Source organism: Denticeps clupeoides, chromosome 4 (assembly GCF_900700375.1).
Source record: "Denticeps clupeoides chromosome 4, fDenClu1.1, whole genome shotgun sequence".
Classification (NCBI taxonomy): domain Eukaryota; kingdom Metazoa; phylum Chordata; class Actinopteri; order Clupeiformes; family Denticipitidae; genus Denticeps; species Denticeps clupeoides.
Window position 1 is genome coordinate 22197230 of NC_041710.1, and position 72089 is coordinate 22269318.

The 72089-nt window shown below is 43.3% G+C and overlaps 1 protein-coding gene across 1 annotated transcript; it reads right to left on the reverse strand.

The window, feature by feature from the left end:
- Positions 1-28326: 28326 nt before the first annotated feature.
- Positions 28327-41594, reverse strand: pcdh10a (protocadherin 10a). Its single transcript, XM_028977994.1, is given in 6 exon segments — positions 28327-29613; positions 30377-31810; positions 37943-38049; positions 38235-38293; positions 38974-39247; positions 39249-41594. Coding segments are annotated over 5 exon segments (3045 nt in total). The 5' UTR covers positions 41525-41594; the 3' UTR covers positions 28327-29613; positions 30377-31481.
- Positions 41595-72089: the final 30495 nt, after the last annotated feature.

The following is a 72089-nucleotide window of genomic DNA, read 5'->3' on the forward strand; positions in this document are numbered from 1 at the left end:
AAACACAATAAATCAACAGCTGCACGGCAGCGTGGCTGTGTGCAGTGTGCCTTCCTTAACGCCTGTTTGTGGGAGTGCTCTTCACAGGCTCTGGGATTTCCTCTGATTTAATAAATGGGCAGGGTGGACAGTTTTTGAATGAAAACCGCTAGCAGTCGGGAATGCAGTCTACATTTCTTTGATTGTCAGTGTTTTTCTGTTTCTTTCTTTTGTTTTTCTTTTCTGAAAAATTAAATGCATTGCCACATGTGTTGTTATCTCAAAGTATGAAGTGTTTTTGTGAAAAAAATACAAGATGCAATTACCACACTTTGCTTCCATTTCACATATTTCATAGCACAAGTTTCTTTGGGGCGGGCTTCTTTGTCATGTTTGAGATGAGGTTAAAGAAAGAGTGATGAGAAAGACTGAGGGTTAACTGAAGTTGTCACCGCCACCATGATGTGTGCAAATTGCTGACAACAGCTTGCGTACTTGCAGAACGCAGATTTTATGCTCTCTGCTGTTGAAGAAATAATTCATCAATTATCTCAAAAAGCATGTCCATTACATCAAATTCTGTTGAGTGGCTTGAAGAGAGGCTCTGTTTGTCTTCGGCAAAGAAATGAGAAAGCATTAAAAGAACTACATTTTCTTCATTGTTTTCACATTAAATTGAATGGTTAAACATAGTCATGGCAACGTGTTTAGCATGGCTCAGATATGGAGTCACCAATCCAACTATGTATTTGGTTGGTTGAAGGTAACCGGAAACACAAACCGACATGGGGAGAGCATGCAACTCACACAAAGCCAGCCGATGGATTCAAACTCACAACTCCACTAACTTTCATTATACAGAGTACCGCAAATATTGAGTAAAATAGAACATATTTCAGGTCATGGTCCTCATCTGAAAAAAACTCATTTCACAAAAAAACTCTCCGAGGTCAGGCGCACATCATGATCAGCTCTCAATTTTGCACCTGACGAGCAGACAACAGACTTTCCTTGGCCCACACATGCTCGTCACCCTCCGCCACGGTCCCTGTTGAGTAGCTCCTTGTCAGCTGAAGAGCTGTTAGGGAGATCCTCTAAGGGCCGCGGTCTGCTGGTCCTCAGGTGGTTGTGCGCTGCTTGTCAACCGCGAACCTGAGACTATCTGGAAATTGCACCTGAAATGGCTCCATCCTACGCAATTCCCCACGCGGCTCTGGCTGATACTCACATTGTGGGTTTTACGAGTTCATTCTGCTTCCAGTATAGAGAGGCTTTGATTATACAAAGTTGGTATAACACTAACGGAGCCCCGTGTGCCGTCGGTATCAATCGGTGCCCGTAACGCTGCAAGAAGCTCGAAGTGTAATGACAAGCAGCACAATAGGACAAATGTCTTTCTTTCCATGTTCCCTCACCTTGCTCCACCCCTGTTCACCCCACCAGTCTGTAAATGCACAGTATTTACTCCTAATTTTATCAGGGATTCCTGAGAGGTTAAATGCTTTACAACTTTGATGCAACTGCATACTTAAACATGAGTAACGTGCATTTTATGTGCTATTGGAAGAAAACTCAGTTGTCTCATTATTAACCTATAAATGCATAATGGGGAACCGTTTGCGCAGTGTATGTATGATGAATGAATGAATGAATGAAGAATAGACAAATGAAAAGTGCATTTTTCTGTTCACACATGAAATACACAATTTTTAGTCTGTATCGTCATTTCTGCTTAACACACTGCAGACTGCAGCTCTGGAATGGTTATCCTTCAATGAATTACATGGGTAGACTTGCATTGTAGCTGCATTTGTTCATGACAGCATATAGAAAGAGAGAGGAAGAGAGGGGGTGGAAATCGGAAAAGCTGTAAAATGTGGGTTTAGAAGGGATTAGGCTCCACACGTGCTCGAGATTCCCAAGTTTACGGCTGCATTAGGAGTGTTTACGCAGGCTTTGGGAAGATTACACTCACACTCACAAGGCCCGGGGGGGGAGTGAGGGGGAGACTGGGAGGGAGGTGGGTCTTAAGGAATGAGAACATTGTAGGTCCCAGCTACAGATGGTGAGACCCTGCATGGGGGAAACAAGTGGAGACAGGGAGATGAAAGAGGGCAGAGAGAAAAGAGACATGGGATGACGTGCCTCTGGGAGAAATGTGAGGGACAAATGTTTTGTGACACGTGCTTCTTCTGAGTTCTATTGTTTCGTCTGCCATCCAAAGGCATAAACACTACGTGATTAGGAGATCCTGAATTGTACATGTGAATGTTTGTGAACCCTGCTGTCCGCTAACATTCCACCCTGGATGTTTTAGGATGGGCTCTGGCACCACGGCTCTGAGCAGGATTAAATGGTTAGTAGGACTAAGTGAGTGAGTGTGTGAGGTAATAATCTTCACCCATACAGCAGGAATGGCAAACTGTCCACAAATGTTTGAAGTAATTTCATCATATGGAATAAAACTTAATTGCTGATATGCGATTATCCTAGAGGCCTTAGTACAGACATTTCTCTTTCCAAAATGGGTTAGAAAGGACCACAGCCTTCTTAGCCTGAAATAAATGCCAGAAATGACATGACCAAGATAGCTGCTGAGTGGCGAGAGTATACTCATCACTGAATGAGAGTAATTGAATTGTATACTGATGACATGGACTCAACCAGGGTGGGGCACCATACGCACACCATTCAATCACACAATTAAAAGTTGCCAATTCACCTAGTGCACGTGCCTTTGGGTGGCACGAGGAAACCAGAAAATCCAGAGAAAACCCGCACCAACACGGAAAAGAGAACAGAACTCCTCACACGCAAAGGTTGAGCCAGGATTCAAACTCACAAGGCTCCACCACTGCCACTGTTTCAGTTTTCAGTTCTGAGTTGGGTTTATCAGATGGAAGTTGCATTTAAACTCTGCAGGACCTCTGGGAAATGGGGGGTTGTTGGTGCCTGCATGTAAAATGCTACCTGCTCTCTGTACTGAGTTAAAAAAAAAAAATCTCTCTCCAGCTTGTTATGCAGTGTGAAGAGGAAAAACATGCAGCTTATATCACAGAGAAAGTCATTGTCTTTGCAGAAAGATTTTTTGATAGCCTTCACTCTCTTAAACTGACACTGATGTCTTTTCTTTACGCAGAGGAGGGAGTTTATGGGAAAAAGGAAACATTTAGGACATAAGAAAGATGGATTTTTTTAAATAGCGAGAAAATTGGAGATGGGGAAATGACGTTAGCATTATGCAAAGTAGTCCTTAATTTGCTTTTCAGCATCAGTTGACAGTCCCCTAATTTGTTCTATGAATTATTGATCCTTATATAAAACTGCAAATACTCTTCAATCCAGTTCGTAGCAAAAAGATGAACTTGACTTTGAAAGGCACATTTAAAGTAGAGAAGGCGGTAAACTGCAATTTGTACCAGCATGGCTTCAGTAAAGAGCATCACTGAGGACATTATGTGGCATCAAGTGACTTAGGTTTTCGATATTGTGGGTGTTACATGTATAGATTATAAATATTTTTTGTTTTAAAATGACTTCACACCCTATTTTTTTATGCTTTCATTAAAACTGCCATTATGTTCACTTTTGCACTTGCCCTTTTTCCTTCATACAAAGCAGCTGAAACCCTTTCAATGAAAGGTAGCTGTAGATAAAGTTTGAAACTAATGCTTTCTTGATTCATTTCATGAGTATAAAGGACTTAAAAAAGAGTTCTTTGTCATTTTGACCATGTAAACATGACCAGACATGTTCTAAAAAATAGTACTGCTAAACAAGGACATACCATGAAACAAGCTTTGGCTGCAGAGAACCCCAGAGGGTCACCACAGCCACGCCCACCGTAACAACTACAGCTTCAGGGATCTTCAAATGGACCAGTAACATCATTGTGGACACGTAATCTAGACCATGACACTGACTACATCCTGGATTCCTCCAACCCTACAACTGTAGGACTTATTATTATATCACCCCCAACCATGCACTGACACAATTTGCAGGCTCACTCTACCCTGCAAGGGGGTCCCTCTCTGTGTCACTCCTTCCCAAGGTTTCCCAAGGTGTTGTTGTTGTTTCAGTAAAATAAAAGTAACAATAATAACAGTAACACCTACCTACTCATTATAAAGCATTAAGAAAAGAAACCCAGCAGTACCAATAAAACCATGTAAGTGATTGAAAGTGAAGTGATTGTCATTGTGAATCACAGTAGCACAACACACAGTGCCACAACGAAATGTGTCTTCTGCTTTTAACCAACACCCTTGGTGAGCAGAGGGCAGCCATGCTCCCCAGTGTGTGGGGATGGTACTTTGCTCAGTGGCACCTCATTGGCACCTTGACTCGAAACGGCAACCTTATGATTACGGGGCCGCTTCCTTAACCACTAGGCCACCACTTCCCCTTAAACACTAGGCCACCACTTCAAAAGGTTTACATGTGACAATTAATCACAAAATAAATACATAAATAAGATAAATATATAAATAAAAGAACAGTGTAAATTGGGTTTAAGGTTGTAATTAGAAGCTTTGACTAATTCATATGTATAGAATCTTGAGGATTCATGATTGATGATGAACACCCCATCTACGTACATCTCGCATCCCAAAGAACTACAAAAAGGCAGTAAAGATCTTGTTAGTTGATCATTTTGGGAAATATTTAGGTATGGATGCTTTTTTAAGATATAGATGTTTTATGCTGTTTTGTGATAATGCATTTAAATATTATCACTTTGTGTATAACTAACCTCTTTCTCTTTCAATATACATTTGTTATCATTGGTTCCTTCTACAACCAACATTACAGATGCAACATAAGGACTGATCCAATATTTAAGATGATATTTTTCACATTTTAGTTTTTTTTCATATGTTCATGACTGACTTTCAATTTACCCATTGATTTAAATTATTATTCTGCGTTAAATAAATATTTTGACATTTTCAGTATATGACTGGCTGGATTCAAAGATTTTTAAGGAAACAGCAAAAGTTGATATCCATACAAACTATCCGTTTCCCAGTATGGAAAAGTCTGAACATCAGACCATCATTTATATATTGAAAGAGCAATGTCCTCTACACTCTTTTGGCGGAAATTGAAAAATAATTCACTTGTAGAACATGATTATTCTGTTCTAAAAAGCACCAGCAGCCCTTCAGGACATTTTCTTAAATTATTTTTTGTGTTTGTTTATCTATTTAGCAATGAAACATTGAACCATAAGAAATAAACAATCCACAGTTGTCATGGAACACATTTTTATGATTTCTAATCTATGTTTCCTCTGAAATCCGGACTGAAAACACGTTTAGTACCTTACTTTGACCATCACCTGATGGTCAGGTCAATTGTACGTTATGTTTTATTTATCCATGAATAAAATATTATGAGAGGACCAAGACTGACCCTAGATTGACCTCAATTAGCGTACTGCACAAACTCTAAATTGATGCCTAGACATAACTTATCAAGAGTATGTATTTGACATATATGTAATTTCACACCATTAAATTCATGGCTTCCACTCAGCTCTGGTTTTGTTTATATGAGCTGCTGAGAGAAAGCTTGGCATTAAAATTCTTTACTCCAAATTATGAACATTTGAAGAACCATTATTGATTCTATGGAATAAATAGATGATTCAAGGTTATAAGGTGGTGTGGTGATTATCACTGAGAAAGATCTGTAAACTCGAACATTAATTTCACTCCTTTTAATACAAGGCACTACAGTAACTGTTCTCTGCAGCCAAATATGGACTACTGCGCAATGTATAACTGATCCCACAGAGTTTCTGAGTGGACCTATTTAAGTGCAAATCACCTAGGTACAGACATTTCTGGAGAAAATGATTCATTGTGTATCCCTGAAAAGCTATTTACCTTACTGAAGGGACATGCTGAGGCTTGTTCTTGTTCAAAAGTGCATGAGGCAAGGTGCCCTTTTGTTATCAGTGACTGCAGTTTAATATGGTGTAAACCTTACCAAACACTGTATAGAATCTTGATGATTCATGATTGATGATGAACACCCATCAAATCAACACAACATCAAGAATTTGCTATAGATTCTGCTTTTAACACTAAGGCACATTTTTGGACTGACCACGTTATCTACATCATTGTGCAAAAGATCGGAGTCAAAAAGTGATCAGAAATCTTTAAAAGGTTGTAGGCAGAAACCCATAGACATTCCTGCAATAACATGTCACATGCCTAACCATTGTTTTGCGTTTGTTTCTGTTTGAGTTCTGTGGCTTGTTTAATTTTCTGTTTAATAAATAAAAAATAAAGTGTAATTTTTTTTTATGTAAAATGTAATAAAGTTCCTTAATTTTATCTGGTTTAATTATATATGGTTTAATTACTAGTCAAAGTTTGTGTGTGTGTGCATGTATGTGAAATTTATATAAATATAACATCAAATATTTCTGTGCATTACACACCTGTCATTGTCACGACTACGGACTTACGGGGGAAGGAAGCGCAGAGGTCTGACATACTGGGAAGGGGTTTTTATTAACAAACAAAGAAATACAAATAAAGACTGGCGCGGTGGCCGAAAACGATTTAAACTTAAATAAAGAACATAAACAAACCCGTAGGCGTGTGGCGATTGCCAGAACTCAAAACACATAACACTAAACAAGGTCAAGTTCGTGCATAGAGTTCACGAAAATGCCAGCGACCCCGAACGGGCGGAAACTTCCGGCATTTATGGGGCGTCCGGATTGCATTCCGGTGTGGAGCCCAGCTGCAGGCAATCCTGACAGAGCCCCCCCTCCAAGGGCTACGTCCTCGGAGCCCCAACAGTACCATCAGTGGAGGCGGCGGGGCGGACGGCGGCAACCACAGGGCTCCTGCCCTGCTGTATCCTCCCCTTGGAGGACCCGGTCCCTCGGGCTGGCTCCCCGGCGTGGTCAGGCGTGGCGGCCCCGGTCCCTCGGGCTGGCTCCCCGGCGGGGTCAGGCGTGGCGGCCCCGGTCCCTCGGGCTGGCTCCCCGGCGGGGTCAGGCGTGGCGGCCCCGGTCCCTCGGGCTGGCTCCCCGGCGTGGTCAGGCGTGGCGGCCCCCGGTCCCTCGGGCTGGCTCCCCGGCGTGGTCAGGCGTGGCGGCCCCGGTCCCTCGGCCTGGCTCCCCGGCGTGGTCAGGCGTGGCGGCCCCGGTCCCTCGGCCTGGCTCCCCGGCGTGGTCCCGCTTGGCGGCCCCGGACCCTCGGCCTGGCTCCCCGGCGTGGTCCCGCATGGCGGCCCCGGACCCTCGGCCTGGCTCCCCGGCGTGGTCCCGCTTGGCGGCCCCGGACCCTCGGCCTGGCTCCCCGGCGTGGTCCCGCATGGCGGCCCCGGACCCTCGGCCTGGCTCCCCGGCGTGGTCCCGCATGGCGGCCCCGGACTCCCGTACCTGCACACAATAATCAGGGCCGATCCATCTGGGTACGTGTGGGCCCTGTCTCCACATGTCCCCTCTGACACGTCTTGTGTCACCCCCTGCACCGCGCAGGGAGATTGTCCCAGAGCCTCCGGCGACTGTTCCAGGCACCCCAGGCTGGTGCCTTCTGGGACTATGCAGCCCCTCTCGCTGCACGGCCCTGGTGCCAAGGGGGGGGCATTGCCAGACCATCCGGCTAGCCCCTTCTGCGTCCGTTGGGACAAGCAGGCCCTCTTCCTGCCTGTCCCAGCTGGGTCCTCATGCCTACCCGGGGGCTCTATGGCGCTCCACCCCTCTGGAGGCAGACGCAGGCCCATGCCTGGCCCGCCCTCCTCACTGGCTACCGGAGGACCCAGCTCAATCGCTTCCCCACCTCCCCTCCCCTCAGGAGGAGTCCCCAACCCGAACTGCACCCCCCCAAAAAATTCTTTGGGGGAGCACCCCCCCCGGCTGGACTTCGGGGTACCTTGGGGCTTGTCCACCTCGCCTTGGACCAGCACATTCGGGTCAGGAACCTCCTCCCTGGGGTTCGGCTCCGCGGCTGGGTCGCCATCTGGTGGACACAAAGAGGGGAAGTGGGGGCGACATACGGACACATATGCCACGCACACACACACAGACAGAGACAGACAGAAGAGAGGGTCGTCTGGTTCCCTCTCTGAGCTCTCCGGGACCTCCTCAGGGGGCACAGCCAGAATCTCGGGAGGCGCGACCTTCTCGTCGCCCGCCAGTGCTTGGTCTTCTTGCCCCGGATCCTGACTGGCGCTGGATGTGGTGGAGGGGCAGAGTTCGATCCCTGGCTCAGGCTCTGGCCGATCAAACTCCGCCCTCAGTCTCTGTTGGAAGTCCCGAAAACTCCTGTCGGTCTCTCCCTGCTGCCAGGCAGCGTCGCTGGAGATGGTGGTGGGCGTGTGGCGTGGGGGGTGGTGGACGTCTTCTCCAGCATGCGGGGGCGCTGGTGATGCGCTGCCGTTCAGCTGGGGAACGTCCGAGCAGAGGGAAGGCGGGTCGGCGACTGGAACTGGGAGGGCATCTTCCCTGCGAGGCAGTTCCGACAGTGCAGTTGCTGGTTGGCGACCTCCTGTCGCCCTGTTCCACCAGCTTACGCCCGCATCGCTGTCCTCCTCCTCACAGTTGTCGCACCTCTGGGACTGACGTGGGTTTCCACGGACCTCGCAACGGACGGGCACGATGGGCGGAGCCATCCCGGCACCGACTGCCCAATCGGCGTCATCCTCGTGTTGGTCCGTGTCGACCTCATACCCTCGGAAGTCACGTGGATCTTCACGGATGTCGCGACAATCTCGGACGCGCGCGCTGGGTGGAGCCATCCCGGCCCCGACTGCCCAACGAAAATCCACGTCATTGTCGCTTTCGTCATCCGTGTCCTCCCACCTGTGACTCCGAGGGTCGTCCACCCTGCGGACATCCTGGACCCAGGGTGCGATCAACTCCCAGGGACAGTACTCTGGCCATTCGGGCTGGAGGCTGCCCATCCCCTCGCTGGAGGGACGCCGCCGTTGTTGTCGCTTCTCACCCCCCTGGAAGTGACGTGGGTCCCCACGGACCTCGCGACGATCGCAGACTGGTGCGATGGGCGGAGCCCAACTCTCGTCTCCCGTGCTCTCGTCGTCGTCCGTGTCGTCCCAGTCCACGGGGAGCCTTGCCAGCAGAGCGCAGAGTTCTTGGCTCGACATGGCGAAGATCGTGGGGGTCGCATCTTCTGCGCTCGCTGCCCACGTCACTTCCTCGCTGCTGCCGACGCCAACGTCATCGCTCCGCCCACTCACCCGCCGACGTTGTCGCTTCCGGGTTTCGCGGAGTTTCCCGGGGGTGACGTCATCACGCGGCGCCGCGTACCACGGCTTCTCGGGGAGAAAACGCTCCACCAGAACGGGCGGCGCGTCTCTCCCCTGGCGTCCGCGTTCGCCGCGCCGGGCTGCGTCCTTCGCGGCGTTTCTTCTCCTCAGTTTTCCACCTCTGCGCTTTTGGGGGGGTCGCTGGCATTCTGTCACGACTACGGACTTACGAGGGAAGGAAGCGCAGAGGTTTGGCATGTTGGGAAGGGGTTTTTATTAACAAACAAAGAAATACAAATAAAGACTGGCGCGGTGGCCGAAAACGATTTAAACTTAAATAAAGAACATAAACAAACCCGTAGGCGTGTGGCGATTGCCAGAACTCAAAACACATAACACTAAACAAGGTCAAGTTCGTGCATAGAGTTCACGAAAATGCCAGCGACCCCGAACGGGCGGAAACTTCCGGCATTTATGGGGCGTCCGGATTGCATTCCGGTGTGGAGCCCAGCTGCAGGCAATCCTGACAGTCATAGACATGGTCATATTAATTGATTTTCATTTGCCCTGCTCTTCTCCTCACACTCCACGCTTTTTATCCTGTTACCTAAATCTTGTCCCATGCCATCCTTTATGCTCAGATGGTGCTCATTTTTATGCAATTGTGTTTGACATGGGTACGCATAGCTACACTTGCCAGGCCCTCCTCCCCTTCTGCCAGCGTACTCCAACACACCAGCACACACTTGATAACACAGCTTAACAAACAGTGGGATCTTCTTAAACCTACACTAATCCATTATCCAGAGAGCCTCGTCTTACCAGGAGCATCCTGCGGGAGAGGCGGAGGCGCGCCAGCTGTTCCCAGAACAGCAATGCAGCGGGTCTCAAATCAAAGGTGATTAGATTGTTTACAGAGTTAGCTGCTGTTGTCTAAGGGATTTTCCCCTCATTTTCTGTCTTGTCTTGTTCTCATTCCGTACAGGAATAAAACCTTTCAACACAGGGACTGGAATGAACGATCACACATGCCCAGCACATATATGATGAAAGGGTGCATTAAATATAAATGCTTAATTTGCAGTGAATTTAAATCATACAACAATGTATTGATATCTGCGGAAACAGACATGCTCCGACTTGCAGAATGAGTTAATCACAGAAACAGCAGTAAGTGTTAGGATAAGGCACAAGTGACCCCTGACCCGAACCATGGCAGATTAAATGGATAGAGATGTCTGATATGTCTTTATCCTCAAGGGTTAAATGCTGCTTACAGAAAATCTAAGGCTGTGCAGATCAAAGGGTTATGAAGGGGTAATGTTGAAGAAATGGTTGAAGAAATGTGCATATGTGGAACTTGAACTTTGAACTTTCATCAACATGATGCATGTACTTTAATAATGTACAATAACATTTGAACTTTCTAAGCCATGCAATGTGTCTATGGTGCATTCATTTATTTCATGTTATAGTATTCATATATTTTATGTTTGGGAAAGTTTTGGAATTTCATGTACTTTCCACACATGCTAAACTATCAAACTTCCGTTCTTTTGTCTTTCGCTAGACAACATTTACTTGCATTTAAATACCATGATGTTGAAGGTGTGTGGGTGCTGGAATTAATTATCAACATTGACTGGTTTTCAAATGGCAAATATTGTAAACATGTAAGACATGTTTATTCAAATATGGTGGAACATTTTCAGTTTTCTTTATACTATTATGCTGCTGTCACATCACCTTTCACAGTTCCAGCTGACTGCGCCAGTGAAACTACAAAAGACATTGTCTTCAGCCTTGCATACCGTGACTAGCTCACGCAGAACAAAGAAATGGCCGGCAGCTCTTAAATGTTATCGTACCACCCCTTGCAGCAAAGCGCTGCTTGGAGATTTTTGTGTCCCGGTTCTACCTGCCTCGTTGAATAACCGCTGAGCTTGACAGAGTAAATAGGACGGGAGGCGTATAAAGCCGATGGCCCCGGCTTCTTGATATCAGGGCCGCAGGAAAGGTCACTCAGACAATGAGTTCAGCTCACTACACCAATACGGAGCAGAACCTGACCCAGCATAAAGCCCAAGCAATTAGGCCCATCCGTGGCCAGAGAATCGACACGGTGGAGGGATGCCAAAATGGTAAATGGAGAGGGGGTGAGGGGGTTAGCAAAGTGAGGGAGAAGAGAAACAGAAAGGTATTTGGAGAGAGATAGGAGGAAAGCGGAGGAGACTCCCCACATTTCTTCTGCTGGTGCTGGTATGATGATATCTTACACTCAACTGACTGAGTTTGTGGGGTCAGCAGAGGACAGAATAACTTCCTAATCTGGCAACCGTCACCAATGCTTTAACTGATAGCTGAAGCGCCTGTCGTCCGTCTCTCTTTAAGATCCTCTGATGGGGTGGTAGTCGGCCAAGATGGCGCCAGGCTTTTTCTGGGGAAATTGGATTGGTTCCTAGGTTATTTGTTTATTTTTATGGAGTAGAATCTTAAGTCGCTTTAATTAGATAAGTGTCATCTCTGATTGCTGGACTCCGCTCCTGCTGTCAAAATGTCCCTTTTCTAAAATTTTCCCAAAAGGTAAATGATTGACAGGTGATAATTTCAATTTCCTTTTCACCCTCGCCTGCCACCCCCTTCTTGTCGTTCTTTTCCTTAATGGGGAATAAATGACAGGTGGAAATCCCACCCCTTCTCTGGTGGGCAAGTGTTGGCCTGGATTTCAAAGTGTGGAGCCATATGTTCACTGCTTCTTACGAGGAGACAGAAGGAGAAAAAAAAATATTAGCTGTGTTTAAAATTAGGTCTTCTTAATTACCTATTCCATATAACCCCCTGACCTGAGACTACATTTTACATTGTCTTTAGATGTGGCTTATGGGATGATGTGTGGTCCACAGAGCAAGTGACCATTACCTGCAATTGCACCCCCATAATAATTATTATTGTTGATTAAAACAGGGTGAGAAAAAATGGCAGCAGGCAACTCAAGTGAAAAATCCCCATTCTAACTGTCTATCACTGTGATGGTTGAAGCATGACCATTCCTCTAATGGTGCTGAAAGGCCACCAATGCACTGCAACCATTTGTCACCATTACATGCCATTATTTGCCAAAAAGCTTCTCACTTCCGGTTATTTTTTGCCTTAATTATTTATTTGTTTGTTTGTTAATTCATTTGCTTACTTGATTAGTGTAATTTAGGGCAATGGCAGGAAGTAGACTGAAGAAACTCAGTGACAATTATGAGCACATATGGTCAACTCAGACAGCTTACAGTTGCTTCAGTCGGCTCTGACAGTACAAGTCAGGTCAAGGATCTAACGCACCATGCAATGAGCATTGGCGACCTCGGGTAAGAACGTGAAAAGGGATTATCTTCGTAGTGGGGACACCACCAACACAAGCTGTCATTTTCCAGAGTCAGTCTGTCAGAAGCCTCTCGCCGTCAATAATCACTCAATGTGTTGAGCAATAACAGGGCCATTGAAGGTGAGAAATGTTTAATAAATGAATAAAAATGTTTTTAAAAAGGCCTTTTTATTACCATTCCATATTACCATAAAAAGGCTAATTTTTTTATCATCATTCCCTCACCTTTAAAGGCAACACACTTCTAGGAAGTCATTGATTTCAGCTTGAAAGTTCCTAAGTATCCCAACCAACTTAAATAATTCCAATTTATATTTGGATCAATTATGTTGTTTGAGATCAGTTTTCATGGTGCCAATTGTGGCAACATGTGTTTTTCTTAAGAATATTCATGTTGAGGCATTAGTCTATGACTAAATTAGTTTCAGTATAAAAGGTACTTCAGCAAACAGCTATTTTTTTTTTGTGGTCATAATTGTTTTTATGTGCTCATAATTGTCATTTTACTCATCCTTAAAAGGGGTGCCAATACTACTGAAGGACACTGTATATTGCTGTGCCTTCATGTTAGTGGTGATTGAATTGGACAGTTCTGCTGCAGACCTGGAGCTCAGTCTGCTCTAAAAAGGTCATCAATTACAACAACACATTGTCTGAGCAGAAAATAGCATAATGCTGATCTGACAAATTTTCAACTTTGTTTAAGCATGTGTGACATTTTTAATTAGATGTTACAGCACGGTTAATAGCATGTTCTAAATCATTATGACACATTCAGTTGTGAATTAGTCATTGTGTAGCAACATGAAAAGCCATTCATTGTTCATTCATGACACAAAATCATATTTTGATCAATTCCAAAGTTTACGTATAGTCAGTCATTGGGCTATGCCAAAACCGCAGCCAAATGAGTCAAGAGAAGCTATAATGCTCTAAAGCAACTTCTCCATTCCATGAAGTGTTCTATAAGAGCTAGAAACACTGTGTTGTTGTGTAGTGCAAAGATAGTGGTTTTGATAATGACTGTTATTTGCAATGGAATCTACATTATCAATGGTTCCTGCTGCACTTTGTATTTGAATGTTCATAAGCGTTTTCCCTTTATTATCTTTTTAATTACAAGTTCCTTATGATCTTGCTCAGTTAAGATAACCTAACACCAAATTCATTTGCTTTTTCCTTTTTAGACTCCATAGGTATTTCAGTATTCGTTAAATGAATGATATTAATTATTTGCTCTGAAACTCAGTGTACAGCGTATGTGACCCATGGTAACATTTTTCAAAGTCTGATCAGTATTATTTCAATAAAACATTAATCATAATAATTAACCATTCTGACATCTAATTTAAGATTATTAATTTGAATGGAGAGAAATGGGTTGCTGAGAAGGAATTCTGTGGTTGGGGTTAAACCAGCCGGAGTACAGAGACAAATGTAAGGCTCATACCTTGCCTACATATTGACCCACAGCATCCCGATAGGAGCCCTGTCTATTAAAAGGCAATTACACAGATCAATCTTAAAAATAGGATCTGTCACCTAGTTTGGCCAAGGGCAGAATTTGGCTGTAATGGTGAAGTAAAAAACCATATTGAAATCTATTTATTAAAATGTAGCATAGTATTGCTACAACTACTAATAATAAAGCCATTTTATTTGAACTGCATGTGTGTGGTGCTGCGGCACGTGTTTTGGGATATTATTTACCTAAATTAGCCTCTAAATCCTATTACTGCAGCTCAAGTTAGAGAATCGTTCTTTTGCATTAGGTCCAAAGAACTTCAGATTTCCATAAGTTCCGATGAAGCCATAAAGGAACTGTGTTAACTGAGTTCACTTAAGAACCATTAAGCATGCTTTAATCACATTAGCAATGTTTTGAGCTCATGGGTGCCTGGATGTCAAGGGCCATTTTGGGTTGTAAATGTTTGGAGGTGGAGATAAAGGAATTATAGACTTAAAAGGTGGGAAGGGTGGGGTTTTAAGAATTGGGGCGGGTGCCTCACAGACAGTTAGTGCAAAAGAGCATTTCTAGGGAAAATGCCCCATTTTTCATCAATTATAAAAAAAAGTGATGACATTTATTTGAGGGCAAATTTAGTTGTCAGGTCAGCTGGAATGCATTGCATGGTGGTGGATCTCTACCTGGACATTCACAGACTGGACTGGAAGCGTAGCAGTGAGGTTAGGCTATAAGAAGGGAGGGAGCAGGCTCTGCTTACTGAAGAAGCTTAGGTCCTTCAAAGTCCTATCAATCTGTCATGCCAAGCACCAGTTTCTTTGTAGCCATCTGTTGGGGCAGCAGCATCAGAGCCAGCGACCCTAACAAGCTGAACAAAATGATAATGAAGGTCGGCTGTGGGCAGGAGCCCAAAAAGTTAGTTATGGAAAGAAGCTGCTCAACACTATAGTTAACACTGCATGCCCCATCTATGTCAAGAGAAAAATCTTCTTTTCGGAGGCAAAGCATGCTGATGTCATTCTTCATTTCCTTTTAAAAGTCTACTCATTTTTATTTTTAGCTAATTTATTGTCAGTTTTTGACCATCATTGTGTCTGTATGCGTGTGTTTGTTTGTTTTTTGTCGTTTATGAAAATTGCAACTGCCACACTGAAATTTCCCACTAGAGATGAATAAAATACACTGGGGGTGGGAATACAGATCCCATCCAAAGCCAGAGTACATTTACATTTACTTTACATTCATTTATTCAGCCGAGGCTCTTATCCAGACTCAGCTCCACATTCCCTGTCTCTAAGTTCTCTTATGTATAAGCAACATGCAGTCTTAAGAGCGTTGCTCAGGGATTCAATAGTATTAGGTGGATTTGTAAGGGTAGAGTCATTCTCAGGATAGTGGGTAAGCTGGTTAATAGCTTAGTTACGACTTGGGTGTTTCACTAGCAGTAGGCAGAGTAGACGTTTCTTTCTTTATTCCAAAATAATAATACTTGCGACTAAAAAGTAGTACAAAAGTATGTGCTAAAACTAGTACTGAGTAACTGTTTGATTATGATATCTCATTTAATTTTTAGAAACAATGTATTCAAACAGAAAAATTATAAATGTGCTTATAATAACAACAACAATAATAATAATAAACATTTACATCATTTATCAGACACCCTTTTCCAGAGAAATGAGTAGTTACAGGGACAGTCCCCCTGGAGACACTCAGGGTTAAGTGTCTTTCTCAGAGACACAATGGCAGTAGGTTGGGTTTGAACCTGGGATTTCTGGTTAATAGGCGAGTATGTTACCCTGTAGTATACTACCACCCTGTCGCCCTGTCGCCTGCCGCCCTGCGGCCCTGTTTGTGTGTGGTCGTGTTACTGCATGGCATTGTCTGATTGGTGAAACATGATTAATGTGATTTATTGGTGCGACGCCTGAATTGTCAAACATAGTCATGAGTTAGATTGACTGGTGGCATCTGTCTGGTAAAGATAAAGCATATCTAATGTGTGGAATAAATGGTTTAAAAAGAGTAAAGAGTTGAATGTTGTTAAGTGTAACAAAGTAAGAATACAGTTTCTAATTCACAAATACAGGGAGTGCAGAATTATTAGGCAAGTTGTATTTTTGAGGAATAATTTTATTATTGAACAACAACCATGTTCTCAATGAACCCAAAAAACTCATTAATATCAAAGTTGAATGTTTTTGGAAGTAGTTTTTTACTTTTAGCTATTTTAGGGGGATATCTGTGTGTGCAGGTGACTATTACTGTGCATAATTATTAGGCAACTTAACAAAAAACTAATATATACCCATTTCAATTATTTATTTTTACCAGTGAAACCAATATAACATCTCCACATTCACAAATATACATTTCTGACATTCAAAAACAAAACAAAAACAAATCAGCGACCAATATAACCACTTTTCTTTGCAAGGACACTCAAAGACCTGCCATCCATGGATTCTGTCAGTGTTTTGATCTGTTCACCATCAACATTGCGTGCAGCAGCAACCACAGCCTCCCAGACACTGTTCAGAGAGGTGTACTGTTTTCCCTCCTTGTAAATCTCACATTTGATGATGGACCACAGGTTCTCAATGGGGTTCAGATCAGGTGAACAAGGAGGCCTTGTCATTAGTTTTTCTTCTTTTATACCCTTTCTTGCCAGCCACGCTGTGGAGTACTTGGACGCGTGTGATGGAGCATTGTCCTGCATGAAAATCATGTTTTTCTTGAAGGATGCAGACTTCTTCCTGTACCAGAAACTGGCAGTAGGACTGGGAGTTGAGCTTGACTCCATCCTCAACCCGAAAAGGCCCCACAAGCTCATCTTTGATGATACTAGCCCAAACCAGTACTCCACCTCCACCTTGCTGGCGTCTGAGTCGGACTGGAGCTCTCTGGCCTTTACCAATCCAGCCATGGGCCCATCCATCTGGCCCATCAAAACTCACTCTCATTTCATCAGTCCATAAAACCTTAGAAAAATCAGTCTTGAGATATTTCTTGGCCCAGTCTTGTTTGTCTTGTTCAGTGGTGGTCATCTTTCAGACTTTCTTACCTTGGCCATGTCTCTGAGTATTGCACACCTTGTGCTTTTGGGCACTCCGGTGATGTTGCAGCTCTGAAATATGGCCAAACTGGTGGCAATTGGCATCTTGGCAGCTGCACGCTTGACTTTTCTCAGTTCATTTTTCCAAACACTTCTTGCAACCCTGTTGACTATTTTGAATGAAACGCTTGATTGTTCGATGATCACACTTCAGAAGCTTTGCAATTTTAAGAGTGCTGCATCCCTCTGCAAGATATCTCACTATTTTTGACTTTTCTGAGCCTGTCAAGTCCTTCTTTTGACCCATTTTGCCAAAGGAAAGGAAGTTGCCTAATAATTATGCACACCTGATATAGGGTGTTGATGTCATTAGACCACACCCCTTCTCATTACAGAGATGCACATCACCAAATATGCTTAATTGGTAGTAGGCTTTCGAGCCTATACAGCTTGGAGTAAGACAACATGCATGAAGAGGATGATGTGGACAAAATACTCATTTGCCTAATAATTCTGCACTCCCTGTATACTCAAGAAAAAGTAAAAGCATGGTGCTGTAAACCTTAGAAGTACACTGTTTTCAAAACGTTACTCAAGTAACTCATTACTTCCCACCTCGGCTTGGCAACTGAAGAGGAATGTGTTTAAAAAGATCCGAGATCTTCAGAACAGAGATCTTTACATAATCTCATACAAGCAGGTAGCTAGTGTTCCACAAAGGCAACCAGACACACGCACACACACTCATGCATTCTGAATCGAAGCTTAACTGTGTTCCCTGAATGAGCGCTGCCATGACATTGCTGTTAGTAATAATATAAGGTACGTAGATGTTGTTTCCAAAAGTGTTCTTCATGACCCAGTGCTAAAACGTATTCAAGAATGAGAAAGCATTTAGCCTTTAGCAGTACAATTAAACTCAATGTCACCCATTTCCCCTGCAGAACTATTCAGCAGAAAATGGTCTTTTTAATCTGATTAAATCTGGTTTACTTGCTAACCACAAGGCATCGCCGCTGTCCTACATTCTCATGTCCAACGTTCAGGCTGCATAGCGTGTTTCATGGATTTAAAAGGAACTACACGATGTACTGGATGAAAGATTGTTGCAAATGTGAATGGGAAAGAGTAAAGTCCAATAGAAGCCCTGGATATAATGTGTAAATATATAGCAAACATATGGAATTACTAAATGGTTGCTGTGATTAGTTCCATGTATAAGGAATTATATTGTGATTGTAACAGAGGCAAACTGTGCCATAATGTTACAAAATTTTAACATTGCTTATATTAATAACATCTCTGTGTGTGTGCTTGCCCTCAAGCCAAGTCCTGACCTGTGTAGACACACAAGACTGAGCATGGACTTGCTCAGTAATGAGTGTGTGCATGTGTATCAGCTTAATCACCAGTCCAATAGCAAACATAATTTTGCACTCTGAGGACCTTGTAATAATAACGACCCCATAATGGGACCTACCTGGGGACAAATGGCTTCAGCCACACATGCAGGCTGGTTAGAGGTGACAGTGTGTGCTTCATTATGACCCAACCACCTGCCTGCAGCACTCTCAGGTCTGGGCCTGTGTTCTACTAGAGGGACCCTCATAGCTCCATAGAGGCGGAAACCCTTGGGGCAAATCGACTGGCACCCCAAATGTCTGTTCGGGTGTTTGGGTCTCTGAGTGTCTGAGCCTGTGTCTCATTTGCTATGCTGCGGAACCTCCTCTTCCCTCACTCTTCTCACCGCGGGGGTGCTCCTCTGTCTTTGTGCACACCACTTACAATGCAAATGCATATATTACGCGAACCCACTGATGTAATTTTGCTGCAATAGATAGAAAGCAATGAGCATGACATGTTGGCTTAGCCTCTCTCCTGCGCTATGGCAGCGCTCTGCACATTAGATGGGGTGCGGGTGCCAACTGCGGCAGGCACGATTGCGTGATAGGGAAGGTTATGCAGTTAGATGGGGTGTGCTGCACTGTGCGTTCACATTCGCCGCCGTGCTTAATGGCCGGAGAGGTCTGTCACAGGGGGTGTCAGGGGATGTTTGTCTTCAGTTTTGCATTCCAGCACCAACATGTCTTTGGACCTCTTTTTAATTTTGCTGCAATAGATAGAGAGCAATGAGGGTGACATGTTGGCTCAGCCTCTCCCTTGCGCTGTGGCAGCGCTTTGCACATTAAATGGGGTGCGGGTGGCAACGGCGGGAGGCACGATTACGTGATAGGGAAGGTTATGCAGTTAGATGGGGTGTGATGCACTGCGCGTTCACACGGTGGCCGGAGAAGTCTGTCACAGAGTGTTGCACAGAATGTTCCTCTTCCCATTTGCATGCCAGCACCAACATGTCTTTTTTTTTTTGTTTGTTTGCTTCCACTGTGCCATTTTCTTCAGGGACAGGCCTGCTGCATCTGAGACAGTGTGGAATCCTGGACATGATGGCTGCATCTGCATCTGTGATGGAATGCAATCATGGTAAATAGTTGTACAGAAAGAGGCTGTTCTGGTATGAGCCTGCCAGAGCAGATGGGTAAAACACATGTTGACCATGTGGCTCTGTCTCTTTTTCATGTCAACGAGTTTGCCACTGAGTAGTCTCAAGGGGACCTTATCTCATATGAGCATTTTACCAGCCAATTTTCGCAGTAGGCAGGGATACGTCAAAATGTGCACATTTATAAACTAACCGTCAGTCTGTTGTCATCTGCTGAATTTCAGGTTCCTTAAAAAGGATACAAAAAAAAAACCACTGGGACATGTGGGACACATTTATATGGAATGCAAACATTACATTGTACAGAGCTAAAGAAAGAAAATCGATTACTAATCAGGGTTTAATAAAAAAAAAAAAATCCAAAGGCATCGTTGCCCTTTTACAGTTTTCCCATAGAAAAGCGTCCCTTCCAAAAACAAGCTTTCCAAAAGAGACAAATGATGATTCGCTGCTGTAATCCTTACCAGAGGCAGATACAATGAGTTCAATGAACAGGGTGTCAGCCTGCAGAAGGAGCAGAATGTACCCGAACATTGCACTTGTTTTAATAATGAGGACCTTTCCCAGGTTCATGGTTGCCGCGTGGCAAATGATTTTAATGACATGTATACCTGAGCTGTTCATATGTGCGACAACGTGATTCTAACCTGGAACTGAGATTCTGGAAATCAGCTTTTGTGGTGACTGATGGCCGAGGGATTCTACACCCTGTGTAGAATCGTTCCACGCTCTTTATTTCCGCAAGCCTGCACAAGTGGATGGAAGCTGACTGAATGACTGATGATAGGTTTTTGGGCAGTCTTTGTGGGAGGAGTTTGGGAACTGCTGACTCCGCCTCGTGCTCTATGATTAAGACCAATATGGTTCACATTCTTGGGAGTTGTTGGCAAGTTTGGATGGGATGTCCAGACTTCTGAGGACAGGAGGACACATGACGCCTGATCTGTTTTTAAGACAGCAGTGTTCTTGCTAAAGTAAAGTCCACAGTGACCTGATGAATGCTGAGAACACAGCAAGAGCACGTCCAGATATTCCATCTGTCCTCAAACAAATGTCCTTGAGAATGCAGGTACAGAAATGAATGCGCATTGAGAAAGGCCCATCTTTATTTAAGGAGGTAAGGTCTCGTGTTGGGCTGGAGAATGGAACCCTGGGGAATAATCCATGGCCGTGCAGTTGACAGCTGCATCTGTGTCTGACTGAGCAGAGAGGCCGGTATGCTGATGTGTTGCCTGTGTGTGCTCAACTTTTTCTTTTCATTCTACCATATTAAAGCAATTGTAGACGGAGTCTCCGGTGCGTCGTGATCTACCGGTCGTGATCTACCGATCTTCCTGATCTGCCCTGGCTCCACACTGCAGCCTGACACAGGGTGGTTCTCCAGAATCAGACCTTTTGCCAGCATTATTCAAGTTGTGACTGAAATGTGCAAGATTTGTGATAATATTTAATGCTTCAACACAGTCATATAAATAAGTAGAAATGTAAACGTTTAGAATCCATACTTGCATGTCAGAGTGCAGTACAGTACTATGGGTGTGTGTCTGCATGAGAAAGATAGATAAGGAGAGAACATGAAACAGAGAGGCGGAGAGAGAGCGAGTGTCCAGAGGCTGTGTGGCTAAAATCACACGGGCGACGAGAGAGCAGAGCAAATGTCACCCAGTGAGCCGTGGGCCCTGTGAGTGGCATCCTGTGTGTGTCTGATACCTGCTATCAGAGCATGTCAGTTTGTCATCCGGACCCCCAGGGAGGGTGTCAGGAAGGGCGGGCTGGAGGTTCCTGCGTCCCGTCATTCCTCTGCTGGAGGCTGTCGAGGCGCACTTGATAATTGTGTCCTGTGGGGAAACACCAGCCGGTGACAGCAGGTTTCCGCCCAGGGTCACATGACTCACAACGTTCACACCTCGACCCACACCTGCTGAGGGATTACATGGCACTCAGCTATGTGGAAGAGTTCAGAAGATAAAGTGCTCAAGATATATATGTGGATGAAATCGTGGATGTGTCAATTCATCTTTTCATATGATTAAGCAAGGAACTCTGCAGGTTTTTATGAGATGCAGGTTGAAGCAATCAGCTGAATATTTAGATATTATTAATCTACAGTACATGCCAAAAGTTTGGAAACACCTTCTCATGCAATGTGTTTCTTTATTTTCATGACCATTTACATTGGTAGTTTCTAACTGAAGGCATCAAAACTATGAATGAACACATGTGGAGTTTTGTACTTAACTTTTGGCCTGTACTGTATGTCAGAACAAGAATTGCTTTAAAAATAGTTGTTTTGCTGAAACACGTCTCTTTTTTTTCAAACAAACATTAATTTACACAATATCCCAATACGAAAATAATGCAGTGGGGTCCTCCAGGTCCTCTGAGTCCCTTGAAACGGCTGTGAGTATATGTATGTATGTCAAGTCGGCGAGCTGATGGGGGAAGGAAGCGCAGAGGCGGGACATAACGAAGACAATGATTTATTAAATAATAAAAAAATAACGGCACAATGGCCAAAAACAGGGAAAAGGGGAGAACAAAACCTAGCCCGCAGGCGGGTGGCGATTGGCAGAACTCAAAACACTACTTAACACCCAGCACCTTATAAAAGCTGTCCCGCTTGAGCACAGGTGATGACTCCAGGTGCCCTCAATCCTGACAATGTACATGTTTTGGCATAGGAGTTTAGGCCTTTCACCTCTCTTAAACCCCAAATTTGGTGAAATCCGCATCGCCATCGCTCATGTCATGGATAGAACAGGGGTTTGTTGCTTCGTAGTCTTCTTCAGCTTGTTCTCTGAGATCCCACAAGGAAACACATATTTCTTTCCAAAAGTAATAGCACTGCCTTTCCCCAAAGCATGTTCCATTCTGAGAATAGCCCACCCACAGAGTGCTGCGCATCATCTAAAGCTCACCGCATTTCAGGACTCTCACCTGGCCTTGAGGCAGTCCCGACTGCCATTTTGAAGAGCACTCCAAACCATAGGGTTAAATGTGAAAAAAGGGTTACGTGGGCAACTGGTATGAGAGTCTGAAGGTATACTCATTGGCTGCCCCTAAAATAACTCACATGAGCATATAGGCACCAAAAAAAAAGTCCTAGTTCAGAGCAAATTGTTTTGCTATATAGTGTAACATTTTACACTAAACTGTGCATAACACTGTAACTGAAATGACCAAAGCATATTAATATCTCAGGACATCATAAATTAGACAGCTTACGTAATATTTTTTATTTAGATTAAAAAAAATGGGGTTTTTGAAGCGCATTTAAAGTGGTTTGAAAAAAAATGCTATTCATTTTTATTCATCCATTCATTTGTGTTTATCTCTGACAGATCATAGTTAAATATACAAAAAGTTATTTATGTAAGGCAGTGCAATGGAGAGTGTTAATGCATCACACTTGCAGTAGGCATCATTTATCAGTGACAGACACAAATGAAATTTCTCATAAATCCTTTGTTCTGACAGGGATTTATTTCAGGAGTCAAAACTGATGAGATTCTCAGAACACACATGACTTTTGCATCAAATTGTTCATGCCAGTTTATGAAACTGTCATCAGCAGGCTTCTTTCAACACGATTAGCAGTCTGATTTCGCAATTACAAAAATAACAAAAGAGGCAAAGAATGCTCCTGCATAAACTAAAATAAATGCAAAAGTGACAGTGCTGGTTTCCTGTTTGCAGAGCATGGTTGCACCTCGGCTACTGGTTCATAGACCTGAGCTGACGCGTCTGAAGCAATGCTGGTTCCCTCAACTTCACCCATGGAAAGGCCTCTCTAGATGCTCAGTGATATCAGCATTTGGTGAAGTGCGTATGTGATTGGTTTACATGAACCACTTCATCCATCTCCTGGAAGAAGCCATTCGCATTCTCTGAGGAGCCTTGAAGGAGGCACAGCTGGGGATTAAACCCCCAGCTATACGGCGCTCACACCGCCCAAATGTCTGCTGCTTCCTCCATACATCAGGCACCTCGCTGGTGTGCTGTTTCTAAGGAAGGCCTCACACTGCCTGGGATTAACAACAAGCTGTGCAGCATTTGGACTTTTCATGGACTGAACATGCCAGAGGCGCACCATGCACCGGCTGCCTGATTTCACCACCGGCTCAGCGCTTGCTTCGCAATGAAACTTTTTGTGTGTGTGTGTGTGTGTGTGTGTTGGAATAGGTTGTTGCAAGGCAGCATAACTTTGAATAATGAGGCAATAACGGTGCTCGGTTTGCTCACATAATTTAAGACTTACTCCTCCAAATGAATTCCTGTTCATTTCCTAAGAGAAAGTGAGCGGAAACCGGGGAATTCAGTAAGTCCTCACCAAGAACTTATAAAGTCTGCATGTAAGCCTTTGGGCACCTGCTGATTTGGCAATGCAGCAGGCCTGAGTGTTGGGTGTTCCTCCTTTTTAGCATGTTTCTCTCTCTGTATGCCTGTGTATCTGCATCTGTCTGTCTGTCTTTCATTTAATGTGTGTGTGTGTGTGTGTGTGTGTGTGTGTGTGTGTGTGTGTGTGTGTGTGTGTGTGTGTGTGTGCGTGTGTGAGTGTGTATGTGTGCCCACAATATCTAGTGTGTGAGGGGTATGGGAACGGGAGGCTCTCAAGGGTCTCTGAGAATCCTCAGTGTGTTTCTTCAGGCATGAAGATGACGTCTAGACTGCCACTCCTGTGCTTGACAGCCCAAACCGCCGAAGCCATCGTTTGATCAGACAGAGGTGTGTGTGTGTGTGTGTGTGCATGAGCACAAGGGGGTGGTGGACCAGGTGCTGCTCTTTATGAAGATTGCTTAATATTTTCAACCTGTCTCTCCTCTTATTCTCTTTCTGACATTAGGCCATACGTCATTTTTATTTTCACGGACAGCGGTTTTTCTTCGTTTCATCATTGCATTTGTTAAATCTTGACAGAATTCTAAATATCTTACAGAACCAACATCAACTGGGTTTTCATGTATGAATTCCACCAGCGTAGCATTGGACTGGAAGGTAAAATTTACAGCTTGAGGTCCGACAGACTCCATTCACTAATACACATTCTTAGTTGTTACTCAGCATCATGTCTGCCAACATGATTTCAAAATGTTTGAACTCCACTGTGCATTGTGAGCTGCCCCAGCAGTGTCCTTTACACATCTGTGTGTGTGTGTGTGTGTGTGTGCGTGCATGTGTCTGTGCACAGTGTTAGTCATAGACCCAGTTCTGTCGCTGTGTGTTACCACCTTCCTCCGTGCTATAGGGCCATTCACACATGGGAGGTGAATTGAGATGGGAGATCGTTGTTTTTGGGAGAAAACGGTTACCTTGAGTATCCATAGTTGAACAATAATGCCAGTCACATATGAGACCCTTTCACTAGCTTCTATCAACGTGCTCTGACAAGGCTGTTAATATATATACATATACATTAAATTTAGTTGGAGGCATGGACTCGTGAACTTACTTATTAGCTGGCAAAAGCCCAAAAAATATATCGCACTTTATTTTTTTGGGCTTTTGCCAGCTAATAAGTAAGTTCACAAGTCCATGCCTCCAACTAAATGCAATGTGGTAGATATTTCTGGCTTAGGTCATAGTACCAAAAGAAGCATGCAAAGCTGCTGATCTGAAGCCCTTACACTGATAATTTAATTGTTAGTCCACACACATTGTGTGTTTAGAGCATTTATAACTGACATTTGGAGAAGGCTACTTTTGATAATTTGGTGCCTCTATTAAAAAGTGACTTGTTAGTTTGTTACATGCAATATTTAAGTAGGCAAACTGACACAAAAAAAAACTAACAGCAAAAGTCTCCTTCTAAACACAATTTAGAAGATCTGACTGGTGAAGGACACAAAAGGCTAAACATCTGTCTTGCTTTGGCTGGGACGTCTGGAGAGAATGGAAATGAGGGTGGTGTCGGGTGTTAGAAATGCCACTGGGTGAAGGGTTCAAAGTTGGGGTTACACGCATGCAGTAATTGGTTCGGAAGCTCATAAGACCCAGACATTCTCCAGAGGTGTAGTTCTGTGGTCCAGTGGAAACATAAGGTTAAGCTGTCCTTGAATTAGTCTCCAGTTAAACTAGTGGTTATGATTTAGTAGATTTATACATTTTGTTTTGGTCTTGGAGGAATATTGACTATAGTTTCTATGAATTTTAAAAGGAATTTAAAAATTAAATTCATATCAGGCTACTACCATCAATACTAATTTTATTATAATAACAAAAAAAGATAATAATAATACATTTTATTTTAAAGCACAAAAAAATGAAGGGAATGTTAAGGGGTTTCTACTTTTGTTCTAATTTACTGAGCAACTGTATAGAATTCCTGTGGCTAATAGCTGCTCAGCACACTGGTCTCTGAGTTGCTTCTAGAACTGGGAGGACACGTCCAAAATATTTCAGTCAGGCAAGCGTTTAAGGCCTTTGTGTCAACTTGAAGGAGTCTAATTACTTCTCCATATGGACCCCTCCTCGCTGTAATCTCTTCCTCCCTCGCTCGCTTACTCCAGCTCTCTCACTCACTCGCTGTACATTTGAGCAGATATGGTGTTTGAGAGAGAGAGTGGGGAAGAGCAAGGGAACGTCTAGCGAAAGAAAAAGGGGTAGAGTTGAAAAAGAAAGATAAGGCAGAGGGGTGAAAAAAAGAGGCTTCTGAGCCAGAGAGAAAGAGGCATGAGGGAGAAACAGAGATAGAGAGAATGGGGGGAGAGAGTCTGTGTTTATCATGCTGGATTCACTGTGTTTAAACCATAGATACCCTGGCCGACTCGTGACAGTGTGACAAACAGCAGACGAAAAGCAGAAAACAGCTTATTCTTAAAAAAAAAAAAAAACTTTCCACAAAACTGGCTTTTGTTTTTTTGGAATTATCATCACCGGGATGTCAGTCAGGCTGAGTCGACTGGCTGATTCCTGGGGAGAGGGAATGTGGCTTAGGCCAGTTTGTCTGCTGACCAGGGAAAAGTGTCTGTGATGGATAGTTTGATGCATCGATAGAGAGACAAACAAACTGTCCCATCAGGACAGAAACGCTTCATCACGGGAAAAAGTTTAAAGGTCCTCAGTCACCTGTGATTGATTTACAGCAGACACTAGCCATCATGTATACGTTCATTTATATGGTTTACTTTTGATTGCAGTGCAATGGAAACATGGGTCACTACTTCCAAAGAGGTAAGCATAGCCCTAGCCACGGGGCCTAATCATCTTCTTCTAGATACAGACACCTACCAAGCCAACCTTCCACCAGCAAACAAGCCTCACACATAGCACATGTATATATGTAAGGTGACGTAAAAGTGGTTTTGTCTGTTCCCTGACATCCGCTGCTTGTATCAGTTGGCCTCAGACCTCCCGAGAAACCGACAGCTTGTCTGATGACTTCAAATTGTCTATGCCGCTGCTCAGCAGATTGCTGTTGTTGTTTGTTTTTTTATTATATATATATTTAGCTGCACATCATACGTTCCCTGTGGCTGAGACAGAGCAGCCCATCAACGCCTGCAGCTTGTGCTCAGCCGCCTCCCTGCGGCGCTGTCGTGCGTCGCCATCGAGCAGATTGTTTTTCGGGCACGGGGAACAGGTTAGAGGCCTTTTCACCCCGATGCGTCGCCATTTTATATAAACCCTACCTTCATAATGCATGATGAGGGCAAAATGACTGATTTATCCTCAGGACATGGAGGAATTTATCACTGCCTGCCATTCCTGGAACAGTTTTTATACCAAATGAATCCAATTATAAATCAAACTCATATATTTTAATAGACCGTGTTAGGAGGTGAAATTGAGTGTAAAGGGAAAAACATAAGTACCAGCATAGGGTGCTTTACCCAATGCAGAGTAAACACTAGTCAGACGGACACAGTATCAGTCACCTTACTGAGATCTCATGTTTTAACACGTCCTCTCCAGCATTCAGCATGTGCAGTTGCATTGCAAATGAGAACAACCATGTTTCATTCACCTCGGCAATACGTTCATTTCTGAAGGCTATGGACTTGGTTTCTGAATAAAAAACAAGGGCACGGTCTAACAGTATATTGAGCAGGAGGCACATGTTCAGTAACTACAAATAACTACCTTCCTGATGTCGGGTGGGTAGTCTGGATGTAATGTAACTATTACCGACAGCCCTAAACATAGAATAGTAAAATAACAAGAGTTTTAGACATTTAGACACTAAGAGCAGCATGCTAATCCCGGGGTTTGTTTGCTTATGTAAGTAGCGTGCTTTTCCCATTTTACTCTTCCGATTTTAAATTCTGTCTATAAAATCAACAATTAAGATCAGGTTCTGGGTGACCATAACCTATTACACACCAACAAAAAGGGTAGCGAATTTCTCTTCTTAGAGATACATGTGACTACCAAGTGGTTCTTTCCTATTGTATCTATTTATGTAGCAAACGCAACGCTTAGCAAATAGCACTGCACTTAACAGCAGGTTGAAAAATAGTGCCCTTGAAATGTAACCAGATAAATTCTTTATAAAAAGCCTTCCTGATTTTCATTAACTTGAACACGACTAATTACAAACAATATTTACATTGACATTCATCACACTATGCAAAGCAATGAAGGCAATCAAGGAGTGGCTAGAAAGCAACATGAGCATTAATGCTTAACTTGACTCATAAATGTTCCAATTATTATAAGAGTGAATTATGTCTTGTAATTTGCAAAGTGTGTATTGATTAAATACATGATTAGCATCATTTACTAAAAGCAAATTTAATATTGAAAGAGAGGTACACATAAAAATATGCATGTCACTTTTTATTAAGCACCTGTGTTTCTGTGTCTGTGTGAAAGTGTATGCAAATCTGACTTCATGTCTGTGTGTGTGCGTGTGTGTGTGTGTATGTGTGTGTATGCATGTTTAAATGTACAACATGAATACCTTTGATATTTAGTTCCATTATAATATTTGCCAATTATTTTGTACAATAACACAGAAAGTTACCATGACGCTGGATCTAGATGACTGACTCCTCATCTGTGGACATTATTTTCAAACATCCAGATGTGTAAACAGAAAAAATTTAAAATATATTAAATAAATCTTTTTGAGCATGAAAACAGAGGCCTAGATTTTAACACAAGTCTTTTTTTTCTGTAGCGCTTGGTATCATGTATGACAATATGGTGGATAAGAAACTAATTGATGGTAACACAGTTTCCAAAAAAGTATATTATATAGATATTTATATATCGATATATTTATAGTCATGTAGAAGCTTTTAAAAGAGTACAGTAAACACTTTGCACACATGATATAAACCACAAAATGTCTCAGACCACTTGAGTTGTTGGGCCTATTTCACGGGAGATTTGTCGTACCACCAAGTTTTTCCCACCTTGGTTGAGAGTCAATTCAGAAAAACACTTGACCACACACAAAAAAAAAATAGATAGAAAACAGTCAAGTCTAAAACAGAGATATTGTTATCATTAATGCACATTGTTTCATCGGTGGCGGCTTTGTGTTTTTTGTATTTTTTTTCATTGGTGGCACCTTTGGAGTCGACTCTGTTGGTTCTGTGAAAACAGGTAAAGGGCTCAGGTACACTGAAATATTGACAGAGTGCTGTAAACAGGCACGCCCCATGCCAACGAGCATCTCTCACACTCCATTTGTCAATTCAGACATTAATTCATTTGTTTGTTTTGAGAAGTACATTTCCGTCCTTGGTTTGCGCCGCCGTTTGCACGTTCTGCTTCTGTCTCTCCTCCTTTCAAAGGTGGATTTGAATTGCGTTTCTCAGGCCTGCTGAGAACAGTTTCTAGGCCTCAGTGTTGAGCCAGGGCATTAGTGCTCTCAGAGTCCCAGTGCCCGCTCACGGGCCAAGGCTGGGAGGTCCGTGAGGGGCCAAGCGACAGCTGGCTGGCCAAGATTATGGTGTGGAAAAGTTGATGCTCTTTGTCTCGACGGCGCATTTTGTGCAAATTCACGCTGTCTCAGGTACATCCACTCGAAAGGAGCTAGAAAATCCTTTTCCGTGCTGCATAAGTACAAGAAGAAAAGATAAAAGCACTTTTGTAACATTTTGAAGCACATGTTACTGTATTTGCAGCCATTAACATGAATGGCGGAGATGGAAACTATGTTTTAGATAAAACTGCATGCAGTTACGATTCCACAGCATGACAATGGCGATGGGGGGCTAGACAAACACACAGACGCGTGGCAGGCAAGGCATTGATGGCATTCAACGTCGGCCTTTCCGGGAACACCAGCCATGCATCAACACTTCATATTCACTGCCAATCGATGCATGCGATTATTACCCAGAATCCCCATATAATTCTCCCACAATCATGCTGATTCTCTGAAGACATAGAAGATTTGAGGTGAGAGCAACTGGCATCTGCACTACGCTCCTGTCAATGGAAGCCTTTCAGAAGTATGTAAATGGGACAGATGGTTGTTTTTGCTCATCATTTGTGTTTATCAAGCCTCAGAAATCCCTACCAGGGTGCAAGCAGAGCTCATTATTAGTTTAAAAAGTGGGGATATCTATCTGGCCAGGAGTGTTCAAGAAGGTGGCTTCTGATCGTTTCCTTTTGAAGAACATAAAATTTGATCAAAAATAATAAATATTTATGGTGTAAACCGAAGTCACCTTGAATCTTTATTTTGACTGTGAAGCGATTGTGTTGCTTTAATGAAGTGTGTCATGATGGGTTTGCAACAACAAAAAAATGCAATGGAGAAAAACTGTGGTGTAGCTAGACGTAAAAGATGCTTCATATGCAGATAAATACCTCTCGTCCTCAAGCCGCCATCCTCCTTGCGGTAAAAACACTACTTTTGTCAATTTCCCCTCTGAGGGCAAAAAATTTTGAATGAATATTTAGATTCGATATTTCAATTCATTAAAATAAATCATTATTTAAGCTGTATATGTATGTTTGCATTTAGATGTTCACATACACATTCATTATATATACATGTATTTATGTATTTATTTATATAGGAAGATGATTGAGTTTTAATGATTAATTAACACGCACAAATTACATTGTTCAATTCCAAATCAAGTCCCTTTTTTTGTAGTTCTGGCACATTCCTACTTGCCATTCCCTGCTAATACCTAACAGAATTGCTGCCTCATATTAGCATTTAACAAATCCAATCAAGTGTTACACTCGATGTAATTCTTCTGATTAACAGCTTGGCAGAATTTACCCCTTTATTGCTGATCCATTAAGTTAATCAGAGTGGCCAACAAACACTATTACATTTCCATCTTTTTAAAGTAACGGTACAGTATGAATAAGTATATGAATTACTAGCACTAAAATCTACGGCACAGTCTAGGGCAACGCAGAAGACATATTTGGTTTAAAGTTGACTTTTGAATGCACAGCTTGCATCATCACTCTGCCACATTTGAAAAGCTCAGTCCCAGTAATTATGCCATTGCTAGCATAATTGCAGCTTTGCTGAAAGATTTGTGTACTTGTGTGTACTCTCGTTTCAGAAAAAACACCCTTCCAAATGTCCCACTTACTTACTGGCCAGCTAATTAGATAATGCAGCGATAACAATCACAACACATTCTGGATTCAATGAAAAGTCACAGCAGCATTGGGGCTAAAGTCTTATCTTGCCTCCCATTTGATCCCCATTCGAAGAAGTGGAATGTGACTCAGGAAGGTTTTAGTAGGGTTTAAAATCAGGAAACTTTGGGGCTGATTCCAGACAAGAAGGTTGGACACAACATTAATTTAGACAAAAAAAAAACACTTTGCTTTATTGGAATTTGGGTAAAAGAGTGAAGGAGAGGGTTAGGAAGGTCAACATCAGAGGTCAACATATTTATGTACAAATATATATATATATGGAAGAATTTTGGAAGAGTAAAGTCTAGATGGCCTGTAGTGCATACTCACACAAATAGTTGGCTTTGTAAGGCGCTCGAGCACTAGGCAAGAGAACGTCTAACTCTCTCCTTTCTATTGTGCCGTGATGTGACTTCTCTTTGCCAAAGGTGGAGAATGATCTATCCCCAGTTTGCTCTTGGCTTTCAAGCACTACCTCAGCATCAGGCACTGCGTCCATGCCGGGAACGTGTAGGTTGCTACGGTAGTCGGCCGCCTGCCGGCCGTCTGAGGGCACAAACGAGGGCATCCAGCAACGGTCGGAGTGGCCCAGGGCTTTACACTCCTCCGTACAGTTGGAGAAGAGGTCTACGCCTGGACGATAAACAGAAGGGAAAAAGAATTAAGATGATGATTTCTGACTTTAGCTTTCAGGAAACACGTCTGATTTTTTAAATGGTTTTGAGTTGAACTGGTTAATATATAAAGAGACATTTAAGATGTTCCATTAGCACATACCAGTTTAAATCTCAATACAAAAAAAAAGGCTCATGGACACACATATCATGATGTAGCAAGTACTTTGCTGAGCTAGTCTCCTGAATTTACAGGTTTCCTGGGTTATGTAAGGTGAACTGTGGTAAAGTGAGACAATGGGTAAAGTGCCATCTGTGTTCGGTATCGTTTCATTTCAATATTCAGATTGTGCAAAAAAGACAGCCTAATATGTTCTTGAATAATTTTATCTAGTGGTACATTTACATCTTACCAAATTTCAACCTCACCATACAATCTTAAATAAACATTTACATTTAAGGCATTTATCCCCTTATCCAGAGCGACTTACAACATGCTTCCATGTTACAATCGAAGAAGTGATCAATTCTGGTTCACTAGGACCCCCAACTACGAATACAATCTCTTTATTCACTCTGTTGCAGTTTCTATACATAAGTCAGGCAATAAGAATTTAATTTAATTTCCATATTTTTTTACAAACGTACTTAACATTGCAGCACTCACCCATCACAATTTATCTATGTATAAACTGGACATCTATATGTACATATGAACTCATCCTACAGTCTGAAATGATTAGGTGACAGTTGCTATCATGAAGCTGTGCATTAGTCACATCAGCCTTTCTAAGAGCAGCTCCGAAGCTCTTTGAATGCAAAAAGGGGGGAAAAAAGACTAAAGAGGAAATAAATGCATGAACTCTGTTTCCCCTCCGTATGCTTTAGGGGAATCAGGACGTATTTTCACACAGAGCATATGTACTGTGCCACTTCGAGGCAGCTCTCACTGTCTTTTACAGCACAGGGAGCACAAATAAAACTGCCGACACCACCCGCATGAAAATGCAACACAGGACAACAGACGGAAGCATATATGAAGGCAGGGCAAGAGACGAATGATGCAAGAAAGGGAATATCAAAGAGGAAACCTGCTTCTAAACAGGCAGCAGAGTGGGCGACTTTTAGCTGCGCTGTTGGAGTTAATTACTGCCTTTTGCCAAGGAAATAAGACAAGTGGAAATTCATGAGCGAGTACATGCTAATGCACAGACAAAAACACACACAATGGCAACACGTGGAGCTATAACAAAGGCCCTTGAGCGGTGACACTCCCAGCAGACAGAAATGGGTTTACTTTAGGAGACAGTGGGACAGCGTTGGAGGCTACAGAGGAGCCGTGATCAAAGCTGAAGAGGATGGAGGGAAGTGGCAGCGAGCGAGAGACGGACAGACAGACAGAGTGTCTGAGAGGCTACGAAAAGAGCAATGAAAGCGTGAGTCTGGCTGTGTGTGTGTGTGTGTGATAGAAAGAAAGAGAGCGAGAGAGCGAAATGTACAGACCTTCTATAATCTGGAATTCCTAATGGCAGCAGATTTTACAGAATGAGATCAAAGGCCCCAGTTTAGATAATTCTGCTCAACTGCAAACCCGGGTCCTGTGTATGGGTGTGTGTGTCTGTGTGTGTTGCCTGCTTAACAGAGATGGAAACTGGAGAAAGGCACAGACCAACAGACATAAGGAGAGAAGGTTGGAGGAGGAGAGTGGTGCAGATGAAAAGAACGCCAGCACACACTGCATTCTCTCCTCTCGCTGGAGGACGAAGGCAAAAAAAAAACGAATCAGTTCACAGCTATTGCGTGTCTGAGCGCCGGCGTGAGGAAACGTAAGTGTCTGCAACACAGCACAGATCCTCAGCACTAGACTCCAGCTTCGAGGAACCAAAAGTAGGAGGTCGAATGGAGGGGACTCTTATAATTAAGCTCTCTTCATTCTTACTGCGTTTGAAGTGAGATCATGTCTGTGAACCTGTGTCTCTCCTGTATATAGAAAAATATATAGAAAAATTCCCACAAACTGTTTTACATATTAATGAGAGTAATAAGTTAGAACTATGGGAAAATCAATATAGCAGAAGGTTAAAAGAAGAGTCTTTTTAAATTTGCTTTCGGTTTTATTTTTTTTAACTTGTATTAACTTATAAGTGCAATAACTCACACAGAGAGAAATTCACACAGCAAAACAAAAAGGTTCTGTGGTTCAGTAAATAAAGTAGAGCTAAAATAACAATATGTTAATTTAATCCTGTAATAAATTCATTGTATTAATAACTGGAAGAAACACTCATATTTTACAAAACCTTTCATTTTCAAATCTTGACGTAGATGAATAAAATCCAGGATTTTTTTTGTGAATCCACGGCGCTACTCATTCCTACACTGTGCTCTAATTTCGAATGCAGAGTGGGACCACCAGTCGTGCAAAATAATATGACAGCTGGGCACCGCTAAAACCAGTGGTGGGCCTGAAGCACTTTTCATATGCCCTCTGTGTGATGCTTCTGATGAGAGGAACTACGCATAGACTGAGAACAAGGATTCCTGTTGTTAATTTCACCTAAATGCAGCGTTCTTTTTTTATATGACCTTTGCAGGATTTCTAGCAAGGATGACCTATCGGGAAGATCTATAAGCGTGCTCAACACATCCTGAAGATAACTGGTCAGAGTGGCTGCCGCATGCATCTCAGCGATTTGCATTTTCATTGAGTGAACAGACCGTGGCTAAGGCGTGCACGCAGCTCACGGGACCCATGTACGGCCTGAATGTAAACTCGCCACCTGGACTAAAGGGGAAAGATCTGTCTTGAGTCGAATGATTACCAAACACAAAAGTGGACAGCTGTAACTGTAATACCTACTGCATAAATTTGCAATGTTTTTCAGAGACTTCAGGTTTGTTTGCTGCTCATTTCGGTATAATCAACCCAGGACACTTAATTAAACCAAAAAATTCACATATCCGGATGCCATTTTGGCTCGCCATTATTTGTTGCTATAACTTACTGTGACTGCTATGGAAGGTAAGTACATGCTTTAATAGGCTGCCTGTCTTATTGCTGGTATAGATTTCTAACTAGATTACAGTACTAAAATCAGAAATTCATCTAGGAACACATCCTTGCACAACTTGTGATACTACGCTTTATATTGAGGTCAGAAATTCAATAAAGATCAGAGATTACATGCAGTGTAATTATAGGCATGCACTCTCTTATCACAAAATTAATATGCAGCATTAAACCTTTTTTCATTGATCTTGTTTCAAACATATATCTTGAGAAGTACGATCATTAATGAGCGAGACTGGACGCGGTTCAAGTAATTGAATCTTTTTGACACATAAAATTAATTTTATTACGGTGAGTCCATGCTTCAACGGCAAATTAGAAAGAACCTGTTCAGATGAGTGAACTGTAGATACTGAGGGGGAGGTAGAGTCCAAGCAGGCAACACAAAAACAACAGAGCAGGATGAGGGTACAGACACAAGGGAATATTTTCACAGTGCTGCACAAGACGTGTCGTGTGGGGAGCAAAAGTCTGATTTTCTAGTTTGCCAATCAGAATGCTTGAACAGAAGCAGGCCACTCTATCGGCACGCCTGGTGCCAAGATAACTGAGATTGCTTGTGATGTCCACCAATGGCCAGAAGTAAGTCATAAAATAATGACACTCAAAACACAAAGGGCAGGCGGGGCAGTTGAGTTCTCTTCTCCAAGATACAGACAACTAGTTAGCAGACATTTTATCTTTTCGCCTGTTTATTTCTCGTGAACACACGCTCTCCATTGGCTACCTCTTACGGCACCTCAATAATCAAGCTCCATTTTCTAACACACCGACGCTCTTTACCTAGACTCAAGCCTGGTCGTAAAGAGATAGCATCAAATCACAATGACAGGGCCGATTTGATAAACGCCATCGCCATCCGCTGCTAATTAGTAAATAATTGTCAAGTAATGCACCCAATCTAATTGTGTCATTTGTCACACTTCTCTGTCACTGCAAACAAATGCAGAGATAATGATCATTTAATAGAGGTAGCACCCCTGCCCACGACACACACTTCTTCCTGGCTAAAGTGAAATTTTTTAGTTTTTTTTTATTGGTTTTGACTCCTCCACAATCCACAATTTGCCTCAAATAAGATTGATGCCTATTGATGTGAACGGAGAAACTGCTGCTTTATGACATTATGCTGAAATTATTTTTGCAGCAACATTTGGTAAAATAACAGCAACTACATAATCAATCGGTCCGAGCGTAATCCTCCGCTTTTATGTGTTGTGAAAAGCCCACAATGGTGCATAGCAGTGTTTAAATGCTCCCCAACATGCACATTTCTGTTTTGTTCCAGTAAACTCCTCTCTTTCTGCTGGCATGAAGTGTGTGTGTGTGTGTGTGTGTGTGTGTGTGTGTGTGTGTGTGTGTGTGTGTGTGTGTGTGTGTGTGTGCTGGAGGGGAATGTTTTTTTTTTTCTATTTTGTTATGTGCACCACACTGGGTTAGAAAAATATGTCAAAATAGTCACAAAAGAGATTTTTTTTTCCACTTTTCTGAACCATAACCCTAACTCCACTGACACATTTTTGACACCGGGTCTTTGCAAAAGCATAAACAGGAGGAGAAAAACACACAAAATTGTGTATGTGCAGAAAGTTCGGCTTGTGCGTCGAGAGACGTGTAGCCCTCTCTCTGTCCCAACCGGCCTTAAATTGCGCGCAGGTCTTCATATGCATGCAGCACCCACCCTCCCAACTCAAAGATCTGCCATAAAACCGTTCCCTTATTTGAAACGGACTCACTGAGATGGGTGAGTGTGTAAGGAGGAGACTGCGCGGCAACCTAAGCCTCATAATTGTCCGGCCGGCCAAACGAGCGCAGGCACGCACAAAGCCCACGTCCGGACCCCCTCAGCGCACCTTACGCTCCATCCTCACCCTATGTGACTGTGCTGTGCTCTTGCGCCCCCTCCCTCTTGCCTCATCCCTCTGTTTTGCTGCTCAAACATGACAACATGAAAGACACACCTACAGATCCTACAGCTCTGACTGAGCCAACCGCTGCAGCTGTTAGCGGCCCACACAGAAATCTGCCAGCGCTCCCTTCTTTAACTCGAGCAGCACGGAGCTGCATTTGTATGCAGTTCAGTGCACAGCAAATATGATATTTGGCAGTCCAGCATCTAGACGTTTGCCAAATGAGAGCTGAATGTCAAAATTCATTGGAGGTAAAGGTCAGTGTTAAAATCTAATTGTTAACCATACTGGTATTTGAACTTGGATTGTCTATCTATCTATCTATGGACATCGCTAGCATACTTATGTCCCTAACTCTATAAATCTGGGTTACAAGCAGATTACAGCTGAAGATGCTGAAGCCACGCCCCTTCCTCGAGTGTCAATTGCAAATGAAGATGAAAAATGGATGCATCTAGCAGTTTTATGGGAACAGTACAGTCATATCCAGAATTAAGTTCAGAATTCAGTTCAGTTGTCTACCCGACAACAAACCTCATTCTTTTTGGTTTGCAACATAATGGTAATTAATTTGTTTGGATAAAATGCATTACTGACTAGCATAACCAAATACAATTTGGCCATTAACAATTAAGAGTAAAAATGCATTATCAGACAGTTTTTACTAGACTGTCTCATGTATTCGCAGGTGTAATAATTATGAAAAAGCATTAGGGGTGGGGTCATGCTAAAGGCGCATTTCATGAAAATGGCAAAACATTTCAATGAGAACAAGGTTCGACTCTGACCTGCCTTCAATTGTTTAGCATTGCCAACATTGTAAATGATGTGAAGAAGTCTGTGGATGATGCAGGTTGAAACACCCTTATTGTTGTACTTAAATGGAGCATAAATCAGCCCTAAGTGGTGGTCCGGTGCATCACAGGCCATGATTTATGGACTGGCCAAAGAAACCCTGATTGTGTTGAAAGTACACAGTCCTAGTGTTTAGTCCTAGTTTAGAAGAAATCCCCTCTGGGTTGTGACCTGGTAATGAGATCTTTCCCCTGAACAGACGGGTGGCCGGATGGCTGCAGCCCGGGCTGCGCTGCGCGGCGCGTCGCTGTCCGTTCAGCACCACGTCCAGCCTAATCCACCCTGATCCCGGGCGGTGAAATAAAGGGTTTCTTACCGGCCGAATGCCCCCGGTTGGTGGCGTCGTGGTCGCTGTCTCCCTGTTCGCTGTCGCCGTGTCCGCTGTCTTTGGAGCTCACGATGTCCGCTTCCTGAAACGCCGAGCTGAGGTGCACAATAAATTAAAAAGAAAAAGCGAAATCTTATGATTATACATTCTACATGTTATATAATGCGAACGTGATTTTTTTCCCCTTTTTTGGTAAGAAACGATCCCTGGTTGACCCTGCGCCATAAAACACATACGGGCTGGCAAGGTGTGTCGCAATATGGCGACACTCCGCGCTCACCTGTTAACCCGGCGGGGTCTGTCCACCAGGTAACTGAGCTCCGCTCTCTGGTGCTTGGTCTGCAAAAGGAAACGTGACACCATTATGGCAATTACGCGACAATGAGCAAGACTGAGATTTTACCCAGACAATTAAAAACTTAATTTTTCAAAAATAAAAAAGTCGGTCTAGTCGATTCCGCTTCCCCGATGGTCCGAAAAGTACCCGTTTCCGGCATTCGGGTCACATTTCGATACCCCGGTGCAACCCTAGTACGGTTTTCGGTCACGTGCTTTCCGTCCTCCTGTAGAACTGTGCGTGAACGGTGACGGCAAGTCTTCTCGTGCGCATTTCACGTCACGTCACATCTATTTTATCGGCTCTGAATACGGTCGGTTTATTTATCTGACCCTGCGTGATAAAAGTGTACTTTTAACTGACACGGTGCCCGTGGACCTCATCTTATCGACCGTGCGTAAAGTTGGTGCGGAGTCGCCTTTTGGGCGCTCTGGGGAAGGACACGGAGATGGGTGGGGTGGGGTGGGGTGGGGTGGGCTGCCATAGACCCCCCTTTGTTCGGGTGCGGGACTGCAGGGCCGTGCTCGGCATGTTTAACGTTACAGTGGCGTCGAATTCATGTGGCATCTCCTCTAAAGGTTAATCAGATTTCCCGCGCGTCCGAACGTGCTGTGACTTTGGAGACTCCTTGGGGAGGGGGGAGGGCGTCGTGGCTCTCCCCACGCAGACCACCCGCACTCACCTCGCTGGACAAAATGCTGCCGTTGGATATGATGTCCGGCTGCTGGTCGGTATATCCGGTCACGAGGGCCCCGCACGGGTTGTGCTCGGCGTCGGTGCTCCGGGACGGGCTGCAGGGCTTCAGGAACATGAGGTCCGTCTTGGCGGACTCGGGGGTCAGACACACCTGGTAGCAGTAGTTCTGGTTCTGGTGGTGCGAGCCGAAGCCGCCCGACTCCTCCACGGGCACCTGCGGCCCGCAGCCGCCGCCGCCGCCGCCCCCCCCCGCCGCCGGCGGCCACGTTGGCGCTCTGCACCAGCATGATGTCCGACTTGCTCAGCTTCTTCTTGCGGCCGCGCGCCTGGCGGCCGCAGCAGCGCGCGCACCCCGCCCCGACGCCCCCCGCGCAGCAGTCCCCCGCCAGGCACGTGTAGATGCTGAGCTTCTTGTCCTTCTGGCAGCGCACGGCCAGCACGATCATGGCCAGCAGGAAGACGAAGGAGACGGAGCCCAGCGCGATGATGAGGATGAGGGTGAGGTCCAGGGAGCCCTCTTTGGACTTGGAGGAGCCGCGGTCCCCGCCGGGGCCCTCGGCCGCCACGCTGTCCACCAGCAGCACGGACACGGTGGCCGTGGACGACAGGGGCGGCTGGCCGTGGTCGCGCACCTCGATCAGCAGGTCCGTGGGGTGCGCCGAGTCCCTCTTGCTGGAGACCCTGCGGGCGGTGCGCAGCTCGCCGGTCCTCCAGTCCATGCGGAACATGCCCTGCTCGTTGCCGCGCAGGATGCTGTAGGAGAGGCGCGCGTTCTCGCCGTCGTCCGCGTCCGTGGCCACCACGCGGGTCACCAGGTATCCGGGCTCCGCGGAGCGGGGCAGGTGCTCCTTGGCGGTGCCGTTCCTGGCCGGGGGCGCGACGATGGAGGGCGCGTTGTCGTTCTGGTCCACGACGATGACGTTCACCGTGGCGTTGGACACCAGCGCGGGGCTCCCATAATCCCTTGCCTGGACCATGAAGCTGAAGTCTTTGATCTGTTCGTAGTCGAACGAGCGCACGGCGTACACGTAGCCGTTCTCGTCGTTGATCGACACAAAAGTTTTCACCGACATGCCCTGGATGTCGCACTCCAATATGGAGTAGTTAACGTGCGCGTTCTGCCCCACGTCCGGGTCCAGCGCGCTGACGGCGTAGATGTACGCGCCCGGCACGTTGTTCTCCGTCACGTACACGTCGTAGACGGGCTGCGTGAACCTGGGCGCGTTGTCGTTCTCGTCCGAGACGTGCACCTTGATGGACTTGCTGGAGGCCAGGGACGGCAGCCCTCTGTCCTTGGCCACCACGGTGAGGGTGTACGCGTCCGCGCCCTCCCGGTCCAGCGGCCCGTCCGTCACGATGGTGTAGTAGTTCTTGAAGGAGGGCTTGAGCTTGAAGGGCACGTCGCCGAGCAGCTCGCAGCCGACCTGCCCGTTGTCGCCGGAGTCGCGGTCCGTCACGCTCAGCAGGGCGATGACGGTGCCCGGCGCCGCCTGCTCGCTCACCGACTCGGTGACGGTGCTGAAGCTGATTTCGGGGCTGTTGTCGTTCGCGTCCACGAGCTTGACCAGGACCTTGCAGTGCGCCGGCACCGCGTTGGGACCCAGGTCCTTCGCCTGGACGTAGATCTGGTGCGTGTTGCTCTCCTCGTAGTCCACCTCGCCCGTCACCTCGATCCTGCCGGTGCGCGGGTCGATGCTGAACAGGTCCTTGACGCGCGGGGGGTTGTGGCTGCTGAGGGAGTACACGATCTCGCCGTTCTGGCCCTCGTCCATGTCGGTGGCGTTCAGCTGGAGGACCAGCGTGCCCGGCGGCGAGTTCTCGCGCAGGTGCACGCTGTACACGGACTGGTCGAAGACGGGCGCGTTGTCGTTGGAGTCCAGGACTCGGACCACCAGCAGCGCGGTGCCGGTGCGCTGCGGCGTCCCGCCGTCCACCGCGGTCAGCACGTAGCGGTGCACCGCCTGCTGCTCCCGGTCCAGCTGCCGCTCCAGCACCAGCTCGGCGAACTTGTTGCCGTCGCCCTGCACCTGCACGTCCAAGTAGAAGAAGTTGTTGGTGGTGATGGCGTAGGTGCCGAGCGCGTTGGTGCCCACGTCCGGGTCGAACGCGTTCTCCACGGGGAAGCGGGTGCCCGGCGTGGCGCTCTCGGTAATCTCCACGGTGATGTCGGTCTCGGGGAAGCTCGGGGGGTTGTCGTTAATATCCAGCACCTCGATCTCCACCCGAAAAAGCTCCAGCGGGCTCTCCAGAAACACCTCAAGGTGCAGGAGGCACGGGATCGTCTGCTTGCAGATCTCCTCGCGGTCGATCTTCTCGTTCACGTACAGCACCCCGGTCTCCAGATCCACCTCCAGGTACGGGGTCCTGGAGCTGGGCACCGTCTGGAAGCGACGGGAGGAAAGTTTGGTGATGTCCAACCCCAGGTCCTCGGCGATATTCCCCACCCGGGTACCGTGCTCCTGCTCCTCCGCGACAGAGTAGTGCAGTTGCGAAAGCCCTCCATCAACGACCGAGAGTAGGAGAAATATCAAAATCATCTCCAAAACAACAAGTACTCTTCGTTTTTTTTTTTTTTTTTTTTTTTTTTTTACTCCGTCTTCTGGTGGCGCCGCCCGGATTAGGAAAATCCCATCGCGTCTGTCCGTGGAAACGCACTTTCCGCAGAAACAATCCCGCAGCGTGAGGTCGCTTCAGAGCCTGTAGTCAGAGCCATCGGGTCCCCTCGCCGACCCCCGCCAGCCTTTTCAGCGCATCACACGGAGATCCGGGAGTTTGGGGATCAGAGTGAACATCGCCGGAGGGGGAAAAGAGGGCTGGAGCGCAACTCTTTCCGGGGGGGGGGGATACTTTTTTAAAAAATGAAAGAAGGCAGAGACCAAAAGAAAATAAAAAAAATCCCGATGATCCCACTTCTATGCTGTTTCTTTTTTTAATTCTTATTTTCAGGCTGGACGGTGACCGGGTGAGCGCGCGGGAATCCGGCTCTGCGCTCGGGTCGACTTCTGGCTGCCGAGTGATCGTCCGTCCGCGGTTTTGCGCACGGGCTCCTCCTCCCGCCAGCCAATAGAATGCGCCGCCGCCCGCCGGCGAGGCGCGCGATTGGCCAGCCGCCACGTCAATCAGACCTCATTATCGACCCCGCCCCCACCCCGCTTTTAGCAGCAGCCGCCTCGCTGGGAGGGAAAGAAAATAACATTAATTGGTTTACTTCTCTAGCCAAAAATAAAATGTAAGTATGACGTTAAACATGATAATAATAATACTAATAAATTGTGTTGTAATTAAACATTTTATTGTAATTATAAAAAATATAATGTTCACGAATGATGGAAGGGTAATTACGTGAAATGGCCCGTGGCTGTCGGGTCCCGTGTAATAAACAGCGGGGGTTTCTGGGGGCCCGGTGGCGGCGCGCGCGTTTTGCCATGCCGCGCACGGAGCCCTCGGTGCGCGCGCACCGCTGGCAAGTTCGCGCGCCGGAGCTCCTCTTGTGGGATAATGAGATTTTTGTCGCGTCGTCCGTTATTTACCGGCCACTTTCAACATTTAAACCAGTCGCCGCCCCCTGTCTCTTCCCGCGAAATGAGCAGTTTATATTCCGCCGCTCCACCGCGCGGGAATGAGACGCCTGGTTAAAAAAAAAATAAAAAGAAAGAGAGAGGAAAGAAGACGGAGTCGTGTTCGCGGTCGCGGTCGCCTCTCCCGCCTGCGTCCCGAGACGAGTCAACTTCTCACGCTCGCAGCCTGACTTGGCGTCGCAAGGCGCGGGGGTTTGCGCCGTTTATCACATGCCTCACACGCCCTCTAGCGGTCAAAGCGGGGCAGCGACGCGGCCGTTCACGCCCGAATCATTGCGTAACGACGCACACTACTGACGGCCACGCACTACTCAACGCCGTCTCTCGTCTCGAACACACACTTCAGATCATTTTTTCTTATAAATATGCATGCACGTTCATTCACACAGGGCATACCGGGCAAATATATATATATTTTTATTTACATTTACAGCATTTAACAGACGCCCTTATCCAGAGTGACTTACAGTAGTTATAGGGACAGTCCCACCCTGGAGACACTCAGGGTTAAGTTCAGGGACATAATGGTAGTAAGTGGCATTTCTGGTCCATAGGCAAGTGTGTTACCCACTAGGCTACTACCACCCATATTTCCACACCAAATGTAAGTAATGCTTCCATTACATTTACATTTACAGCATTTATCCGAAGCCCTTATCCAGAGTGACTTACAATCAGTAGTTACAGGGACAGTCCCCCCCTGGAGCAACTTAGGGTTAAGTGTCTTGCTCAGGGGCACAATGGTAGTAAGTGGGATTTGAACCTGGGTCTTCTGGTTCATAGGCGAGTGCGTTACCCACTAGGTTACTACCACCCAGTGCATTTCTACTTTCTACTACAACAAACTATTTCCATGTTTCTCCATGTTTAACCCATCAGTTCAGACATAAATCTATATGTGTGTAGGTGCAAAAACATTCATGAGTTTATTATATTATTAGCTACGATGGTACTATAATTTAATTTCAGTTGACTACCAGTTATTTTAAAAAAAGACAAAATGTTCAATGCTAATAATATTAATAAGCACCGTGAAACATAAAACACAAAGCATACATCCGTCTCTCCGGTTTTGTGATATATCAATGTTTGAGCAAATTTAAGGCACGTGCAGTTAGCTTAATGCCTTTTCCTTTAGAGAAGCTATTCAATTTGGGAAAGTCATGCGAAGACACATGCAAACACTTGCCTATGAACCGGAAGACCACAAAGTCACAGGTTCAAACCCCACTTACGTCCACTGTGTTCCTGAATAAGATTAGATTAGATTAGATTCAACTTTATTGTCATTACACATGTACAAGTACAGGGCAACGAAATGTAGTTTCGAAATGTAGAATAAGACACTTAACCCTGAGTGTCTCCACTGTCCCTGTAACTTTTGCACAAAAAAGGGCTCTGGCCTGATAAATACTGTAAATGTAAATGTACTGGAGTTGGTCAGTTGTTGATTTCTTTGGAACAGAGCTGATTTTCTCTTTTTATTGATATCTGCTTTGCTTCTAGAGGATCTCACAAGTATACAGAGGTGGCAATTATACAGCGAGCTGACAGAATTTAAGATTCTGCAGCCTCGCCTCAGTTTGATTACGTTATGTCTTTAGGAAAATGTGTCATTACTGTGACCAAAGCAGCATAATCCTGAATCTGATGTGTTAGCCGGGAGGGAGAAAATGAAACTGCTCCGTATGCACAGTGGGAGACATACACTCGAAGGAAGTGTGTCCTTTTGTTTGCCTCGAGCCCATGTGCGACAGGCCAAAATGCATTTGTGTGCATGTGTACAGAGTACGAAATACTACGGGCATCTTTAAAACGACCAGGGGAATCTACAGCGGAAGTGATATTTTTTCCCGGGAAATCTAGTCCATTCTGTGAACCTCACACCTCCTCAATCAGAGCCCTACTGGGGCTGACACCTTTAAAGTCTCCATCACCACCATGCTCAAACAGATTCAGCTGGTCGGCAGCCAGCGGGAGTGCAGGCCAAAGGCTCTTAAGTTAAATCAGAGTTAAGTGTTGTGACACTCACGGAACGCACACTCAGAATTGGGTGTAAGAGTATAAAGGGGACATTTCCGCGGTCGCTACGTAAGACGTGGGAGGTTTATATCAGGGGGGTTCACAAGCGCAAGATTCATCCTGATTGAAAGTTCTGGTAATCTTTTTTGTTAAACGAATATTCTTTTTGGTCCATGGTTCCTAAGATAACATAAAAATGTCATTGTGACGGTCAGTGACGCAGCCATGGACAAGCGTTATTATGGGGGGGACAAAACGACATGAGGAAGAAAGTCGACAAGACACTGGCAGATTGGGAAGATTTGAATTGTGATGTTTTAGGGGAAATCTGCACCCCATCGAGTATCGAGTACCCCAATTCTTATTTAATACTTAAATATACGCTATCAGTCAAAGGTCTGGACATGCCTACTCATATACGGGTCTTGCATTTTTTGAACATCATTGAACAAAACTGAAGACACAGGACTATGAAATAACACACATGTATTAAACAAATAAAAAATACAGCAAACAAGACAAAAAGTTGAACATTTGAGTCTCTCCAAAGCAGGCTCTCACACTCTTGGCTTCTTCCACCATCGTAATTTAGACAAGAGGGATTGTTTCCAACAGTCCTGAAGGTTTAAGCTGAACACTTATCTCATCACTCTGCTTCAAAATTACTAAATATGTTTCTTGCATTGGATTCTTCAAAATGGCTCCATCTTAGTTACCATAACTGACACAGCCCAGGGGCTTCCAACATTTTGACTGGTTGTGTATACCAGATTTTAATGCATTTTTAAAATGACTATGGGCTGAAACAATCAGGTATTTGGCAACACTGCTTGCAGCACTTGACATATTAACAGGGACTGCTTTAAATCATCCAGAATGAGGAAGTGGGGTGTGTGGGAGTTGTAAACCATCGCCTTGGCTGGGTGGGTAGTTGGTTCCGCCTGTACAAGATACAGATAATGAGCAAGCAGTCCTTTCTTGTTTGTATCTGTTTATTTCTGTAAATCATGGAGACATACTGCATCATACATTAGCGAACATGGCCCAAGTGCATTTGAGTGCTTTGAAAATAGGGATTGGAAGGGATTAAAAGACACGAGGAAACTGAAGAGATGTGATTTACGATGGGCTATTTCTTCTGGAGACGAAAAAGCAAGAGAAAACAGTGTGGTCTTAGACAGCAGGTGCAAAGTGTTCAACATCAGAGATGCCGCTCTGTGTACTCGAACTCAAGGGGGTCCCCTGTGTACCTGAAATGGATGACCACCCAAACAGCTTCCAGCCAGTTGTGGGCCAGTGGTCAGAAAAGGCTCATTAACAGGAGAGGTGATGGGAGGCTGGAACAGAGCCTGAAAAGTGGTGTGTCTTCGCTTGTAAATGTGTGTGTGTGTGTGTGTGTGTGTGTGTGTGTGTGTGTGTGTGTAAATTTAAACACACGTACATGCACGTTGGTGTCAGCTCTAATGAAGTGGGTTTGCTTCCAGTTCCCGCAAGCTTAAAATGCTGATGTGACAATACGCCATGGACACGGTCCCAGATGTGCGAAGAGCTGGGCGGAGGGGGGTGGTTGCGGCTATGATTACCGCTGGAATAATAATAAACAAGGGAACAATTCATCAGCCGTCACCGGGATTTTAATTAATTACAGGAAGAAGACAAGGTCACTAGCTGGTTTGCAACAATTGCTGAGGAAGAGATCAATGCAATCTAACATGCCTTGTAGTGTGTGTGTGTGTGTGTGTGTGTATGTTCCGGTGTTCTTTGTCCACATACTTTTGTCTTTTGTCAAGCCTTTGTGTAATTACTTAAATGTGTTTCCAAAAAGCACAAAAATGTGGTGAATTAAGTGCATGAAAGTAATTAGAACATCCAATTTCATTCAACATACTGTCCCAAAGGGTGAAATGTTTGTGTGTCCCAACAGTAGCAAGATACAGAATTGTGATGCTGAAGCTGCTTAGATGGTCCAGCAGTTACATTTGTTCCTGCACAATTGCTTTACGGATTTGCTCATAAAATCGTCAAAACACCTAAAAAGTAATCTAATAAAGGTCTGCTGCCGCTATTCTTTTAATCAGACAGATGCAACCTTTTTTTTTCCGTTCATCCTCACTCCCTCACAGGCTGCTCCTGGTGCTCCAGGCTGGAGTGGAGTCACCTCTCACACGGACTGGAGAGCCTGTGGCTGAGTGCACGTAGGAGAGCAAAACCCTCAAATTGATGGCATCAAGTGCTCGTGTAGGTGGTGCAAAATCGGCTTCACTCTGGGGACATTATGTAGCATATTAAATCAACATTTCTCCTCATCAACATATCAGCGTATGGCCACTACCGTGCACATACGCTCTCAAACGTGTTTTGCATAATGAGATGTATACATGGGTGCATATGGCATAAGACAACCTTAAAAAAAAAACGAATAGTAAAATATTTCACGCAGTTTTTTTGCAGTTTCACACTGAATGTGCATGAAGCCTTCATTTGGGGCTTTTTATTTTGTTGTTTTATAGTCTCGTTCAGCAGTAGCTGTCGTTTGTTGTCTACCTTCAGATGTACACAATGGGTGGTAGTAGCCTAGTGGGTAACACACTCGCCTATGAACCAGGAGACCCGGGTTCGAATCCCACTTACTACCATTGTGTCCCTGGGCAAGACACTTAACCCTAAATTGCTCCAGGGAGACTGTCCCTGTAACTACTGATTGTAAGTCGCTCTGGATAAGGGCGTCTGATAAATGCTGTAAATGTAAATGTACACAATGATCTGTGCTTTTGGTTTAAACCGGTTTACATCCTTCATTTGGATGTACATGAATTGGTATTAGCAGGCTTGTTGCATATGGATGCATAACGAATGCTGCATATTTAAAAAAGAAAGAATTCCATTACACTACATTTCCAGAAAAAAAAAGACTCCAGCTTTTGTCCAATAAGACAATTACCTCTGCTCTTCCTCATTAATGGATGGTAAGTACTGCAGTTTGAAACTTCTTATTTGAATATCACCTTGAGGGAGGAATTAAAGGGAATGATGAGTGATAGCTCTGCTTCCCTGCTTGCTCACCCCTCCCCACGCATACATACGCTCACGTGACAGGTTTGAAGAAAAAAAAAGTAACACAGAGAAGTAGTCAGAGGTCAGATCTCATTGGTTGTAAAATATGCACGCGCTCTACTACTGAACGCATGGTTGCATGCAAGGCCTTGTAACGCGGGTGTGAAGGACACTGCAACCTGCAATGCTGACGGATAGCACCATCCTACCCATTGCCTTGCTTTCTTTTTTTCGTGTTATTTATTCTTTTGTTGTGGACCCAGAGAGTCAAGAAATACGGTTTGAGGTAAAGGGAGAAAGCGGAGAAAAGATAAATGATTAAGTCATATGTTTATCATTTTAATATAATGCATTGCTGTGCTACATAATGGAAATCACATTAAACCATGAAATCTTTGGGGATTTTCTTCTCCCACGGACTTTATACATTCAAGCCGAATTTTCTGGATAGTGCATGATCACTTGATTTAATGGTGTGATTGTATAGAGGTACTTTAAGAACAATGATTGATAATTAACACAGAGCCACTGCTGGAGAACTCTCGCTTCACAGTTGCATCCATTGTCTTCTGTGTTAATGGGTCCTTCTATCCGAGACAGAGCTTGGTTAATTATCATGCCATCATGTCAAAGGAAAAGTGCCTGTCATTTAACCCTGTAACCCAGGAGGTTAAGCATCATAGACAGCTGCTCATCATCTACTGAGCAGGCTTCTCTCAAAAGTCATTTCCTTAGACAAGACTTGTTTCTAGCATTCAGAAAAAAACATAATGGAACAATGTTTCTAAAAACATATCTCCCAATTGTTTGGATATGTAGGTGGGTCCTTTTAGAACTCCAATGATACACACAGGCACAATTACACAAATACACAATTGATGTGACAGGCCATAAATCTATATGTCTTCAAGTAATGTTTTCTTTAATAAAAAAGAAAAGGTGTCATAAGACCAATGGCTCCAAGATAAAAGTATGTTAATTACTTAATATAATGTATTAATAACACAATGTTATGATGTATCACTTATAGACAATTAGACAAATTTGATATATTACTTACTGATGTTTTTGTCAGTTTTCTGTACAAGCCAGTAAAATGATTCCTGCATGTAAGGAAATCTGAAATCCTCTACGCATGATTCAGGGAACTAATGAACTAATTTTTGCTGTATAAAGGGTCATATCAAATGGTAAGCTAATGTCACGTCAAGCTCATTTTCAGTGACCATTATGTCAGAATACAACAGCAATGTAGAGCAAAAGGAAATTAAGCAAGCTGAAAGTTTTCAATTGCAGTGTTAAGATTTTTGATCAAATCTGTGGTCATATTAGATCTAATGTCCATTATTTACTAAATCATAAAGTTTAATTGCTTACCTTTCTTCGCATGTGATCGTTCAAGTCTGCGATAGTTACGAAGTTTTAAAGACCTTTCAATTTTCAGATTGCATGGATATGTTGTGCCTGCAGTACATCTACAGTCAAGGAAACACTACTTTATATATCTTGGATTTACATTGGATAAAAATAATTATCCATTGCTCGCTACCTCACTTATATTCCTGGTCAGGGGGCATAATTTGACCGTTCTATCTTTTCACTGTAATTATTTTAGAATTATAAAAATGCAACATACCATGCCCAAAGGCAAATTTCAGCATTGGACTCTGAGGTATTCCTCAAGAAGGTCAATGTCAAGAGTCAAGTAAACTGAGTGCCTCAAGGTTAAAATTTCTGTCTGGGCAGAACTACCATACAATTAATATTCACAGGCAGTTAAGAGTATTCCAGTTGAATTTCATCTCCTTGTTTTGAACCACATGAGATATCCTCTCTATATCATTATAAATTGGAGTTGGCTAGCTGCTACCAACCCTCTCTGGGAAGACGTGTTGTTGTCCATCTCACTCAGAAGCATATGCTGATGATGTTCATAACCAAGTGGGATCTTCAAAGAAAAAAATATCCACATAATGTAATGGTAGATGCATTATAATTTCGAATCTTGGAGGTGCATACAACAGTTTTTTTATTATTTTAAGTAAGTCTCACACTGTGTTATGCAACATGAATGTCTACTGATTGACATTGTGAAACACAGCACAGCACACAACTAAATGTGATCTCAGCTTTTAACCCATCACCCTTGGTGAGCAGTGGGCAGCCATGAAAGGCCCTCAGTGGCACCTTGGCAATCTTTTGATTTTGGATCCATTTCCTTACCTGCTAGGCCAACAGAAACTAGAATAGAATGTTGCTATAATAAAAATATTTTTTTGTTATAAATAGACATACAGTGAGGTAGGGTGGTGCTACCTCAGGTTTGGCTTTCTAGCATCCAGCAGTGAGGTTCTGTATTAAAAGAGAGAGGTCTCTGCGTTTTAGCAAGATCCTGTTGTGGTGAAGAATCTGCTGGAATGAATATTTGTTCGGTTTTGGTGGGATTGAGTTTTAAATGATGGGCTGACATCCAAGGTGAAATGTCAGTTAGACATGCAGAGATCTTGGGGGAAGCATGTACATCTGAGGGAGAAGATGAGTTGTGTGTCATCAGCATAGTGTTAGGATAACCCGTGTGAGAAAACAACTTCACCAATTGATCTTGTCTATAGGGAGAAAATGAGAGGGCCGAGTACTGAGCCCTGAGGGAACCCAGTGGGGAGTCTGTGTGAAGCAGATGTGGATCCTTTCCAACTCACTTTTTTAGACCGCTCATCAAGGTAAGAAGCAAACCACTGCCATGCTGAGTCCAAAAGTCCAGGAAATCTTCAGGATAGGTTGAGGAGAAGGCAGCAGTTGTAGCTGTATTCTGGTGGGATATCCAAGAGTCTGTTAATTCCAAGGAGTCCAGGGAGTGGAGAGTAGTGACGGAGACATGAAGTCAGATTTTTTAACAGCAGAATGGCGGTTCGAGAGCGCTCCTACTACCCTGGTTTGAGATGGCAATAGGGGGTAGATGAGGTTGCTGGTAACAAAGAGTCTGCAGCTTGAATACATTTTTGTCACAATCCGGTCCAGAAGGGGCTACTCTGGATTCGGAGTTCGGACCGGAGTTTTGTGTTCGCCATGTGTTATTATGATTCCTGATTGTTTTCACCTGTATCTGCCCGTATAAAGCTGCCCTGTTCCTCGTTGTTTGGTGATGTTTCCCTTGTCATGTGTTCCATGTTATAAACCCCAATCTTGTGACGTTGTGCGTTTGTGTCCTCCTTACCTTGACATGTCCAGCCACGTGACAGTTTTTCGAAGCTTGTAAGAGATGATTACTGGGATAGGTTTCAGACACTTAGTAGTCTGTTAAAAGGGATCAGGTGAAAATGGAAGATGGAGAGAACATACACGTTTTGGATCAAAAGGCTGCTACAGACCCTAATGATAAATTTTGATAATACTGCACAAAAAACAATCTACCTTTGATATACACCACACAATTGTTAGTGAAAGTGATTAGTTGTCACATGTGAAACAGTACAGCACAAAACCCAGTGCACACTGTGACATGTGGCATCTGCATTTAACCCACATCTGCATTTAACCCACATCTGCATTTAACAGTGGGCAGCCATGACAGGCACCCAGGGAGCAGTGTGGGTACCTTGCTCAGTGGCACCTCATTGGCACATTGGCAACATTCCGATTAGGGGGTCTGTTTCTTAACCCACTTGGCCCTATTAGTCATACACAATCCTAGTCAACACTGCCCCTGTTAGTCATACACAATCCTACAAGTGAGCTTATAAACTGTCAGTAAACAAAATTAAGATTCCTGCCTTTTCAGAATAGACAGATATAGTAATGGACTTGACGCACTCAGACAGTAGTCAGATATGAAAAGTATTTTTCACCTTTTGAAATGCAGGTCTGTTCAAGGTTGTCAGTTTCATTCAAATGAACAATACCAGTGGTTCTCTTGTTTTTCAGGTGTGCATACAGATGAAGAAAGTAGTAAGGAATCACAGCAATTAATTATACAGAGCACACACAGCACTTCTGTTGGCATTGAAAACATTCATTTTTGAAGGACAAAGCATCTTTTTTTGTATAGGGCATCACTGACCTTTTTGCTGGGATTTTGATGCCGGTGAGGGAGAAGCTCTTGTCCTTCTGCACTCAGGGTTTGCACGGTGGAATTTTAATACAGACTCCAGCTAGTCAAAGCCATGCCCGTCAAGGCTGGGGGGGTTGGGAGCAGGTTGAAAGGCGCAATGGCAAATGCATGATAAGTGGCTGGCATGTTGGCTTGTCCCTCTCCACTGAACGTCATTTGCAGCTAATTATTAAATTATATCCCTGTCTGCCTGGCGAAGCCAGGGCCTCGAGTTCCAGACACCGCTAACAAAGACCCAGAGTCTCCCAGGTATTTGCAACTCCCCTGTGGATTCAGCGCTGAAGCAATTTGTCTAGCGAGTGGATTTTTGTAAAGGGAAATCTACCCAGCTGTGACCAAATCAGTAAACTGATGTTTATTATTAAAATATTTAATCATAATCAGAATTTATAATGGGACCAACAGCTATCTTATCGCAGAGAAAAACTTTGTGAAGTTTTTCATTTTTGCAATCATTTGTAAAAAATGAAAAACAATTTGGGGGAAAAAACGCTGTGATGAAATAGTGGACAACTCATTGCTTAAGCTACAAGGCTTAAATGTGTAATTTGTCCCATAATTAGTTTAGTCTTTAACCAAACAAAGATGTGACTGCTCCGGCTCTGAGGAATTGATTTGCTTTCAGTACATGACGTTTCTCTCATGGATACGGATTTCTTTTAGGGGATAAAGATGATGGTTAAATCACACAAAGGCCCGATTCCATTGCAAAATTCCATGTGATGACCTTGAGAATTGCGTTGACCTTGTCTATCTGACTCCATTAATTATTTGCAATATATTTAACTCATCTGACCTGGACATACAGAGGCATGGCACAATAGAGGTTACATGACTTAACAGTTTCTAATTAATTAACTAGCAATAAGGTAGATTACTATTGAAGTTACATGGCAATATTGTATGCAAAAACGGTACCAATGTTACTGAAAAATCCATATTAAAGGAAGGGAGAAAGAGATAGAGGAAATGAGAGCGAAAGCAGGGCGCCAAGCTCCAAAGAGGGAGCTTACACCTTAGAGAAGGGGGATGGAAACAAGCCCAGAAGCTAGGGGAAAAGCCCCTGATGGAGGAGGACAAGAAGAGACCGCAACCTTCAAAAGAACTTTTATACATGGCATTTGACTCCCAAAAAGGTTTCACAGACCAATCAGATTGTCCTTTGGGGTTTGTGCTCTGTCCAGAGAGGAGTCCTGATACAGGAATACAGTGGTCATCCACTTTCCCATCATGGCACCTCAGGCCATTTGGTGTCCTTTTGACTGAAAAGATTATTTACTTTTTTCCATATTTGAATTAATTTACAAAAACAAGCAGTAATAATAAGTATAGGTAAACAAACAACATCAATGTGGATTATGCACATAAATAGGATTACACATGAAGGTATTTCAGATCCACATGCTAATATTCTTCTTTGCATGCTGTGGTTTGCAGTGAAACATTTAGAGGCAGCAGGAGTGGCAGTTTCACACCTAGAGGTTGATGATGGTATAATTTTCATAAAGTATTGTCTTCTCTCACTGCAGCCAGTTGAGATTTACACTCACATTTACAGGGGGGGGGGATAACACATCCTGATTTGCAGCTTGCAGGGTACAAATGCTTGTTGATAGGATGCTACTGTCAAGACTGCATCTTTTCATGTGTTTTATAAAGTTAAACGACTAATATTAGGCTACTTAGAGCATGGACCTTTTGAAAAGACAGATAATGCACATTTACTGTGTCAACTTTTATGACCTGGGAGGTGATTGACAAGGACAAATGAAGCCTACTCTAAACTGGTTAAATAGGGTCATGGATAAAAAGAAGCAACAATCTATTCACAGTACATTTATGGGGTAGTGGTGGCCTAGTGGGTAATCTAAAAGTTGCCGATTCAAATCCACTAAGCACAGTACCGTCACCACACACTGCTTCCAAGGCGCCTTTCATGGCTGCCCACTGATCACCAAGGTGATGGGTTAAAAGCTGCAGTGTTTCATAATGACAATCACTTCACTTTTACTTTTACTTGCACATTTAAGGTAAGTGGAGAATGTCCTTGTCTTAAGTTTCTATCAGAGTATACATTATGTCATGGATTCAATAAACCCAGAATTCAGGTTCCAAAACTGAACCTAGCCATCTATCCAAACCATCATATGTTCTGCGTTGTCTGTTTTCATGTGTTTTTTAAAGGTTTTGGCAGGACCTTATCCAGAGCAACTTACAATCAGTAGTTTAAGGGACAGTTTCCCAGGAGCAACTCTGGGATAACACTGCACTCTCATCACACATAACACTCTCATCATTAATTTCATCCATTTTCCCAGAATCATTACTTTCTGTCTCTTCTAGGCTGTTGTACAGTTAATTTCCAAGGTTCAGTGAATTCAATATGAATAGACTGTAATTAAATGGCGTCCAAGAGCTAATCATCAAAACCTGGTTGGCTGTTGCCCAGCTCTCTGCTGGAACACAATACCGATGCGGAACGCGTCGCCTCATTCTCCACGGTGCCTGGCTCCCCCTTGATGCCATTCCTCAGGGATAACGACAGCATCCCAGTGCCATTGGTAGACCCTTCTCCTCGAGTGATCTAATTCATTCTGATACGGGTCCCCGGTGCAGTTCACCATTCCCTAACCCCCTTTCAAAACACATTTGAACTCCTATCGAATAAACTGCCATACGATAATGGCAGGGGACAAGGCTATGGCCTGGCATCCTTTCCACCCTTCAAATTAGAACACTTCCAGAAGGTAATTATCAACTGTAGGTGCGCCGGGGGTCAACTTAATTACATCTTCCATGTCACATACCCTGCATAGCCTTTGCCAACCGTCGTTTGCACATGAAGTCTAATGAGGCGGTAATTAGGACCTAGCACATCTAGGCACACTCTGTGTCTTCCTCGGAGATTGGAGCAAATCCATATGCCATCCTGGTTCCGACATATTATCGATCTCAAAAATTTCAATTAAAGAGTCATAGAGGAGAAAAGCACACTGACACAGAAACCACTGAAGATTTCTTTTTGGGGGGTTCATGATTAACTTTTAACAAAAAGTTTTTAATACAGTATATCTGTCTGGAATATGTGTTAGGTTTGGGGGAGGGTACTGGTGTTTAATATTAATATTAATGATATGAGGAAAGAACAATATGTAGGCAGGCATAGAAGAATAATTTACCCAACACTCTGGCTTCTGACAGAAATTGAGGGGTTAATGACACCATGTAGTTTTATGTCCTGCTAAGCAAAAAATTCTCTATAAAGCCACACGTTCCTTTTTTGAATCACAGGCTCCTGATTTGGAGCACACAGACATACCTCAATACAATGATAAAAGCTGTCAAGTGTCTACCACGCTGGCAAGAGTGAACTTTGGAAGCAGTCTTTTTCCATCTCGAGTCCTGCTAGTTCGGCATACTTAGCAAATGTGTCGCCTGTTGATTGATCCGTGCAGCTCTATACATCACAACGTGACAGCAGTCAAATGAGGCAGAGCACCAGGAACCCTTTGAGATTGACAGGGTGACATAAAACCCACTTTTGACACCAGAACGGAGAAAAAAGGAGCGCACCCGGGTCGTCTCTGTGTATTTATTGTTGTAATATATGCTTGGAGGTGCAGCCCATAATCCTCTGGTATTAAAGGGATCCTAGAAACTGAGGTATTAAGTGACAAAATGAGGAGCTGATGAATGGCATGTGCCACCTCAGGCTGGAGGAGGCTGAACCCAACTGTTAAATGCTGACTGACGGCGCGTGGTCCTGTTAACTGCTAGCAGTGCCAGTCTGATTATGCGTGAGTTCCTTACCCACTACCAAAGGTCTGTCTTTCATCACTTCTCTCAAACACACACACACACACTGTATTTGCTGTATTTATACATTTCCAGAGGCCAGGCTATATTTGCTGCTATGCAAATGCATGCAAACTACAGTCATTAGGGTGACCGGGAATTTTGTTTTGTAAAATGAATATAATGTGCCAGCAGTGCATTTGTCATGGTACCTACTTCAGTTCTTGGGTGGAATTACATTTCTGTTTTTTAATATAGTAGAAAGTAGCTCTGCATCATGACCAAAGAAACACTGTTTCTTAGCAACATCTAGTATGCACAAGCTCTGATCATGAAATAAAATGTTAGCCCAGCAAATGTAGGTGGAGACAAATCGCAGACAACTTGTGGAAATCTGTAACCCTTTCGTATCAACTACATTAATCTCAATGAAACAATGACTCCTGGTTTACTGCTACAAGCAAAGCCCACACATAGATAGGTGTGGTGGTGGACTGGCAGCCATATGTAATCAGTGTCTTGGAGCAAAGTTTGCATATGATTAATTTGATGTACTGATTATGAAAATTGCTGGTACTGGCACTAGATAGAAGTATGATCATCAACTGGTTTTGGGAATTATATAAAACCACCAGGTCCATGCTTTTCTAAATGATTTCTTAGATATCCTGACCAAAAGAGTGGTAGACAATTACAAGCTCATTCTAGTCAGAAACTTTAATGTTAATGTTCTTCACTAATTCCATTTTTAGAATTTATTAAACATCTTCTTTAAACCTTATGGCCAGCCAATCTCCCAGATTCTCCAGAAGACTAACAATTTTTTGGGGGGGCAATGGTTGTCAAAACCGGACAAGCCTGGAAGGGCAGTCTTCAAAATATGTCGACATATCTGTGTTCATTGATAGAATGATTTTTTTGTTTGACACCATGGATAAATTAACAAGAGCTAATGAGATTAGAAAACTGTCCTTTCTTGTTATCCTCTTGTTCTTCTTTATCTTCAATAAATCCTGTGGATATATTTTATGTCATATCAGCAAACTACGTAGCTATAGACCTGAAAAAAAAATTATTGTCTTTAGACACAATCATCTCTGTAGCTAACTGCAAATCATGGACCTAAATAAAAGGTAGGTCACTTGATCTGTCACTCATAAGACAGAGGCAAAATTGCAGTGAGGTTTAATAAGGAACAAAACATAAACCAGAACTGAAAGAAGGCATGCAGGCCAAACTTAACTAAACTCTAAACTGGGTGTTTAAATAGAACCAAGAGTACACACAGACACATGCACCACAGATGAGAAAGACGGAATTAATTTCTACAATGGAAAATTCTACAACTTTTTATAAAACAAAAGTGAGTAGAGCTGGAACTATGCAGTGTAAATCGGCACCTGGTAGGAAGGTAACATCTTCACAAATATAGTTACACAAAGTTATACATCCTCGTTCACGTTCCACTGCTTATTCCAGATCAGGGTTATGGTTGCTGGATGATATTGAGCTCACCAAGGCTTCACAAATACACAAAAAGGCCATCTACTCACTCACCTGTACCTACAGACAATTTAGAGCTGCCAGCATGAGGAAACCTGAGAACCCAGAGGAAACCCATGGCAACATGGTGAGAGCATGCAAACTGTGTATACATTTTTTTTTTTCTCCTCCAGGGGACTCACTAAATGTCTCAACATTCGCTGAAATAACATGTTTTTGTGTGCTTGTGAAGACATCAAGACAGGGACACATATCAGTAAAGGATCTTCAGTATATCTATTTTGACATCAGTGTAACTCAGAAAGTCTTGTTAAAAAAAAAAAGTCCTGCAGGCCCCACCACCATGTGTCGAGCTGTGTTTAACCATTGTCAAATCCAGCCTCAGCAGCTTCACATGCAGCAGTTTCTGCCCCGATTCTGTTTAAGGGAAAAGTAATTACTTTTCGTGAGCTGCCTCAATGCTTTTAAAAGCCTCCTGAGGCCTATTCCCCAGTGAGCCACTGAAATTCACTTAAACTGCTTTTGAGAGAGTAAGCACTCTTATTATAGCGTGGTATGATTGGGGGAGTGGGGGAAAGTGTCAGGGTGGGTCTTTTGGGTTGTGTTGGGTGCCTGGGTGGTGTGGTGTTATTAATAAAAATAACTTTGTAAATATATTAGTTCACTGACAGCATGTGTTTGAAAAGACTAACAAGCTTGAGTGATGGCATAGTAAAGCCGACCCATCATAAGGCACATTTTACATTTGTTTTATGATTTAATATTCGCATCTCATCTGTCAAGTGTCTGCACTGTTAACAGGTGCTGCTTGAGCTGGGGAGATTTCGTTGCTTTCTTTAAAAAATGAAATAAAATCTCAGCAAAGCGTAGATCTACCTTTGGCCCAAAAATCTAATGATTCCCCCACCATACTTCAGCACGCAATGACACGAAAGGAATGAGAAATTGCAATCTAAATAAATGAACACAAATCCTGGCTGCAGGGGCACTGTGGCAGGCCAAATGTGCTAATGAATGCAGCCTGTTTTTACTTTTTTTTTTATTCCTTCAAACTCTTCTTCTACAAGTTAAGGATCTCTTTGAATACCATGTAGAATGTAGAATGGAGATTCTGATTTTCTTACACACACACACACACACACACACACACACACACACACACACATTTGTGGTCCTTGCAGGCATTTTTTCAGAAGAACTCCTACGTGTGTGTTTGAGGGTGTACGCATACTCTCTGGAGAGCTCAGAAAGAGGAGGTGTGAAAAGAGAGTGGTGTCTAGAGGGACATTATTAACATACAAAAAACCCTGCATGTATGAGTGTGTGTGTTGTGTGTGTTTGTTTGAAGTGCTTTCTCACACTGAAAGTATGAGATTTTGTGTCCTTACCTCAACAAAGTCTGAAAATACTAATAGGACAACTGAAATATGAAGCTATAGAGACATTCACCCCAAAGGCATTCTTGCTTTTGTGAGCCACTGTGTATGTGTGTGTGTCTGTGAGAGTAAGTGTGTAAGTCGGGGGAGGAGTACTTACTCCTTTGTCTCTCTCCCTTTCGTTCTCTCTCGATCCACACAGAGTACTTTTTTTTTTTTTTTTAGATATTTTAAAGCCAGTTCCCTCCTGTTCCTTGATGCTGCTTGTGGACTGGAATGGCGCTACTGCCCATGTTCATGAAAAGATAGAGGGGAGGAAAGAGAGAGGGAGAGATTCAGACGCTTTTGATCTGAAGTGACTCCTCTCTTTTAAGTGGTCAGAGGGCCCTGAAGATGTTGTGCACCGGGGCTGATAATTATGGTTAAGGAATTTAATCAAAGGAAGCTGTAATGGTCTCTCCTGGATCCCACGTAGGAGCCGGCCCTCTCTCGCGCCACAGTGCGTGGACCATTTTAGCGAAACGTCACATTCTTCAGCACCGGCGTTGTATTTATCAGTACTGGCATGCCATGCGCAGCCAATGAAAGCCTTGCCTTTGATCTGTGAAGGGGAAATGTGATCTGCGTGTATAGGCTGTGTATCACACAGCAAAACATGTTTATCCAGATGCTGATTGCAATATGCTGGTTCATTATGGATGCTGGGTCTCAGAGCACTTGCACACTATTTCCAGATGTCAGCAGACCATTCAAATACCCCTGTGTGGATCTGTATGCTTTACGAAACTCTCTAAATCCTTTTCAGATCCTTCTTATAGCCTGTTAATGATTTATCCCTTAGCCGGCCCAAGCAATTAGACTGATTTTGGAATAAGTTTAATTGGAGTTAGGTAAGAGTTTCCCATTTCTCACCCAATCCTAATTAGAAATTACCACAAACTGTCGTAAGTCTCCGCTATGTCTTGCATCAGCCCAAGATTGCAGGGACTGGTCCAATATGCATGAAGTGTGCTTTGGAATCCTTAACACCACAGTAGGAATGCACCTCTAAGGCTTTGTTAGCCTTCTCAGCATCCTGCTGTTGGGAACTAACTGGTTCAAGCTGAAGTAACTGGGATTCAAACAACCAGACGGCCAGAAAAGAACACGGCAGCAGTCCAAGTCTTCCTCACAGGATGAGACAGTCCTAGATCTCCATTATAAATCTTACAAAAGCAGACATTTCATCCAAACACTGACTTCAGAAAGCATAGTCTATGACAGCATGACCTACAACAATCATCTAGTCATTCCCTTGGGACCGAAAGCCCCATGCTTTTATTAAGCCAGGCTTGTCGTGATCCATAGGCTCCCTAACTACAACATTCACTCCTTACAACATGCTACCATTTTGGAAGCTATAGTTACAATTACAAAATTGTGACAGTAGCTAGACATTGCATTCAATGGCCATTATTTTACCGCCATAAGATGCAGGTAGCTTGGTATTCTGAACATGCACCATTTCTTAAGAAAAATGACTTTGCCCTATTGGTATAAACACATTTCGATTGATACTATTCAAGCAGCACATTTTAGAAATGTGTGAATACATGTCACTTCTCTTGAAAGGATGCGGTTGGTGTCTATGGGATGGATGAGACAATCCAGAATAGAACCTGCACCCCTGAAAGGGCAGTGGTTGCCTAGCGGGTAAGGAAACGGACCCATGATCGGAAGGTTTCCAAAGCCACAGCGCACCGTCCCCACACACTGCTCCCCGGGCACGGCTGCTCACTTCTGACCAAGGGTGATGGGTTAAATGCAGAGGACAAATTTTGTTGTGTGCACCGTGTGCTGTGCTTGCTGTGTATCACAATGAAAATCAGAAACAATCCAGAATACAACTTCTGATTTATCCCCTGCCATACCTAATAAGAGTTTGGACAGCCTTTTTCTGCTTTGTGGTGGTATAAAAGCACAATAACAAACTGGACAGGCATTTTGTACTTTCCGTGATATGTAATATTTCCAAAATAGGGTTCAACCTCATATTGACCTCTAAAGTCTGACACAGCAAGTATTTTTTAGTATTAAGTAACTGGGAGAGGAAAAACTAATGAACCAGCCATGGTTTCTCATTAGCATAATTTAACAAAGAGTCAACGTGCTCGAGCTTGGTTTGTTTGGTTTAGTGGATTTAATGGTCTGCTGGTTAAAAAGTTAAGGATCTGCAGTAGATTTCGAGAAACTCAAGTCTTAAAAAAACAAAAAGTTTCACATTGGAACCATGAATTCTTTTAGATTTTCAGAACAGAACATGTCCCAATATTCCCCTATGATGAATATGTGAGACGTACAATGACATTGGTATTACATTCCCTTAGTCAGGGTGCAGAATTCATGGATAATTGAACGCTACTTCTTTCAAGTTAAGACATGTACCTGGAAGATAGATTTGATAAAACTTTGAGAGAAGAATCTGTCAACTTCAAATGGAGCGCCTGCACAATTTACAAGCCAAAGGGAGTTCAAAAGCAATCCCGACTGGCAAAGACGGCCGATGAAACCCAGGAACATCCGCTCTTCATTAGCCTACATAGTTTTGATGTTCTGTGCCATGATTCACACTTACAATGTACAGTATAGAAAGAATTATGACTTTTTTCCCACAACCACAGAAATGGAATAAAGAACCACAAAACACTCAAATTAAACATTTTAAAATTTAATCAGGCTCTTAGCACTCAAATTGCAATAATGGCATTTAATTTGCCCTTGTATCCTAATTAATAAAATAAAAGACCAGTTTGAATAGCAAGACATATTTCTGCTCTTAAAACATCTGAAACATGCAATGGAGCAGCTGAATTCAACAGGACTTGTGTGTTTCAAGAGTCTCCCACAAAGAACACGTTTTACACTGTGAGCAATTGTCTGGACTCCACCAATTGAATTAAATGCGTAATGAAAATATCTGTGAGAGACACATCAGAATGGAAATAGTGGCCTTTGATCAGGGCTGGTTTTGACAGGGTCACAGCCCTGGCTTAATGGGGGCAGTGGCTGTAATTAATTTTAATATGACTCATAACTTTGCTCTAATGGTTTCCTGGCCCAAATGAGGGGTCGGTTAATATTACCAAATCAGCCTCCTGCCAGATGGAATGAAAAAGGGGCCATTCAGGTTAAGTAACTCACCTCCTTCCCCAAACCCCAACTTTGGACCCTTACTTGGAGCAAAATATTGGCACCTTAGTTGACAATAAGATGACAAGAGATGGCACCTTAGTTGTCAATTTTCTAAAATGCAAAAAAGTAAAAACAGTAAATTTCCTTTTATTGTGGCACCTATGAACAGCTGACTTTGAGGTGGAAACACTGAATAATAACAGGCTCTGTGGGCTTTGTGGGAATGAAGATATCAAACAAACCGTATTTCGATTGTAAAAATTTAGGAGATGAAAGTAAAATAAATAGCCAATGAGTCTAAAAAGGCATTGCACTGTTCTTTCAGAGTCACGCTTCTCCCATGGAAACAAAGACACCAATAGGAAGCATGCTTGACAGGAATAAATATATAAATAAACAGAAGACAAGGTCTATGTGTCCCTTGAGAATGGAACTTTGGTCCCTATGCCTCCCACTGGGGACACGAGTCCCTTACTTTCTTGTTCTCCCCTCCCTCCCTCTATCTTGGCTTCCCTAAGGCACCACAGTTAGTGTCTCCAGAGCCTGAAAAAGTCTACTTAACTAGGGCAACCAAGTAAACTTCTGAGCGTGATTAACAGTGCCGCGTATTTGCGGCTCGTCGGCATATTTAGATGTGACAGATATCCTGTATCGGATAAATGAAAGGAGGGAATGGATGACCCTAAAAGCAGATTAGAAGTCGGGCGAGCGTGAAGGGTATTTACTGGTGCATGTTGATTGATTAGGGAGTATGCATGCTCGCTGAGAGAGGCGCTCAAGAATCCTCCAACTTAAACAGACAGGTTATTATCATAATGGACTGGATTTATTATTTCCTGCACAAAGCAAATGGACAAATAAATAAATGGTGATTTAAAAAGTAACGGAAACCATTTTTATACTGAATACATCATGTACACAGTAGCTGATTAATGTGTCCATCCATCTCTAAATGCTTGTAACCATGATCTTTGAAAATTCAAGAGCCCTCAATAGTGCAATTTATATATAGTGACAAATAAAGGGGGCAGCAGAGTAAACAGGTAGAGAATGCATCTATGGGAGCATTTTTCTGACATGCTGTGGGTCCACATAGACAGTGCTTACAAGGACTGGAATTTCGGCATTAGTTCATAAAGAAAAATCTATTACCAGACACAAATAACATTAATAAAAAGATGAACCCTAACTCTCAGTTGCTAAATTATTACCACTAGATGTAGGCATCTAGTTATCTTGCAGTCTGTTTAATATTCTGTAGATTTTATCCTGTGACCTATGAAAGCATTTATTCCAAATTGAAGAACACGAGGAAAAGGAAATGCTGGTGAAAATGTAATGTTTTATTGAATGTTTGTTAGGGTTAAGACACTCCTATGCCACTCTGATGGGATTACTGTATGTCAAGCTTTTATTCTTTCTTGACTACTATAATGCATTTTATTATGTTATCAATGCACTTGCTTGTTTATGTTTCTGGTACTCCTAAATTTGAGTCCATTCGCTGAGTATTGGCCTCACTCCACTGGGTTCCAGTAAAATACAGAATAAAATAAAAATAAAAATAAATTAGTATTTAAATGGTTCTGCTCCACTCTAACTGGCTGAGCTGACTGTCTTATATCTTCATACCTTCATGCTTACTTCGTTCTTCTGATCTGAAATTAGTGCCTAATTTAAACTGGAAACTAAGGGTGATTGTGCCTGTGCAATTTTACCTTGGAAATTATGGAATGCTTAACCTATAAAAATTCATAATTACAAACAAACAAATGTACACTTAAAACATTTTTTCATTGCTTTTAATTGTTTGTGAGAATTCCTTATATGTATATGAAAACACAAGTGCTCAACCCAGTGGGTCTTCCCATCCACCTCCGTTGACTGACCAGGCTGAGGAGGAGATTGTGAGGGTTATGGGGAGGTTGTCCCACGGCTCATCCTCACCATCGCTGTCTCTGTTGGTCAGGTCAGAGTCCTGTCAATCTGGGCATGTTATAGTGGGAGCCGAGGGGGAAGTACATGCTTCCCACCGAGATTCTCCATACGTCTAAGGGTGTGGGAGTGGGGAGACTCTCAAGCTAAACAGGAGGTTGGGGAATTAGCATCATCATTAGCAGCATCTCCTAGAGGAGCGTATGTTGGCTGTATCATTTCTATAATTGGTTGAGCTTTCTATTATGCAATGTTGGTGAGGGGTGAAGACACAAGCACACGACATTAAAGGTTCCCTATTGCAAAAATGTCACTTTTGAGATTATTTAACATTAATACGAATTACACTAGCCTGTCTATGGTCCTGCAGTGGCTATAAATGGTGATATGTACAAAGTGTGCTTTGGCCATTCTGCTTCCCCGTTCAGAGAGCAGCAGCTCAGATGGTCGGATCTGGAATTTGTCCCCTTATGTCGTCAAAAGAAGAAAGGTTACCTCCCCTTTCTCATGTTTTGTTCACCCAGAGAATTTCCCACCTCTCCCCTAAAAACTCCACCACCCATAATGGCATTTTTTTTAGTTCAGTCACTCTGAAGAGCCAGTTTTTTTTTTTTTTCTGGAAAAATGCAGACATGACTTCCTGTTTACCCCAAACATTGCGGTTGGTGAATGGTGGTGACGTCACTTCAATAAGCCTTGTCCCGCCTCTCTCCTCCTCATTTGCACTTAAAGCTATATGCGCCAAAAGAAACATCCTGGGGAAATCCCATTGTGTGACTCGCTAAAAGTAGAAGTCATTTTGCACCACGGGTGAACTTCGGAAAGAGACTTCAGATGTAGTATAAAGGGACCACGAAGATGTATATAAAAGCAAACAAAAATTCATAAAAGGGGACCTTTAATGTAAAAGTTAATATGGCTTGATGGCCTGAAAATGACATACAAACACAGGAACTCACAGGTAAACCTGGACAGGTGAGTGTGTGCTTCTAACTTGAAGCAGCTGAGAGTGATTAGGACCCAGCATCACAAATGCCAAATACCAGCGCCTGGTGCGCTTTCCCATTATTATACGGCTGCATTGCCTGTCGGAAATGTACCTCATTGTGTTTCTGATCATTTTATTTATTAGAGATGTTGACATTATCAGCTGTAGCAAACGATCAGGGGGTCGCCAACTCACCATGGTACAACCCACTCACACGTGCAGCACTCTTGCTATCCGAGAAAAAGTCCACTCCATTTACAACCGGGGGAAACACACTTCCCCGGTCTTCGCCATCTACGTCTGTGGTCGGTCCTGCATTCAGTCATAACACGGGGTGTGAAGGAGGCACCAACGCTCAACAACAGGAAAACGTGAGCTTAATAAACAGAAAACAAAGACACGGCCAATGGCATGGGTGTCGATTGGGTTCTGCATGTGTCATGCCCGGGTCTGCATGGGTGTCACAACTCGGTTTCTATGAGTAATTAGTTTCACGTTGTACTATTTACTAAAAATAGTGAGTATAAATAAGCATTTTACGGGGTGGGTTCTATGGGTTGTTTTTTATTGTGTATATGTGGCATCATTTCCGTGCCTTGACTTGCTGCGCTCCATGCAGGACCGGTGAGAGACAGGTGAGAGTGTTACGTGTGAGACAGTAACAGTGTAGCAGTCAGCGCTGAGAGCCGAGAGCTCTGACATGAACAAAGAGCCTGTCACCGCCAATCGACATTCGTACGGGTAATCTTACTAACAACCTTCACATCCTCAGAGTTTCCAGAAAGGCCTACTGTCAACTTATCAGACACACACACACACACACACACAAACATCAGGGAAGTTAAAGGATGAACCTCAGAGGCTGAGCTGCTCTGCAAACATTGCTGAGTCCATCACTACGTGTGACCCATGACACACACTCACTCACACCTAGAGAGACATAGAGTGGGTGTATTTTCAGCTTGTAAAGGAGGGACCTCACTTAGAGAAACATGAAAGTACACTTCACACTAGGGATCCCTGGAGCCGGAGAACACCCAAAAAAAAAAAAAAGAAAAAGCCACACCAGCGGTTTCACACTCACCATCCAACATGACAGAGGAGAAATGGTCTTTGCAACTGAGTAACAGACACTTTGTATTTCTGAATTGTTAATGCTGATGGCCAGAAAGAGATGATGTTCTAAAAGCACTACAGGTGACTCCTTTCTCCTCACAGTTGACTTGATGTGCGGCTATTGAAACCAGAAGCTTATTGTGTGTGATCGCTGTGTGGCCCTGTGTATTCCTAGTGATAATGCTACAACAGCGGCTAAAGATCTTTTTTTATCTAGGTGTTGTAAACAGGGGTTAAAAGGTTAAGCTGGAGAAAGGAGACGTGCTTCTTCGGTATGTTATTCTATTGAACCCGTGCGCTGATCCGAGCAATTACTTCTACGTCCTGCCTGAAGAATTGTGCTAATGAGGTGCGCAGGTGCAAAAACAGGGAGGACTTGTGCTTTTCTTGTCTGTACTTTCTACCTCGGTTTCTATCTATAACCCAGGTAGAACATTTTATCCAACTTAAAGCTGAGATCTGCCTATTCTGCACCACTTACAAAGCTGTACTCTTTGAGAGAGAAAAAAACATTGTATACACTGGAAACATCTCAAAGTGGTCACATCTCTCTTGGTGGATCTAATGACTCAGAGCGGGTGATCATGAAAGCACATTATTTTGTTAGTTTGTGTACTTATTACATGAACATATAGCAAAGAGCTGGACAATGTTTTCTGTCAATTTTCTGTTAATTTAACAAGGCACTTTTGGAAGAAGGCAAAATCCAGCATTGGCATTTTTGATAATTTAATAAATTAAATTAGTGATAATGAAATACAATATTGTCATAAATGGTCATGAAAATAAAGAAAACACATTGAATGAGAAGGTGTGTCAGACTTAAGGTGATTATAAGAAGCCAAGAGTGTGAAAAGCTGCAATCACAACAAATGCTGCCAGCTTTGGAGAGACATGAATGTTCTAATTTTGTTTATTACATAAGCTCATGTGTGATATTTCATAGTCCCATAGTTTCTTCAGTTTTGTTCTATAATTTAAAAAAATGCAAGAAACACAAATGAGGTGTGTCCAAACTTTTGACTGGTAGTGTACATATGTTCCTCCCACCTGCAAGAGAAGGTCTTCAAGGAATTTAGCAGCAATCATAAGCTAATTTACCGTAGCCCTGAGCGTTTAAAGTTACAAGTCTTACATTGACACTATTCTAACCTAACGAGCTGAGGCTTAATCAATCCCTCAAAAGCAGTCATTTGATCACGCAGCTCGGCCGGTGCGCTGAACCCCTGACCCTATCTCTTCATCTGTGTCTGAGCAGCACGAGAGAAGTAAAGATCATAAGCTGACATTTAACAGACCAATAGAGAAAGAAAGAGAGACACAGATAGCAACCTGAGCCCCAGAGACACAGTGTGAGCACTTCTATCAGACAATGAATTACATGACATTAGATAAAGAACTGACTTTTTTAGCCCCTGCAATGAAAGCCGGGCCAGGCAAGGCCATTGCTGTGGACGAACGATCTATCCCAAAAAATGCCAGCGGGAAGGAGGTGACTTTGTTGCCCTAATGTAAGATCAGAAAGAAAAGATCAGTTGTTTCAAAATGTACATGAGACATTTTCCGTACACGTCAAAGTTTTATCTTCTTTAGATGTGGACTTGGTTAGGACTGGTTAGAAGATTTGGATGGCATCACGTATTTTTAGTTCATGGCCCTCCTCCTTTCCCCTCCTGTGGTCTTTGGACTTACACATTTATGAAGAGTGAGCCACCAAGTGAGCCACCTGAAGGTCAGTCCATGAGTCTTATGAATCCACCAGAACTTCTTACAAAGTACTTTTAATGAAATATCAAGACCACACATATTTTACAAGTGAGTTATGAATATAATTTGATTCAGTATTACTTGCTTTTTTTTCCTTTGTGCCATGACACCAGGTTTATCTATCAGACATGCATCATCACTCACGGATAGCGTGTTCGCTGCGGTTCAAGTAATAGCCATCTTTGCTAAAATATGAGCCGGGGAAGACCAAACTTCCTATATGTACCAGTGCACAGCTGCTATGGAAATCCATTAATGTCTTGTGTGAGCGTGATCTAATATGTCTTTATTAGTTTGACGGAAATGAGTTACACCTGCTATTTATTTTTTTTTTTTGTCTGAAACAAAATATGAGGGCATCTTTCAGAAGTGGCTGAATTTTCATTTGTGATTTTAGTTTATGGATTCATTTCACCTATATCCAAAGGTTTTAATGAATAATAATAGGTAAACAGTTTAAGCAAGCTGTGCAGTTACTGTGCAGTACCTGACCTTTGGGGGGGTAAAGCCATGCCATCATGCCAACCTGACCTGAACGATTGTATTGTAGCTCTTAGAAAGCATTTTATTGCATTATCCTCATTCTCCTCATTCAAATGATTTAAGGTTACCTTTGTACAAGGTGTGATGGATGACATGTTATGAATACTTCATCATAGAATACACCTTTCTGACTTTCTCAAAAAAACGTTTCACTTAAGGTGATTTTCACATTTTCTTTTCTAAAAATTAGTGTTTACCCTTGAACAACACCGATACAAATAAAAGCACAAATACAATTGTTTTTTCCCAATGTCATTCTTTTTACCCTAAGGTGATATAAATGGCAATGTATTGCTTGATCACTTGATGTGTTTAATCCCATTTCTCGTTTTCATTATTAAACGTCTTTTCAGTTTTACTAATTGCCTTTTTCAAGTATAGGCAGGCTACAAACAACAGATTATTCACTCACTTAACTATGGCACTATTTTACTTTTCCATTATTTATTGCTATTTGTGCCAACCTTGAGATTTCAATGTGTGCAGAACAACGAACTGTGTCTGTCTTTACAAAACACAATTTATTCAGAGGGGTTGCTGAAACACACATTATATTAGTTTATTTTGGATTCTCTTAAAAAATATATTTGAATATTAGTCTTTTGAAATTAAATATAAAAATGAATCATCTGCCATAAAAAAACAGTATCAGGACTGATCTCTGCCCTATACAGACAGGACATTCTGAAAATGGCACATGCCACAGATGCTCAATCAAACTAAGATTTATCCTCTTATCCTGTTTCTCAAATAATCCCCACCCCAATTTTAACAGATCAGGATTTATTATAAAAAATACCACCACTGCGATCAGAAATCTAGGTTGCTGGGGTCCGTTACAATGGGCAGGTGGTAAATCCACATGGGAGGTAATACCCTGTGTTTCCCAGTAGAATACTGCCAGAACATCACACTTGGTACTGCTGTGACCATAGATTGGAACCTTTTACTTGTCAGTTACTTATCACAACTAACTAACTAAACTAAAGTGAAGTGATTGTCACATGTGATACACAGCAGCACAGCACATGATGCATACAGTGAAATTTGTCCTCTGCATTTAACCCATCACCCTGAGTGAGCAGTGGGCAGCCATGACAGGCGCCCGGGGAGCAGTGTGTGAGGACGGTGCTTTGCTCAGTGGCACCTCAGTGGTAACTTGGCAGATCAGGATTCGAACCAGCAACCTTCTGATTACAGGGCCACTTCCTTAACCGCCAGGCCACCACTGCCCCCATTTTTTTTATTTTTTTTTTTAACTAAATGGTCTGTTGACAACTTAGTCAACAGATCATTTTCTTGCTAACAATAACCAGTATCACAAAATGAATGGGTGTCTAATGGATCATGTGCATGTATTTGCCACTGTAACAAGATAATCCGTTTGGTCGATATGGTTATCAGCGGGAGAGCTATTGTACATAAATTGGGGGTACAGGGAACACAAAAGTGTTGTCATAAAAATGCAATTTAGATATTCTCTAACACATCCTGGTTACGTATTGTTTTCCTCTTTACAACAAAAACTTGCTGGCAGGGAATTGACTAGAGGCTACGCTACAACAAATGGTGTATAATTCATATAATCTCTGAGAGACTACATGTGTGTGTTCAATTGTTCATGGGAATATTCTTAAACATACGCTGCACACTGAGAATTTCCCGCTTTTTCACTGGTCATTTGTTTTAGCAATTTTTAGGAATAAAAATTCCCTTTTAACTTGGACAAAGAGTTTACTTCCATAACAAATGTATTTTTATACAGATAAAAGTCAACTAACCACAAAAAAAGGATTCTTGTAGAACAGTGCACTATAATCTTCAAAACATTTTAAATAATTACAGTTTTTAAATAGTTGCTGTGCCACCCCAACAAAAAAACTAGACCCAGCTGGCTCTTCAGGTAAAAAATATCCTGCCTACAACCCTCTTCAGACGTTCTCCTTTTTGCCTGTTTCTCAATTTTTTTGGTTTGTTCCTCACCTCAACAACGTATGGAATTCAGCGTTAGCACCTGCCAGAGTTTCCGTCAGATGATGGCTCATGCCTTTTTTTTAGCTGATGGAACATTTTGTTAAATTACCATATTTAGCATGTCAAATTACAATTGATTGTATATGCACAACCATGCTTCAGTACGAAAGAACAGAAAGGTGCACTGCAACGCTTTTGCCTCAGAACTCCTGAAGTAAGCAGGCATTATTTTAGGAAGGACCTCGTTGTCCGCATCCATGTGTGCCATGGACAGCCAACTCCAGCTGTTAACTCTATTAAAATCTATTCTGACGGCGAGCTGGGCAACTGTTTAGTGTTAGGCGTAGATCGAATGGTTGTGCCGCGCTCCTCGACCGCTGGCGCATCTGATTTAGAACGCCATTCAACTGCCACAGCTGCCTGAAAAAAGTCGAACGCCTGGATAACGTACATCGTACGGAGGCAAATGACTTGGCAGTTTGACATTAAAAAAGACAATTTTGTCAATTACGCTGACTTGTGAGGAGGCTCCTCAGTTCACCTGTCCACGTGCAGCGTTTTGTTACTGTGTCATTTGTGCTGGTGATCCTTCTCTGAAACGCCATTTGCATTTGACAAGATTGGCAGCTGGGGGCTGCGGATGGCTGATGTGCAGTGTCAACAGTAATGGATGGCCCTGGGAGAAAGGGGCTGCTTTGAATTTCACCTCTCACGTTGCTAGGCCTCGGAATGAGGAAACGGGCGACTGTGGGGGATGGCGGCGCTGTGGCTGATTTATTTTTTGCAAGGAACGGAGGGTGAAGGGGGGGGCAGGGAATTGAGCAAGTGGGAGTAGCGTATTTTTCAAAAGATTGAAATATTTGTGATACGGGCTACAGTGGCATCCTCCGCCCTGACAAATGCAAGCGCTCCCCAATCCGCCACAAGCTGCAACATTTGGTCTCCGGATGATTTATAAACTCCATTACTGCCCATAGTTTTCTAATGTTATGGCACCCAACATACATCAATAGACATTTTGGTGATTTCACACATGGTAATTTATGGTGCGTCTGCTCTCCTCTCAACGTACCCCAGCATTCTCCACTTTGTCTGTCTGTCTGCATGCTTTTGATACCGAGATGATGAGTTGTTCATGCAAATGTTCTCTGTTTGGCCTTTTCTGTGGCTTATACAAATCTCTTTCTGTCTACGCAGGTTTTTTTTTTTAAGTTCATGAGAAATGATCTATATCACAGAAATGATCCGTTCATGCCAGCTTGACACCCAGCTTGTAACTGATAATACCAAAGATCTCATGGCAGCGAAATGAAACGTTGCAGGGATTCTGTGATGTGTTCGTGATCTTGGCACGTTACCACTCTGTTTGTGTTCATACACTGAATCGGTGTGTACAGAGACGAGGCTTTGGTGGTGTTTGCTAAATTTTGTGTCTTAGTGTGCACGTGTCTACACACCAGAAGGTCAAACGTAAGACTGGATGACCTATGTTGTTCATTATTTTTCTTTATGTAAAATGCAAACAGTGCTTCTTATACTTTACTGTATCCAACATCCTTTGCAATGTGATGCAATGAAACAAATCTTTCCAGATATTTCTGTGTGATTGCTGTTATTGGCTTTCTTGTAAAGACTGGTGAAAAGGATTAGAAAAAAATCAGCTTTTAAGAATGACACTATGTAGCATACAGAACAGTACATACAAGACATGATGCCTGGTTGGTGTGACAACGTGGTGAGAGTGTCAGTGTGTGCATGCTGATATACATGTGGATTTATACTCGGAATGTTACATGTGATCACTGACATTAGGTCCATTCATTTAATATTAATGAACCCATTTGTCAAGGAATGTTTAACTAAAAGAGACAACTGCTTTTAATTGCACGTTTTTAAATTTGTTTTATTGTGCTGAACTATTCAGGCAATATTCTTTAATGTCCTGATTAACTGCACTACAAATGTAAGGTGGCACAGAGGCCAAATTCCCTCAGTTATCCATCAAGATGAGAAATATGAACGAACACACAAACCAATTCAAGGAGAAGTGTGTTGACCTTCATAAGTCAGGGAATTGTTATATTACCAAAAAAAGCAGGTAATCATGCGAAAACATATGAATTGCTACTTTTAGGGCGGTAACAACAAGTGAACCCTATCCAGAGCGGTTAC